Below are 72,089 nucleotides of genomic sequence, written 5' to 3' on the forward strand. Positions count from 1 at the left end.
TTATCCTCTAGCGGTCCACCAACCTACAGTTATCCTCTAGCGGTCCACCAACCTACAGTTATCCTCTAGTGGTCACCAACCTACAGTTATCCTCTAGTGGTCACCAACCTACAGTTATCCTCTAGTGGTCCACCACCTACAGTTATCCTCTAGTGGTCACCAACCTACAGTTATCCTCTAGTGGTCACCAACCTACAGTTATCCTCTAGTGGTCCACCAACCTACAGTTATCCTCTAGTGGTCCACCAACCTACAGTTATCCTCTAGTGGTCACCAACCTACAGTTATCCTCTAGTGGTTACCAACCTACAGTTATCCTCTAGTGGTCCACCAACCTACAGTTATCCTCTAGTGGTCACCAACCTACAGTTATCCTCTAGTGGTCACCAACCTACAGTTATCCTCTAGTGGTCCACCAACCTACAGTTATCCTCTAGTGGTCACCAACCTACAGTTATCCTCTAGTGGTCACCAACCTACAGTTATCCTCTAGCGGTCCACCAACCTACAGTTATCCTCTAGTGGTCCACCAACCTACAGTTATCCTCTAGTGGTCACCAACCTACAGTTATCCTCTAGTGGTCCACCAACCTACAGTTATCCTCTAGTGGTCACCAACCTACAGTTATCCTCTAGTGGTCACCAACCTACAGTTATCCTCTAGTGGTCACCAACCTACAGTTATCCTCTAGTGGTCCACCAACCTACAGTTATCCTCTAGTGGTCACCAACCTACAGTTATCCTCTAGTGGTCACCAACCTACAGTTATCCTCTAGTGGTCACCAACCTACAGTTATCCTCTAGTGGTCACCAACCTACAGTTATCCTCTAGCGGTCACCAACCTACAGTTATCCTCTAGTGGTCACCAACCTACAGTTATCCTCTAGTGGTCACCAACCTACAGTTATCCTCTAGTGGTCACCAACCTACAGTTATCCTCTAGTGGTCACCAACCTACAGTTATCCTCTAGTGGTCCACCAACCTACAGTTATCCTCTAGTGGTCCACCAACCTACAGTTATCCTCTAGTGGTCACCAACCTACAGTTATCCTCTAGTGGTCACCAACCTACAGTTATCCTCTAGTGGTCACCAACCTACAGTTATCCTCTAGCGGTCACCAACCTACAGTTATCCTCTAGTGGTCACCACCTACAGTTATCCTCTAGTGGTCACCAACCTACAGTTATCCTCTAGTGGTCACCAACCTACAGTTATCCTCTAGTGGTCACCAACCTACAGTTATCCTCTAGTGGTCACCAACCTACAGTTATCCTCTAGTGGTCACCAACCTACAGTTATCCTCTAGTGGTCACCAACCTACAGTTATCCTCTAGTGGTCACCAACCTACAGTTATCCTCTAGTGGTCACCAACCTACAGTTATCCTCTAGTGGTCACCAACCTACAGTTATCCTCTAGTGGTCCACCAACCTACAGTTATCCTCTAGTGGTCACCAACCTACAGTTATCCTCTAGTGGTCCACCAACCTACAGTTATCCTCTAGTGGTCACCAACCTACAGTTATCCTCTAGTGGTTACCAACCTACAGTTATCCTCTAGTGGTCACCAACCTACAGTTATCCTCTAGTGGTCACCAACCTACAGTTATCCTCTAGTGGTCACCAACCTACAGTTATCCTCTAGTGGTCCACCAACCTACAGTTATCATCTAGTGGTCACCAACCTACAGTTATCCTCTAGTGGTCACCAACCTACAGTTATCCTCTAGTGGTCACCAACCTACAGTTATCCTCTAGTGGTCACCAACCTACAGTTATCCTCTAGTGGTCACCAACCTACAGTTATCCTCTAGTGGTCCACCAACCTACAGTTATCCTCTAGTGGTCACCAACCTACAGTTATCCTCTAGTGGTCCACCAACCTACAGTTATCCTCTAGTGGTCACCAACCTACAGTTATCCTCTAGTGGTCCACCAACCTACAGTTATCCTCTAGTGGTCACCAACCTACAGTTATCCTCTATATAACCTTTTGAGTAAAGATACCTTTCGCAGTCAAAAAGCAAGCCGAGATCTACATTTAAAATGTAACATTGACCTAACACAAACAGTTCTGTAGTAAGTCTCGTACATTATCACAGCATATTGGCTGTGTGCCTGGCCTGCCAAGATTGTTCTTCTCAGACCATATTATATTTCAGAACTCAAGCTTTGATAACAAAATAGATTAATTAATTGTATCCACCAGCCACTGTGGCAGGCCAAATTACCAGGCCAAATATTTTTGTGTCATTCTTACAGCAAATAAAACATGCTTTGTAATGTTTCTAAAACAACAAATAGTAAGAAGTGATGTGGTATATCGCTACATTTTATTTACCTGAGTCTTTTAGCCTAAATATCACAGATGAGACAAGTGTTCAGCTGCCCACTTAAAGGGCAGGAGGATACTGTGGCAACGAAGGCACTTAAACAGTGTGCCAGTGAGATATGAGAATTTGACGAGTAGCCGATGTGTCTTCACTGAAACTTTTAAAACCAACCTAGCTTGTGAACAAAACAATGCAAATAGCCAACAAAAAAGGACAAAATGTTCCCTTTACTAGACTTCCGAATAAATTAAAACTTTTATGCATGTGCGTAGCGCTTCTAAAAATGAATGTTGACATAAATCACAGCACGCACAGCTCCCCAGCCAGGCATGAAGTTACGCATCACGTGAGGAGGGTCAGGACTCAATGCCTTTGGGTTTAGGGTTTCCTGGGTATGAGAAGATCTGGTTCTGATGCCAAGCATCCTGGATACTATACACATCACCACCTACACCACTATACACATCACCACCTAGACTACTATACACATCACCACCTAGACTACTATACACATCACCACCTAGACTACTATACACATCACCACCTAGACTACTATACACATCACCACCTAGACTACTATACACATCACCACCTAGACTACTATACACATCACCACCTAGACTACTATACACCACCTAGACCTACTATACACATCACCACCTAGACCACTATACACATCACCACCTAGACTACTATACACATCACCACCTAGACTACTATACACATCACCACTATACACATCACCACCTAGACTACTATACACATCACCACCTAGACCACTATACACATCACCACCTAGACTCCTATACACATCACCACCTAGACTCCTATACACATCACCACCTAGACTCCTATACACATCACCACCTAGACTCCTATACACATCACCACCTAGACTCCTATACACATCACCACCTAGACTCCTATACACATCACCACCTAGACTCCTATACACATCACCACCTAGACTCCTATACACATCACCACCTAGACTCCTATACACATCACCACCTAGACTCCTATACACATCACCACCTAGACTCCTATACACATCACCACCTAGACTCCTATACACATCACCACCTAGACTCCTATACACATCACCACCTAGACTCCTATACACATCACCACCTAGACTCCTATACACATCACCACCTAGACTCCTATACACATCACCACCTAGACTCCTATACACATCACCACCTAGACTACTATACACATCACCACCTAGACTACTATACACATCACCACCTAGAGTACTATACACATCACCACCTAGACTCCTATACACATCACCACTATACACATCACCACCTAGACTCCTATACACATCACCACCTAGAGTACTATACACATCACCACCTAGACTCCTATACACATCACCACTATACACATCACCACCTAGATCACTATACACATCACCACCTAGATCACTATACACATCACCACCTAGACTCCTATACACATCACCACCTAGACTCCTATACACATCACCACCTAGAGTACTATACACATCACCACCTAGACTCCTATACACATCACCACCTAGACTCCTATACACATCACCACCTAGACTACTATACACATCACCACCTAGACTACTATACACATCACCACCTAGACTACTATACACATCACCACCTAGACTACTATACACATCACCACCTAGACCACTATACACATCACCACCTAGACCACTATACACATCACCACCTAGACCACTATACACATCACCACCTAGACTACTATACACATCACCACCTAGACTACTATACACATCACCACTATACACATCACCACCTAGAGTACTATACACATCACCACCTAGACTCCTATACACATCACCACCTAGACTACTATACACATCACCACCTAGAGTACTATACACATCACCACCTAGACTCCTATACACATCACCACTATACACATCGCCACTATACACATCACCACTATACACATCACCACTATACACATCACCACTATACACATCACCACCTAGACTACTATACACATCACCACCTAGACTCCTATACACATCACCACTATACACATCACCACCTAGACTACTATGTAATTAGGGTTATGTGCCTTGTTCAAGGGAACATTGACAGATTTCTCACCTCGTTGGCCTGATTCAAACCAGCAACCTATCGGCCAGCCTATAAGTATTGAGACTGCAGGAGGTAGCTGTAACACAGGGACAACATCACCAAGCAGGAGGTAGCTGTAACACAGGGACAACATCACCAAACAGGAGGTAGCTGTAACACAGGGACAACATCACCAAGCAGGAGGTAGCTGTAACACAGGGACAACATCACCAAGCAGGAGGTAGCTGTAACACAGGGACAACATCACCAAGCAGGAGGTAGCTGTAACACAGGGACAACATCACCAAGCAGGAGGTAGCTGTAACATAGGGACAACATCACCAAGCAGGAGGTAGCTGTAACACAGGGACAACATCACCAAGCAGGAGGTAGCTGTAACATAGGGACAACATCACCAAGCAGGAGGTAGCTGTAACACAGGGACAACATCACCAAGCAGGAGGTAGCTGTAACACAGGGACAACATCACCAAGCAGGAGGTAGCTGTAACACAGGGACAACATCACCAAGCAGGAGAGAGACTCTGGGACAACATGGTTGAATCCCGAGGCTATAGTTGGAACGTGTAAAGGTGGAGAGACTCTGGGACAACATGGTTGAATCCCGAGGCTATAGTTGGAACGTGTAAAGGTGGAGAGACTCTGGGACAACATGGTTGAATCCCGAGGCTATAGTTGGAACGTGTAAAGGTGGAGAGACTCTGGGACAACATGGTTGAATCCCGAGGCTATAGTTGAAACATGTAAAGGTGGAGAGACTCTGGGACAACATGGTTGAATGCCAAGGCTATAGTTGAAACATGTAAAGGTGGAGAGACTCTGGGACAACATGGTTGAATCCCGAGGCTATAGTTGGAACGTGTAAAGGTGGAGAGACTCTGGGACAACATGGTTGAATCCCGAGGCTATAGTTGAAACATGTAAAGGTGGAGAGACTCTGGGACAACATGGTTGAATCCCGAGGCTATAGTTGAAACATGTAAAGGTGGAGAGACTCTGGGACAACATGGTTGAATCCCGAGGCTATAGTTGGAACGTGTAAAGGTGGAGAGACTCTGGGACAACATGGTTGAATCCCGAGGCTATAGTTGGAACGTGTAAAGGTGGAGAGACTCTGGGACAACATGGTTGAATCCCGAGGCTATAGTTGGAACGTGTAAAGGTGGCAGTGCGTTCTCCAAGTCCAGGTAAGACTTCTGTTCCCGGTGGCCATAGGAAGAAAGACAAACAATCAACACAACAACACACCTCAACAACACCACAACACACCCCAGGAAAACAACACCCTCCAACACAACTACACACCCTCCAACACAACTACACACCCTCCAACACAACTACACACCCTCCAACACAACTACACACCCTCCAACACAACTACACACCCTCCAACACAACTACACACCCTCCAACACAACTACACACCCCAACACAACTACACACCCCAACACACCCCCCAACACAACTACACACCCCAACACACCCCCCAACACAATTACACCCCCCCCAACACAATTACACCCCCCCCAACACAATTACACCCCCCCCAACACAATTACTACACCCCCCCAACACAATTACACCCCCCCCAACACAATTACACCCCCCCCCAACACAATTACACCCCCCCCAACACAATTACACCCCCCCCCAACACAATTACACCCCCCCCAACACAATTACACCCCCCCCAACACAATTACACCCCCCCCAACACAACTCGGGGGGGGGGCGAGGTCAAATCATGACTTGAACTATAGAAAAATGTTTTCTACTTGGAATTCCAAGTTGGATGACCGTTCAAAACCATTTTTCCCCAGTCGGTTCTCATTTTTTCAGAGTTCCCAGTTGTTGAACGCACTGAAGTCGGAGACTTACGAGTTCCCAGCTGTTTTGAACACAGCATTAGTCTCAGCGGAGCGGAGGGAGAGAGAGAGAGCAGCAGCAGCGTGCCGTACAGTTCTGACCCGGAGTAGGCCGCGCCGTACAGTTCTGACCCGGAGTGGGCCGCGCCGTACAGTTCTGACCCGGAGTGGGCCGCGCCGTACGGTTCTGACCCGGAGTAGGCCGCGCCGTACGGTTCTGACCCGGAGTAGGCCGCGCCGTACGGTTCTGACCCAGAGTAGGCCGCGCCGTACGGTTCTGACCCAGAGTAGGCCGCGCCGTACGGTTCTGACCCGGAGTGGGCCGCGCCGTACGGTTCTGACCCGGAGTGGGCCGCGCCGTACGGTTCTGACCCGGAGTGGGCCGCGCCGTACGGTTCTGACCCGGAGTAGACCGCGCCGTACGGTTCTGACCCAGAGTAGGCCATGCCGTACAGCTACATCAAGTAGCCTAGGCTTAACACGGGAAAGTAGCCTACATTAGCCTACATTAATCAAATGTTATTTGTCACATGCGCCGAATACAACAGGTGTACACCTTACTGTGAAATGCCGAATACAATCCCTTAACCAACAATGCAGTTCAAGAAATAGAGTTAAGAAAATATTTGTTACTTTTTGATTCGATTTTTTTTTTTTTTTTTACTCTAGTTTATTTAATAAATATTTTGGGTCTAGGGTTTCTGGCATGAGTCATTAGGCTGTCGGAGGGGATGGTTGCTGTTTTACAGGCTCCTAACCAACAGCGCTATTTGTTTGTTTCGTTGCATTGTTTGTAACTAATTTTGTACATAAAGTTGTTGCTACCTGCTCTTATGAACGAAAAGTGCTTCTGGACATCAGAACAGCGATTACTGACCTCGAACTGGACAAAATACTTTTTATTTAACGAGTCCGACGTAAAGGATATACTGCTTTGTCGAGACAAGGCCCAAATCCCCGTCATCAGCGTGAAGAAAAGACTGAGAAAACGGGGGAGGAGGGCGAGGTGCCGTGTAAGAATTTGCCAATGAGCAGGTAAACCCCCACTACTGTCCGTATTATTGGCCAATGTGCAATTATTGGAAAACAAACTGAACAATCTACGATCAAGACTATCCTACCAATGGGACATTAAAAACTGTAATATCTTATGTTTCACCGAGATGTGGCTGAATGACGACACAGATAATAGAGCTGGCTGGCTTCTCTGTGCATCGGCAGGACAGAGCAGCTACGTCTGGTAAGACGAGGGGCGGGGGTGTGTGTCTATTTGTCAATAACTGCTGGTGAGCGATGTCTAATATTAAACAAGTCTCGAGGTACTGCTTGCCTGAGGTAGAGTACCTCATGATAAGCTGTAGACCATACTACCTACCAAGAGTCTATCTACCAAGAGTCTTCATCTATATATTCGTAGCTGTCTATTTACCACCAAAAACCAAATCAAATTTTATTTGTCACATACACATGGTTAGCAGATGTTAATGCGAGTGTAGCGAAATGCTTGTGCTTCTAGTGCCGACAATGCAGTAATATCCAACAAGAAATCTAACCTAACAATTTCACAACAACTACCTTATACACATAAGTGTAATGGATGAAGAATATGTACATAAAAATATATGAATGAGTGATGGTACAGAACCGATGCTGGCACTAAGACTGCACTCAACCAGCTGTATAAGGCCATAAGCAAACAAGAAAATGCTCATCCAGAAGCAGCGCTCCTAGTGGCCGGCGACTTTAACGCAGGAAAACAAATCCATTTTACCTCATTTCTACCGGCATGCGCAACCAGAGAAACAGAAAAAACTTGAGACCACCTTTACTCCACACACAAAGACAAACATCTCCCTCGCCCTGCATTTGGCGAATCTGACCATAATTCTATCTTCCTGATTCCCGCTTACAAGCAAAAACTCAAGCAGGAAGTACCAGTGACTTGCTCAATACGGAAGTGGTCAGATGACGCGGATGCTACAGGACTGTTTCGCTAGCAGACTGGAATATGTTCCGGGATTCATCCGATGTCATTGAGGAGTACACCACCTCAATCACCGGCTTCGTCAATAAGTGCATCGAGGACGTCGTCCCCACAGTGACCGTACGTATATTTCCCAACCAGAAGCCATGGATTACAGGCAACATCCACACTGAGCTAAAATCAGAGCTGCTGCCAATGAGTAGTTTTTGCTTGTAAGCAGGAATCAGGAGAATATAGTTATGGTCAGATTTCCCTGGCAGATAAATTAGCCTACATGGCTATATAGCAACAATATTATATTTACAGTTAGCAATCCTGCTAAGTGTTTTGAGTTCCCACTAGGGGTGTTAATGGTTAACCGGTTAGACACGGAACATTTTGACCAGTGATTCTCATCGGTCTATAGGTTATTTTGCATAATTTTGTGGAATGAAATTAACACGTGTCTATTTTTGTTAGTCTTCCTCACAACCACACAGCATACAGAACCCAGTCTGAGGAGCAGAATGGCCTCCTGTCAGACAGCATGAGAGCAGCTCCTCAAAAAGATGGTACTGGAGTAAAACATGTGCTTTCATTGCACAGCAAATAACCCCCCAAAAAAAGTCATAATAATTCAAAAGATTGCTGAGAAAATCTGATCTTTTAATTGACGTATGCTTACTTTGACCTTAAGCCGATTATGATAAGCAGAGTAAGGTGTTTACATTACTATTGTATAGTCTGCCTACTGCTATAAATCGGTTAAATATAAAATTATTACTATGCATGTAGGGCTGCCAACTTTTCAAAAAAGCTTGGAGTGAGATTTGCTATGTGAATTTCATTGCCCCCAGGACAACCCCTAGACAGGGGGTCTGGGGTCCTCCCCCCAGGAAAATACTGTTTTAAAGCTAATTTCCTGAAATTCTACATATTTTGACATCGCTTAGACCTATGAACAGGGAGGAAAATAAAACCCACAGATCAGGGCCTGGTTTCCCCCCCCAAAATATAATGGAAATCACAATGCATACGGTATCATGAGAATCCCAATGCATACGGTATCATGAGAATCCCAATGCATACGGTATCATGAGAATCACAATGCATACGGTATCATGAGAATCACAATGCATACGGTATCATGAGAATCACAATGCATACGGTATCATGAGAATCACAATGCATACGGTCCATTAATCTCAATGAAGCATAGTATTTTCTAGTGGTTGAGTCATTTTATTGTTGGGAAAAAATGTACCGTTTATTGACCGGTTAGTCAGCAGCAAAATGGACTGAAATGTGCATCCCTAGTTCCCACTTCCTCAGGTGGTGAATAACATGGCCTACAGGCCAATATGCACAAAGATGTTGCCAAATTCTCTGAACAGACTAAATCCACCGGATCATTCTGGATCCTATTTTGACAAGTTGCAATTCAAAATATCAACCATACATTTCCTGTATATATTACATGAAATAGCTTACTTTATTAATCAAGTCTTACTGGGTGGGAAATTCGAGAGCCTTGCCGCCTAATGTAAAGTAACTGTCTATTAAAACATTTTGTTACCGTTGCATTTGATGAGAAAAAGTTCAAATTTACCACCTCCCCTTTTCTCTACATCACTCAACTCTAGCACCTCCCCTTTTCTCTACATCACTCAACTCTAGCACCTCCCCTTTTTCTCTACATCACTCAACTCTAGCACCTCCCCTTTTTCTCTACATCACTCAACTCTAGCACCTCCCCCTTTTCTCTACATCACTCAACTCTAGCACCTCCCCTTTTCTCTACATCACTCAACTCTAGCACCTCCCCTTTTTCTCTACATCACTCAACTCTAGCACCTCCCCTTTTTCTCTACATCACTCAACTCTAGCACCTCCCCCTTTTCTCTACATCACTCAACTCTAGCACCTCCCCTTTTTCTCTACATCACTCAACTCTAGCACCTCCCCTTTTTCTCTACATCACTCAACTTATGCCCATTATGTGTATTGTGAATCTCATTACATTATATACAAATATACTCCTGTTAAGGTTAGGACAGTTTCTGACCTAGTGTGCCTGAGGTTAAGGTTAGGACAGTTTATGACCTAGTGTGTCTGAGGTTAGGACAGTTTATGACCTAGAGTGACTGAGGTTAAGGTTAGGACAGTTTATGACCTAGTGTGTCTGAGGTTAGGACAGTTTATGACCTAGAGTGACTGAGGTTAAGGTTAGGACAGTTTATGACCTAGAGTGACTGAGGTTAAGGTTAGGACAGTTTATGACCTAGTGTGTCTGAGGTTAGGACAGTTTATGACCTAGAGTGACTGAGGTTAAGGTTAGGACAGTTTCTGACCTAGTGTGTCTTTGAGGTTCTTGACGATGGATGCCTTCCTGGCGCTGTTCTTCCTCTCGACGTAGTTGGAGGGTACGAAGCCGGTCTTGTTGGTGGCGTTACGGACCCTCCACCAGGACTTACTGTCGTCCAGCAGCCACAGACGCTCGTTCTTCTTAATGTCCAACTCCTGGTCCTGCTGAGCCAGGTAGTCAAACTTGGCGATGACAATCACCTCTTCTGTCATCTTGGACCTCTGGACCTGGGGAGAGAGAAGAAATACGGTTTAGACCTGGGGACCTGTGTGACTGGCAGATAACTGTGCGGACAGTGTGGGAGAGTGCGCCAACGAGAGGTAGGCCTGTCCCCGTTTCAATAAGATATATCTGCACAGCTCCTTCAGCATTCAGATGTTTCTAAAATGGCTTTCGCAATGTCAAATCATAGGCTGTTTTAGTTCAGTGTCGCTCTTGCTGCGGGCGATTGCCTGATCAACCTCTACGCTGACGACCCCATTCTGTATACTTCTGGCCCTTCCTTGGACACTGTGCTATCTAACCTCCAAACGAGCTTCAATGCCATGCAACACTCCTTCCGTGGCCTCAAACTGCTCTTAAACGCTAGTAAAACTAAATGCATGCTTTTCAACCGTTCGCTGCCCGCACCCGCCCGCCCGACTAGCATCACCACTCTGGATGGTTCTGACCTAGAATATGTGGACAACTACAAATACCTAGGTGTCTGGCTAGACTGTAAACTCTCCTTCCAGACTCACATTAAACATCTCCAATCCAAAATCAAATCTAGAATCGGCTTCCTATTTCGCAACAAAGCATCCTTCACTCACGCCGCCAAACTTAAACTTACCCTAGTAAAACTGACTATCCTACCGATCCTCGACGATGTCATCTACAAAATAGCCTCCAACACTCTACGCAGCAAACTGGATGCAGTCTATCACAGTGCCATCTGTTTTGGTACCAAATCACCTTATACCACCCACCACTGCAACCTGTATGCAATTATTTTAGAATATACTTTTTTTCATTGTCCAGTAGCCAAAGGCACTAACCTAGTCATATTAGCAGGACATGCTAGTTGTTGATAATCCTAGTCATATTAGCAAGCCATGCTAGTTGTTGATAAACCTAGTCATATTAGCAAGCATGCTAGTTGTTGATAGACCTAGTCATATTAGCAAGCATGCTAGTTGTTGATAAACCTCGTCATATTAGCAAGCCATGCTAGTTGTTGATAAACATAGTCATATTAGCAAGCCATGCTAGTTGTTGATAAACCTAGTCATATTAGCAAGCCATGCTAGTTGTTGATAAACCTAGTCATATTAGCAAGCCATGCTAATTGTTGATAATGCTAGTCATATTAGCAAGCCATGCTAGTTGTTGATAAACCTAGTCATATTAGCAAGCCATGCTAGTTGTTGATAGACCTAGTCATTAACATCCCATGCTAGTTGTTGATAATCCTAGTCACTTTAGCAACCCATGCTAGTTGTTGATAGACCTAGTCATATTAGCAAGCATGCTAGTTGTTGATAAACCTCGTCATATTAGCAAGCCATGCTAGTTGTTGATAAACCTCGTCATATTAGCAACCCATGCTAGTTGTTGATAAACCTAGTCATATTAGCAAGCCATGCTAGTTGTTGATAAACCTAGTCATATTAGCAAGCCATGCTAGTTGTTGATAAACCTAGTCATATTAGCAAGCCATGCTAGTTGTTGATAGACCTAGTCATTAACATCCCATGCTAGTTGTTGATAATCATAGTCATATTAGCAAGCCATGCTAGTTGTTGATAAACCTAGTCATATTAGCAAGCATGCTAGTTGTTGATAATCCTAGTCATATTAGCAAGCCATGCTAGTTGTTGATAAACCTAGTCATATTAGCAAGCCATGCTAGTTGTTGATAAACCTAGTCATATTAGCAAGCCATGCTAGTTGTTGATAAACCTAGTCATATTAGCAAGCCATGCTAGTTGTTGATAAACCTAGTCATATTAGCAAGCCATGCTAGTTGTTGATAAACCTAGTCATATTAGCAAGCCATGCTAGTTGTTGATAGACCTAGTCATTAACATCCCATGCTAGTTGTTGATAATCCTAGTCACTTTAGCAACCCATGCTAGTTGTTGATAATCCTAGTCACTTTAGCAACCCATGCTAGTTGTTGATAGACCTAGTCATATTAGCAAGCATGCTAGTTGTTGATAAACCTCGTCATATTAGCAAGCCATGCTAGTTGTTGATAAACATAGTCATATTAGCAAGCCATGCTAATTGTTGATAATGCTAGTCATATTAGCAAGCCATGCTAGTTGTTGATAATCCTAGTCATATTAGCAACCCATGCTAGTTGTTGATAATCCTAGTCATATTAGCAAGCCATGCTAGTTGTTGATAAACCTAGTCATATTAGCAAGCCATGCTAGTTGTTGATAGACCTAGTCATTAACATCCCATGCTAGTTGTTGATAATCCTAGTCACTTTAGCATCCCATGCTAGTTGTTGATAATCCTAGTCACTTTAGCAACCCATGCTAGTTGTTGATAAACCTAGTCATATTAGCAACCCATGCTAGTTGTTGATAGACCTAGTCATATTAGCAACCCATGCTAGTTGTTGATAAACCTAGTCATATTAGCAAGCCATGCTAGTTGTTGATAAACCTAGTCATATTAGCAAGCCATGCTAGTTGTTGATAAACCTAGTCATTAACATCCCATGCTAGTTGTTGATAATCATAGTCATATTAGCAAGCCATGCTAGTTGTTGATAAACCTAGTCATATTAGCAAGCCATGCTAGTTGTTGATAAACCTAGTCATATTAGCAAGCCATGCTAGTTGTTGATAAACCTAGTCATATTAGCAAGCCATGCTAGTTGTTGATAAACCTAGTCATATTAGCAAGCCATGCTAGTTGTTGATAGACCTAGTCATTAACATCCCATGCTAGTTGTTGATAATCCTAGTCACTTTAGCAACCCATGCTAGTTGTTGATAGACCTAGTCATATTAGCAAGCATGCTAGTTGTTGATAAACCTCGTCATATTAGCAAGCCATGCTAGTTGTTGATAAACCTCGTCATATTAGCAACCCATGCTAGTTGTTGATAAACCTAGTCATATTAGCAAGCCATGCTAGTTGTTGATAAACCTAGTCATATTAGCAAGCCATGCTAGTTGTTGATAAACCTAGTCATATTAGCAAGCCATGCTAGTTGTTGATAGACCTAGTCATTAACATCCCATGCTAGTTGTTGATAATCATAGTCATATTAGCAAGCCATGCTAGTTGTTGATAAACCTAGTCATATTAGCAAGCATGCTAGTTGTTGATAATCCTAGTCATATTAGCAAGCATGCTAGTTGTTGATAAACCTAGTCATATTAGCAAGCCATGCTAGTTGTTGATAAACCTAGTCATATTAGCAAGCCATGCTAGTTGTTGATAAACCTAGTCATATTAGCAAGCCATGCTAGTTGTTGATAAACCTAGTCATATTAGCAAGCCATGCTAGTTGTTGATAAACCTAGTCATATTAGCAAGCCATGCTAGTTGTTGATAGACCTAGTCATTAACATCCCATGCTAGTTGTTGATAATCCTAGTCACTTTAGCAACCCATGCTAGTTGTTGATAATCCTAGTCACTTTAGCAACCCATGCTAGTTGTTGATAGACCTAGTCATATTAGCAAGCATGCTAGTTGTTGATAAACCTAGTCATATTAGCAACCCATGCTAGTTGTTGATAAACCTAGTCATATTAGCAACCCATGCTAGTTGTTGATAAACCTAGTCATATTAGCAACCCATGCTAGTTGTTGATAAACCTCGTCATATTAGCAAGCCATGCTAGTTGTTGATAAACATAGTCATATTAGCAAGCCATGCTAATTGTTGATAATGCTAGTCATATTAGCAAGCCATGCTAGTTGTTGATAATCCTAGTCATATTAGCAAGCCATGCTAGTTGTTGATAAACCTAGTCATATTAGCAAGCATGCTAGTTGTTGATAATCCTAGTCATATTAGCAAGCCATGCTAGTTGTTGATAAACCTAGTCATATTAGCAAGCCATGCTAGTTGTTGATAGACCTAGTCATTAACATCCCATGCTAGTTGTTGATAATCCTAGTCACTTTAGCATCCCATGCTAGTTGTTGATAATCCTAGTCACTTTAGCAACCCATGCTAGTTGTTGATAAACCTAGTCATATTAGCAACCCATGCTAGTTGTTGATAGACCTAGTCATATTAGCAACCCATGCTAGTTGTTGATAAACCTAGTCATATTAGCAAGCCATGCTAGTTGTTGATAAACCTAGTCATATTAGCAAGCCATGCTAGTTGTTGATAAACCTAGTCATTAACATCCCATGCTAGTTATTGATAATCATAGTCATATTAGCAAGCCATGCTAGTTGTTGATAATCCTAGTCACTTTAGCAACCCATGCTAGTTGTTGATAGACCTAGTCATATTAGCAACCCATGCTAGTTGTTGATAAACCTAGTCATATTAGCAAGCCATGCTAGTTGTTGATAAACCTAGTCATATTAGCAAGCCATGCTAGTTGTTGATAAACCTAGTCATATTAGCAAGCCATGCTAGTTGTTGATAGACCTAGTCATATTAGCAAGCATGCTAGTTGTTGATAGACCTAGTCATATTAGCAAGCATGCTAGTTGTTGATAGACCTAGTCATTAACATCCCATGCTAGTTGTTGATAATCCTAGTCACTTTAGCAACCCATGCTAGTTGTTGATAAACCTAGTCATATTAGCAACCCATGCTAGTTGTTGATAAACCTAGTCATATTAGCAACCCATGCTAGTTGTTGATAGACCTAGTCATATTAGCAAGCATGCTAGTTGTTGATAGACCTAGTCATATTAGCAACCCATGCTAGTTGTTGATAAACCTAGTCATATTAGCAAGCCATGCTAGTTGTTGATAAACCTAGTCATATTAGCAAGCCATGCTAGTTGTTGATAAACCTAGTCATATTAGCAAGCCATGCTAGTTGTTGATAAACCTAGTCATATTAGCAAGCCATGCTAGTTGTTGATAAACCTAGTCATATTAGCAAGCCATGCTAGTTGTTGATAAACCTAGTCATATTAGCAAGCCATGCTAGTTGTTGATAGACCTAGTCATTAACATCCCATGCTAGTTGTTGATAATCCTAGTCACTTTAGCAACCCATGCTAGTTGTTGATAATCCTAGTCACTTTAGCAACCCATGCTAGTTGTTGATAAACCTAGTCATATTAGCAACCCATGCTAGTTGTTGATAGACCTAGTCATATTAGCAACCCATGCTAGTTGTTGATAAACCTAGTCATATTAGCAACCCATGCTAGTTGTTGATAAACCTAGTCATATTAGCAAGCCATGCTAGTTGTTGATAAACCTAGTCATATTAGCAAGCCATGCTAGTTGTTGATAAACCTAGTCATTAACATCCCATGCTAATTATTGATAATCATAGTCATATTAGCAAGCATGCTAGTTGTTGATAAACCTCGTCATATTAGCAAGCCATGCTAGTTGTTGATAAACATAGTCATATTAGCAAGCCATGCTAATTGTTGATAATGCTAGTCATATTAGCAAGCCATGCTAGTTGTTGATAAACCTAGTCATATTAGCAAGCCATGCTAGTTGTTGATAGACCTAGTCATTAACATCCCATGCTAGTTGTTGATAATCCTAGTCACTTTAGCAACCCATGCTAGTTGTTGATAAACCTAGTCATATTAGCAACCCATGCTAGTTGTTGATAAACCTAGTCATATTAGCAACCCATGCTAGTTGTTGATAGACCTAGTCATATTAGCAAGCATGCTAGTTGTTGATAGACCTAGTCATATTAGCAACCCATGCTAGTTGTTGATAAACCTAGTCATATTAGCAAGCCATGCTAGTTGTTGATAAACCTAGTCATATTAGCAAGCCATGCTAGTTGTTGATAAACCTAGTCATATTAGCAAGCCATGCTAGTTGTTGATAAACCTAGTCATATTAGCAAGCCATGCTAGTTGTTGATAAACCTAGTCATATTAGCAAGCCATGCTAGTTGTTGATAAACCTAGTCATATTAGCAAGCCATGCTAGTTGTTGATAGACCTAGTCATTAACATCCCATGCTAGTTGTTGATAATCCTAGTCACTTTAGCAACCCATGCTAGTTGTTGATAAACCTAGTCATATTAGCAACCCATGCTAGTTGTTGATAGACCTAGTCATATTAGCAAGCATGCTAGTTGTTGATAAACCTAGTCATATTAGCAACCCATGCTAGTTGTTGATAAACCTAGTCATATTAGCAAGCCATGCTAGTTGTTGATAAACCTAGTCATATTAGCAAGCCATGCTAGTTGTTGATAAACCTAGTCATATTAGCAAGCCATGCTAGTTGTTGATAAACCTAGTCATATTAGCAAGCCATGCTAGTTGTTGATAAACCTAGTCATATTAGCAAGCCATGCTAGTTGTTGATAGACCTAGTCATTAACATCCCATGCTAGTTGTTGATAATCCTAGTCACTTTAGCAACCCATGCTAGTTGTTGATAAACCTCGTCATATTAGCAAGCCATGCTAGTTGTTGATAAACATAGTCATATTAGCAAGCCATGCTAGTTGTTGATAAACCTAGTCATATTAGCAAGCCATGCTAATTGTTGATAATGCTAGTCATATTAGCAAGCCATGCTAGTTGTTGATAAACCTAGTCATATTAGCAAGCCATGCTAGTTGTTGATAGACCTAGTCATTAACATCCCATGCTAGTTGTTGATAATCCTAGTCACTTTAGCAACCCATGCTAGTTGTTGATAAACCTAGTCATATTAGCAACCCATGCTAGTTGTTGATAGACCTAGTCATATTAGCAAGCATGCTAGTTGTTGATAAACCTAGTCATATTAGCAACCCATGCTAGTTGTTGATAAACCTAGTCATATTAGCAACCCATGCTAGTTGTTGATAAACCTAGTCATATTAGCAAGCATGCTAGTTGTTGATAAACCTAGTCATATTAGCAACCCATGCTAGTTGTTGATAAACCTAGTCATATTAGCAACCCATGCTAGTTGTTGATAAACCTAGTCATATTAGCAAGCCATGCTAGTTGTTGATAAACCTAGTCATATTAGCAAGCCATGCTAGTTGTTGATAAACCTAGTCATATTAGCAAGCCATGCTAGTTGTTGATAAACCTAGTCATATTAGCAAGCCATGCTAGTTGTTGATAAACCTAGTCATATTAGCAAGCCATGCTAGTTGTTGATAGACCTAGTCATTAACATCCCATGCTAGTTGTTGATAATCCTAGTCACTTTAGCAACCCATGCTAGTTGTTGATAAACCTAGTCATATTAGCATCCCATGCTAGTTGTTGATAGACCTAGTCATATTAGCAAGCATGCTAGTTGTTGATAAACCTCGTCATATTAGCAACCCATGCTAGTTGTTGATAAACCTAGTCCTATTAGCAACCCATGCTAGTTGTTGATAAACCTCGTCATATTAGCAAGCCATGCTAGTTGTTGATAATCCTAGTCATATTAGCAAGCCATGCTAGTTGTTGATAATCCTAGTCATATTAGCAAGCCATGCTAGTTGTTGATAATCCTAGTCACTTTAGCAACCCATGCTAGTTGTTGATAAACCTAGTCATATTAGCAACCCATGCTAGTTGTTGATAGACCTAGTCATATTAGCAAGCATGCTAGTTGTTGATAAACCTAGTCATATTAGCAACCCATGCTAGTTGTTGATAAACCTAGTCATATTAGCAAGCCATGCTAGTTGTTGATAAACCTAGTCATATTAGCAAGCCATGCTAGTTGTTGATAAACCTAGTCATATTAGCAAGCCATGCTAGTTGTTGATAAACCTAGTCATATTAGCAAGCCATGCTAGTTGTTGATAAACCTAGTCATATTAGCAAGCCATGCTAGTTGTTGATAAACCTAGTCATATTAGCAAGCCATGCTAGTTGTTGATAGACCTAGTCATTAACATCCCATGCTAGTTGTTGATAATCATAGTCATATTAGCAAGCCATGCTAGTTGTTGATAAACCTAGTCATATTAGCAACCCATGCTAGTTGTTGATAAACCTAGTCATATTAGCAAGCCATGCTAGTTGTTGATAGACCTAGTCATTAACATCCCATGCTAGTTGTTGATAATCCTAGTCACTTTAGCAACCCATGCTAGTTGTTGATAAACCTAGTCATATTAGCATCCCATGCTAGTTGTTGATAAACCTAGTCATATTAGCAAGCATGCTAGTTGTTGATAAACCTAGTCATATTAGCAACCCATGCTAGTTGTTGATAAACCTAGTCATATTAGCAAGCATGCTAGTTGTTGATAAACCTAGTCATATTAGCAAGCCATGCTAGTTGTTGATAGACCTAGTCATTAACATCCCATGCTAGTTGTTGATAATCATAGTCATATTAGCAAGCCATGCTAGTTGTTGATACACCTAGTCATATTAGCAAGCATGCTAGTTGTTGATAATCCTAGTCATATTAGCAAGCCATGCTAGTTGTTGATAATCCTAGTCATATTAGCAAGCCATGCTAGTTGTTGATAATCCTAGTCATATTAGCAAGCCATGCTAGTTGTTGATAAACCTAGTCATATTAGCAACCCATGCTAGTTGTTGATAAACCTAGTCATATTAGCAAGCCATGCTAGTTGTTGATAAACCTAGTCATATTAGCAAGCCATGCTAATTGTTGATAAACCTAGTCATATTAGCAAGCCATGCTAATTGTTGATAATGCTAGTCATATTAGCAAGCCATGCTAGTTGTTGATAAACCTAGTCATATTAGCAAGCCATGCTAGTTGTTGATAGACCTAGTCATTAACATCCCATGCTAGTTGTTGATAATCCTAGTCATATTAGCAACCCATGCTAGTTGTTGATAAACCTAGTCATATTAGCAACCCATGCTAGTTGTTGATAAACCTCGTCATATTAGCAAGCCATGCTAATTGTTGATAATCCTAGTCATATTAGCATCCCATGTTAGTTGTTGATAATCCTAGTCATATTAGCAACCCATGCTAATTGTTGATAATCCTAGTCATATTAGCATCCCATGTTAGTTGTTGATAATCCTAGTCATATTAGCAAGCCATGCTAATTGTTGATAAACCTAGTCATATTAGCAAGCCATGCTAATTGTTGATAATGCTAGTCATATTAGCAAGCCATGCTAGTTGTTGATAAACCTAGTCATATTAGCAAGCCATGCTAGTTGTTGATAGACCTAGTCATTAACATCCCATGCTAGTTGTTGATAATCCTAGTCATATTAGCAACCCATGCTAGTTGTTGATAGACCTAGTCATATTAGCAAGCATGCTAGTTGTTGATAAACCTCGTCATATTAGCAACCCATGCTAGTTGTTGATAAACCTAGTCATATTAGCAACCCATGCTAGTTGTTGATAAACCTAGTCATATTAGCAAGCCATGCTAATTGTTGATAATCCTAGTCATATTAGCATCCCATGTTAGTTGTTGATAATCCTAGTCATATTAGCAACCCATGCTAATTGTTGATAATCCTAGTCATATTAGCATCCCATGTTAGTTGTTGATAATCCTAGTCATATTAGCATCCCATGTTAGTTGATGATAATCCTAGTCATATTAGCAAGCCATGCTAGTTGTTGATAATCCTAGTCATATTAGCAACCCATGCTAGTTGTTGATAATCCTAGTCATATTAGCATCCCATGTTAGTTGATGATAATCCTAGTCATATTAGCAAGCCATGCTAGTTGTTGATAATCCTAGTCATATTAGCAACCCATGCTAGTTGTTGATAATCCTAGTCATATTAGCATCCCATGTTAGTTGATGATAATCCTAGTCATATTAGCAAGCCATGCTAGTTGTTGCATCTTTAGATCTCTCCCTCTTTCTAAATGTCTAACGGATGTTTTCATCTCTGTCCCATGAAACCACTCACATGCAGTGCGCTTTTGACAGTGTTTTCCGCTAATTGCATTATGGAAGGAACAGCTGCACGTAGCCGTAGCCTACTGCCTCGTGTACAATGCTGCACTTAAGTGGCCAAATAATAGTCCAACATTTTAAACTCAAGTTCTGATCGGTTGCATCAGACTTACGTTTTTCTTTTCAAAACTTATTTGGGATAGGGGGCGGTATTTTGACGTCCGGATGAAAAGCGTGCCCAAAGTAAGCTGCCTGCTACTCAGGCCCAGAAGCTAGGATATGCATATAATAATAATGGTAGATTTGGATAGAAAACACTCTAAAGTTTCTAAAACTGTTAAAATTAGACCTGTGCGTATAACAGAACTGATATGGTAGGCAAAACCCAGAGGACAAACTATCCAGGAATATTTTTTGGGGAGTTCACTGTGTTTTCAATTTGTTTTCTATGGTAAACTAGATTTATGAAGCACCTGGTTGCAGTTCCTATGGCTTCCACTAGATGTCAACAGTCTTTAGAAATTGGTTGATGTTTATCCTTTGAGAAATGAAGAAGTACGGCTATTCAGAATGAGAGTCAAGCCAAGTGGACTCTTGTTTGGGGCGCGCGACCTGTAGCTCGCTCCAATTTGACTTTATCCGCTATTGAACACAGTATATTCAGTCTTAAATTGTATCGATTATTTACGTTTTAGGATACCTAAGGATGGATTAGGAAAGTTGTTTGAAATGTTTGGACAAAGTTTACAGGTAACTTATTAGATCATTTGTAGTCATGTTGTGCGAGTTGGAACCAGTGTTTTTCTGAATCAAACGCGCCAAATAAATGGACATTTTGGGGATATAAAAAAGGAGTTTATCGAACAAAAGGACCATTTGTGATGTTTCTGGGACATATTGAAGTGCCAACAGAAGATCTTCAAAAGGTAAGGCATGAATTATATCATTATTTTTGACTTTTGTGTCGCAACCTGCCTGTTTGAAAATGATTGTTATGCATTTGTATGGTGGGGCGCTGTCCTCAGGTAATCGCATGGTTTGCTTTCGCCGTAAAGCCTTTTTGAAATCTGACACCGCGGCTGGATTAACAAGAAGTTAAGCTTTATTTTTTACATATTGCATGTGTATTTTCAAGAATGTTAAATATTTACAATTCTGTAGTTTGAACTTGGCGCCCTGCACTTTCACTGGATGTTGGTCAGGTGGGACGCTACCGTCCCACCTAGCCTAGAGGTTTAAGTAGCCTAGGCCTACTGGTTGTATGAATTTGGGATCAATCGTCCCACAACTGTCAGAGTCTGTTCAGAACAGCTGGAAAAGCTGATCTGCTATGGAGGATACTAGTTGTTGTTAAACAGTCTGATGTGTTAAAGTTGTTCAGGGGATGTAACACATACAAAAGCCAAGGCCCAGACAAAATAAGTGGACATGTGTTAAAGCACTGTGTTGAACAATTGGCTGGTGTTTTTACAAACATTTTCCAATCCTCACTCGACCAGGAACACGTGCCAGTACTGTGGGAAAAAAATCAATAATTATACCAATTGCTAAAGCATCTAATCCCTCTGTGCTGAATGACTACCGCCCTGTTGCCTTGACATCCTTAGTCATGAAATACCTTGAGAAACTAGTGAAAAGTCATATTCTCAGCGTCACCCAGAAGCTTCTCAACCCATTTCAGTTTGCCTATCAGCCTAGCAGAGGAGTTGATGATGCCATTCTTACCCTCCTTAACATGGTCTAGAGACATCTACAGGGTGCCAAATCCCATGTTTGGATTCTGTTTGTTGACTTTTCTTCTGCCTTCAACACAATCCAGCCCTACATTCTGGCACAGACTCATTCGGGACTTCTCCTAACATGGGGGGCTGGTTTTGTGGCTGTTGGACTTCCTGAGCCAACGTTCACACAGAGTCAAAATAGGTCCCCACGTGTCAGACATATGCAATACCAACACAGGCTCTCCTCAGGGATGTGTTTTGTACCCACTCCTGTATATCTTGTACACTAATAGTTGTACACTGGAGCTCCCCAGGGGTGCGTGCTCAGTCCGCTCCTGTACTCCCTGTTCAGCCACGACTGCATGGCCAGGCACGACTCCAACACCATCAAGTTTGCTGACGACACAACAGTGGTAGGCCTGATCACCGACAACGACGAGACAGCCTATAGGGAGGAGGTCAGAGACCTGGCCGGGTGGTGCCAGAATAACAACCTATCCCTCAACGTATCCAAGACTAAGGAGATGATTGTGTACTACAGGAAAAGGAACACCGAGCACTTCCCCATTCTCATTGACGGGGCTGTAGTGGAGCAGGTTGAGAGCTTCAAATTCCATCAACAACAAACTAGAATGGTCCAAACACACCTACACCTTTATTTTCTTTTTCAAATATTTCTAATTATATATTTTCTTGCACTATTGGTTAGTAAGCATTTCACTGTCAGGTCTACACCTGTTGTATTCGGCGCACATGACAAATAAACTTTGATTTGACTAGATTTGACCCATCCTGACAGACACCTCGTTAAGACACGGCCTTGATCAGCCTGTTGCATGAGGACGAGGAACACCGTGGCCCGGTCCTAGATGACTTTGTAGAGTGGTGTGAGGAATCACACTTGGTCCTCAAGACCAAAGAGATGTGCATAGACTTCAGGAAGCGTACAACACCTACCTCTGCAACATCCATCAGAGGTCAGAACGTAGAGATTGTAGAGGAATACAAATACCTGGGTGTCCTCTTGGACAATAAGCTTCAGTGGAGTAAATGTACAGACCTGATCTACAAAAAGAGCCAACAGAGACTGTACTTTCTCAAAAAGCTGGGATCTTTTAATGTAGACTGTACTATACTGACTCTGTTTTACAAATCTTTCATTGAGAGTATTTTTTGTTGATTTGGCAATGCCACTGTCAGACAGAGAAATATGTTGAGAAGGATTATCACCACAGCAAGCAAGGTACTTGGAGTCAAACAGGCAGGCCTGGATGAGATCTTTAAGGTCAGGGCCCTTCGCAAGGCTCACAAAATCCTTTTAGACCCAAGCCCCCCCCTGTACCCGGACGTTGAACTACTCCCCTCTGGGCGCAGGTATAGGACACCCCTCAGCAGGAAAAACACATATCTGATGAATATCTGATCATCAATAGACTAGAGAATGTTTAACCCAGCGGCCGTATACCAGCTACCAAACTAACCCTGATTCAGATGACCATCCTACCCATGCTAACCCAGCGGCCACATACCAGCTGCCAAACTAACCCTGATTCAGATGACCATCCTACCCATGCTAACCCAGCGGCCACATACCAGCTACCAAACTAACCCTGATTCAGATGACCATCCTACCCATGCTAACCCAGCGGCCACATACCAGCTACCAAACTAACCCTGATTCAGATGACCATCCTACCCATGCTAACCCAGCGGCCACATACCAGCTACCAAACTAACCCTGATTCAGATGACCATCCTACCCATGCTAACCCAGCGGCCACATACCAGCTACCAAACTAACCCTAATTCAGATGACCATCCTACCCATGCTAGATTACGGAGACATCATTTATAGATCGGCAGGTAAGGGTGCTCTCGAGCGGCTAGATGTTCTTTACCATTCGGCCATCAGATTTGCCACCAATGTTCCTTATAGGACACATCACTACACTCTATACTCCTCTGTAAACTGGTCATCTCTGTATACCCATCGCAAGACCCACTGGTTGATGCTTATTTATAAAACCCTCTTAGGCCTCAATCCCCACTATCTGAGATCTCTTCTGCAGCCCTCATCCTCCACATACAACACCCATTATGCCAGTCACATTTTGTTGCCAGATAATTGAATGTTCATTTCTCTACCATAAGCCACCTCCAACGTCCTTTTAGAGAATTTGGCAGTACGTCCAACCGGCCCCACAACCACGCCAGCCCAGGACCTCCACATCCGGCATCTTCACCTGCGGGATCGCCTGAGACCAGCCACCCGGACAGCTGATTGTATTTATTTATTTGACCTTTATTTAACAAGGCAAGTCAGTTAAGAACACATTTTTATTTACAATGACGGCCTACTCCGGCCAAACCCTAACGACGCTTGGCCAATTGTCCGCCGCCCTATGGGACTCCCAATCACAGCCGGTTGTGATACAGCCTGGAATCAAACCAGGGTCTGTATTGACGCCTCTAGCACTGTGATACAGTGCCTTAGACCACTGCGCCTCTCATGAGCCCCGAAACGGAGGACTATTTCTGTCTGTAATAAAGCCGTTTTGTGAGGAAAAACCTATTCTGATTGGCTGGGCCTGGCTCCCCAGTGAGTGGGCCTATACCCTCCCAGTCCCATCCATGGCTGTGGCCCTTCCCAGCCATGCGAAATCCATAGATTAGGGCTTCATTTATTTATTTCAATTGACTGATTTCATTATAAAAACTGTAACTCAGTAAAATCGTTGATATTTTTGTTCTGTATAATTCCCCTGAGGCAGATTAATTTGTGGATACCATTTGTTGAGTATAATAATTCCCCTGAGGCAGATTACCAGCCTAACTCTCACACCATAACGGTGTTAACCTAATGCTTCTCTCTAGTACGGTGGCGTCAATCAGTCGGTTAGTTAGAGGAAACAGGAAAAGTGCACTGCAGTGTGTATATTGAACGCAAACCAAAACTACAGCAGTTCTCACAGCGTTGCAACCACCCTCCACCGCAACAATGTTGCACATGGTCTAGGTATCACAAGGTGCACAGCTTCCTCCCAGTGTAACACAGGGCTGGTGAGAGATCACAGCTTCCTCCCAGTGTAACACAGGGCTGGTGAGAGATCACAGCTTCCTCCCAGTGTAACACAGGGCTGGTGAGAGATCACAGCTTCCTCCCAGTGTAACACAGGGCTGGTGAGAGATCACAGCTTCCTCCCAGTGTAACACAGGGCTGGTGAGAGAGATCACAGCTTCCTCCCAGTGTAACACAGGGCTGGTGAGAGAGATCACAGCTTCCTCCCAGTGTAACACAGGGCTGGTGAGAGAGATCACAGCTTCCTCCCAGTGTAACACAGGGCTGGTGAGAGAGATCACAGCTTCCTCCCAGTGAAACACCAGGGCTGGTGAGAGATCACAGCTTCCTCCCAGTGTAACACAGGGCTGGTGAGAGATCACAGCTTCCTCCCAGTGTAACACAGGGCTGGTGAGAGATCACAGCTTCCTCCCAGTGTAACACAGGGCTGGTGAGAGAGATCACAGCTTCCTCCCAGTGTAACACAGGGCTGGTGAGAGAGATCACAGCTTCCTCCCAGTGTAACACAGGGCTGGTGAGAGAGATCACAGCTTCCTCCCAGTGTAACACAGGGCTGGTGAGAGAGATCACAGCTTCCTCCCAGTGTAACACAGGGCTGGTGAGAGAGATCACAGCTTCCTCCCAGTGTAACACAGGGCTGGTGAGAGATCACAGCTTCCTCCCAGTGCAACACAGGGCTGGTGAGAGATCACAGCTTCCTCCCAGTGCAACACAGGGCTGGTGAGATCACAGCTTCCTCCCAGTGCAACACAGGGCTGGTGAGAGAGATCACAGCTTCCTCCCAGGGCAACACAGGGCTGGTGAGAGAGATCACAGCTTCCTCCCAGTGCAACACAGGGCTGGTGAGAGAGATCACAGCTTCCTCCCAGTGCAACACAGGGCTGGTGAGAGAGATCACAGCTTCCTCCCAGTGCAACACAGGGCTGGTGAGAGAGATCACAGCTTCCTCCCAGTGTAACACAGGGCTGGTGAGAGATCACAGCTTCCTCCCAGTGCAACACAGGGCTGGTGAGAGATCACAGCTTCCTCCCAGTGTAACACAGGGCTGGTGAGGGATCACAGCTTCCTCCCAGTGTAACACAGGGCTGGTGAGAGATCACAGCTTCCTCCCAGTGTAACACAGGGCTGGTGAGAGATCACAGCTTCCTCCCAGTGTAACACAGGGCTGGTGAGGGATCACAGCTTCCTCCCAGTGTAACACAGGGCTGGTGAGAGATCTTTACGATGAGATGTCAGAGTGATAGTTCACCATCAGACGGAGGAGACCTGATGAATGGAATCAAATAGATTGTCCACAGACTGGAGTGAATGAGGGTAAAACATGCATACAGTTAGCTACATATCACAATATTTATGCACAATATGATATTGATATTTCAAATAGTCTGCTTTTACCTGTCTGCAACATCGAATCACAATCTCTACTCCATCTTCCCAGTAGATTAAAAAAAGTGGGTGGGGTTATATCCTTCCTGTTTGGCCCTGTCCGGGGGTATCATCAGATGGGGCCACAGTGTCTCCTGACCCCTCCTGTCTCAGCCTCCAGTATTTATGCTGCAGTAGTTTATGTGTCGGGGGGCTAGGGTCAGTCTGTTTATCTGGAGTATTTCTCCTGTCTTATCCGGTGTCCTGTGTGAATTTAAGTATGCTCTCTCTAATTCTCTCCTTCTCTCTTTCTTTCTCTCTCTCGGAGGACCTGAGCCCTAGGACCATGCGTCAGGACTACCGGGCATGATGACTCCTTGCTGTCCCCAGTCCACCTGGCCTTGCTGCTGTTCCAGTTTCAACTGTTCTGCCTGCGGCTATGGAACCCTGACCTGTTCACCGGACGTGCTACCTGTCCCAGACCTGCTGTTTTCAACTCTCTAGAGACAGCAGGAGCGGTAGAGATACTCTTAATGATCGGCTATGAAAAGCCAACTGACATTTACTCCTGAGGTGCTGACTTGCTACACCCTCGATAACTTCTGTGATTATTATTTGACCATGCTGGTCATTTATGAAAATTTGAGCATCTTGGCCATGTTCTGTTATAATCTCCACCCAGCACAGCCAGAAGAGGACTGGCCACCCCTCATAGCCTGGTTCCTCTCTAGGTTTCGTCCTAGGTTTTGGCCTTCTAGGGAGTTTTTCCTAGCCACCGTGCTTCTACACCTGCATTGCTTGCTGTTTGGGGTTTTAGGCTGGGTTTCTGTACAGCACTTCGAGATATCAGCTGATGTACGAAGGGCTATATAAAATACATTTGATTTGATTAATACTACAGGTCTCTACTCCATCTCCCCAGTAGATACAGGTCTCTAACAAGTAATGATGAGGTCAATCTCTTCCACTTCAAACCATGAGATTCACATGCATGTCATTAATGAAAGAGTAGAGAAAGCAGAGAGAACAGAGAGAGAGAAAGCAGAGAGAACAGAGAGAGAGAAAACAGAGAGGGTAGAGAGAGAAAACAGAGAGGGTAGAGAGAGAAAACAGAGAGGGTAGAGAGAGAAAACAGAGAGAGAAAACAGAGAGGGTAGAGAGAGAAAACAGAGGCTAGAGAGAGAAAACAGAGAGGGTAGAGAGAGAAAACAGAGAGGGTAGAGAGAGAAAACAGAGAGAGAAAACAGAGAGAGTAGAGAGAAAACAGAGAGAGAAAACAGAGAGAGAAAACAGAGAGAGAGAAAAAACAGAGAGAGAAAACAGAGAGAGAGAAAACAGAGAGAGAGAAAACAGAGAGAGAGAAAACAGAGAGAGAGAAAACAGAGAGAGAGAAAACAGAGAGAGAGAAAACAGAGAGAGAGAAAACAGAGAGAGAGAAAACAGAGAGAGAGAAAACAGAGAGAGAGAAAACAGAGAGAGAGAAAACAGAGAGAGAAAACAGAGAGAGAGAAAACAGAGAGAGAGAAAACAGAGAGAGAGAAAACAGAGAGAGAGAAAACAGAGAGAGAGAAAACAGAGAGAGAGAAAACAGAGAGAGAGAAAACAGAGAGAGAGAAAACAGAGAGAGAGAAAACAGAGAGAGAGAAAACAGAGAGAGAGAAAACAGAGAGAGAGAAAACAGAGAGAGTAGAGAGAGAAAACAGAGAGAGTAGAGAGAGAAAACAGAGAGAGTAGAGAGAGAAAACAGAGAGAGTAGAGAGAAAACAGAGAGTAGAAAGAGGGAGCAGAGAGTGTAGAGAGAGAACAGGGCTAACAACACTGTGTGAAATCAGTTGGTTAACCAGCCACCCCCTGGGATAACCCTTTGCAGAGTTGGGAATGCCAGAAATAGACGCAACATCTGTACCAGACCAACTGAGAATAGACAGAGGTCCACTGACTCTCACTGTTAGGCCTTCACAATGATCGTACAACCACGTAACCAACGGTTATGTATGAAACCCGTCATGAAAATAAAATAACCTTCAGAAATGTTTAAAGGACCCCCCCCCCCCCCCCCCCCCACACACACACACAGGAAGTTGTCCCCACTATAATGTAATTTCCTGTCTTAGAGAGGAAATGCACGATTAGGTTCCACCTCAGAAGAATGACAAAGGCTACATACAGTGCATTCAGAAATAATTCAGACCAGTTGACTTATTCCACATTTGGTTACATTATATCCTTATTCTAAAATGGATTCAATGTTGTTTTTTTTACTTTCAATCTACACAAAATACCTCATAATGACCAGGCAAAAAAAGGTTTAATAAAACTGAAATATTAAATGTACATAAGTATTCGGACCTTTTACTCAGTACTTTGTCGAAGCACCTTTGGCAGTGATTACAGCCTCAAGCTTGGTACACCTGTATTTGGGGAGTTTCTCCCATTCTTCTCTGCAGATCCTCTCAAGCTCTGTCAGGTTGGATGGGGAGCGTCGCTGCACAGCTATTTTCAGGTCTCTCCAGAGATGTTCGATCAGGTTCAAGTCCAGGCTCTGGCTGGGCCATTCAAGGACATTCAGAGACTTGTCCCGAAGCCACTACTGTGTGGTCTTGGCTGTGTGCTTAGGGTCGTTGTCCTGTTGGAAGGTGAACCTTCGCCTCAGTCTGAGGTCATGGACGCTCTGGAGCAGGTTTTCATCAAGGATCTCCTGTACTTTGCTCTGTTCATCTTTCCCTTGATCCTGACTAGTCTCCCAGTCCCTGCCGCTGAAAAACATCCCTACAGCATGATGCTGTCACCACCATAACTCACCGTAGGGATGGTGCCAGGTTTCGTCCAGCACTGACACTTCGCATTCAGGCCAAAGAGTTTAATCTTGGTTTCATCAGACCAGAGAATCTTGTTTCTCATGGTCTGAGAGTCCTTTAGGTGCCTTTTGACAAACTCCAAGCGGGCTGTCATGTTCGTTTTACTGAGGAGTGGGTTCCGTCTGGCCACTCTACCATAAAGGCCTGATTGGTGGAGTGCTGCAGAGATGGTTGTCCTTCTGGTAGGTTCTCCCATCTCCACAGAGGAACTCTGGAGCTCTGTCAGAGTGACCATTGGGCCCTTCTCCCCCGATTGCTCAGTTTGGCCGGGCGGCCAGCTCTAGGAAGAGTCTTGGTGGTTCCAAACCTCTTCCATTTGAGAATGATGGAGGTCACTGTGTTCTTGGGGACCTTCAATGCTGCAGAAATGTTTTGGTACCCTTCCCCAGAGCTGTGCCTCGACACAATCATGTCTCGGAGCTCTACAGACAACTCCTTTGACCTCATGGCTTGGTTTTTGTTCTGACACACATATTCTAAAAACCTGTTATCTTTGTCATTATGGGATATTGTGTGTAGATTACGGACCTAACAGACGGACTGTCCTGAAATTGCCGAAACACAGGAGGGTCATGATATCAACTGTCCTTTACAATCGAGACTGTCAAACTGTTGTGTCAGGCTACCGAGTAACGCTGTTGTGTCAGGCTACCGAGTAACGCTGGTGTGTCAGGCTACCGAGTAACGCTGGTGTGTCAGGCTACCGAGTAACGCTGGTGTGTCAGGCTACCGAGTAACGCTGTTGTGTCAGGCTACCGAGTAACGCTGTTGTGTCAGGCTACCGAGTAACGCTGGTGTGTCAGGCTACCGAGTAACGCTGGTGTGTCAGGCTACCGAGTAACGCTGTTGTGTCAGGCTACCGAGTAACGCTGTTGTGTCAGGCTACCGAGTAACGCTGTTGTGTCAGGCTACCGAGTAACGCTGTTGTGTCAGGCTACCGAGTAACGCTGTTGTGTCAGGCTACTGAGTAAAGCTAGGTAGCGAGCATCATTCATCCAAATCAAAATGAAGTCAGATAGGATCCATTGAGTCAAAATAGCAGATCATGTGTAAACAGCAGAGAGAGATCATGTGTAAACAGCAGAGAGATAATGTGTAAACAGCAGAGAGAGATAATGTGTAAACAGCAGAGAGAGAGAGATAATGTGTAAACAGCAGAGAGATAATGTGTAAACAGCAGAGAGAGAGAGAGAGAGATAATGTGTAAACAGCAGAGAGCGATAATGTGTAAACAGCAGAGATAATGTGTAAACAGCAGAGAGAGAGAGAGATAATGTGTAAACAGCATAGAGAGAGAGATAATGTGTAAACAGCAGAGAGAGAGAGATAATGTGTAAACAGCAGAGAGAGAGAGAGAGAGATAATGTGTAAACAGCAGAGAGAGAGAGAGAGAGATAATGTGTAAACAGCAGAGAGAGAGAGAGATAATGTGTAAACAGCAGAGAGAGAGAGAGAGAGATAATGTGTAAACAGCAGAGAGAGAGAGAGAGATAATGTGTAAACAGCAGAGAGAGAGAGAGAGAGATAATGCTCTGGACAGGTTGTGAGATGAAAATGGATCCAGTGATTGTCCTCATACATAGTATACGCCCTGACAGGAACAAGCCTGGTGAAGCTGTCTGGCTGTCACTACAGGACTAAACAAGCCACTGGAGACCGACGAATCTCTGAAGCAGAGGGAGGCATTCTGCAACACATGATGTCATGCCATACAGATGTTTGACCGGGACCATGCCAGTATCACATTTTTTTCCCCCCCATGGTAAAAAATGTATTGTGTGCTGTAGCTTGGGAAATAAATACATATTACTCTGGATGACATCATAATGATGGTTGTTTCCAACACTACGGCTGTTTTCCTAAAGAAGTTAAATCCACTTCCTGTTTTGTTTCCGTCCCATGATACTAAGGAGTATGGTGATAAATGGGATGGTCCAGATGTAGGCTAGTTAAATACAACTAGGGAACTAGTATCTAGGGAAATGTTTAAAAGACGGGTGAAAGAGAGAAGGAAACAGACATTTACATTTCTCTCACACACAGGACCACACCTGGCAATGTTCCTATCATACAGAAATCAGGTTGAGGTGTGCACACACACACACACACTGTACACATACTCTACACGTGCACACACACACAAACTGTAGGCCCATGTTTCCTGTTCTGGGAGCACTCCTATCTCCTCCATCTGTTGAGGTTCGTTTCTCTTTAAGTCTCCATTGTGTAATAGTGAAACCAGTTGAAGTCTCTCGTTATGTACAACCACATCCTCATGGCATAGCCTCGTCTTCCCCCTTCAAACTGTTACCACCTTGAAGACATTGTCCTTCACTAAACAATGGAAATGTTAGCCTACTAGCCATCAGCAGGCTATGTTAGCCAGATCTTTAACCTAGCAGAATGTTGGGATTACTGATTACATTTATAATTAGTAGGTTCCATTATTTATTTTAACAAACCTTTATTTTTGTTCTAATATATTGTTTTTTGTGGTGTAGTTTTTCTACAAGCACTTAGGCTTCCAACCGTTTAAAATCTGTACCGTTGTATCACTTAACTTCTTATGGCTGCAGGGGCAGTATTGAGTAGCTTGGATGAAAGGTGCCCAGAGGTGCCCATAGTAAACTGCCTGCTTCTCAGTCCCAGTTGCTAATATATGCATATTAGTATTAGTATTGGATAGAAAACACTCTGAAGTTTATAAAACTGTTTGAATGATGTTTGTGAGTATAACAGAACTCATATGGCAGGCAAAAAACCTGAGAAAAAATCCAAACAGGAAGTGGGAATTCTGAGGCTGGTCAATTTAACCAAGACCCTATTGAATTTACAGTGAGATATGGATGAGTTTGCACTTCCTACGGCTTCCACTAGATGTCAACAGTCTGTAGAACCTTGTCTGATGCCTCTAATGTGAAGTGGAGCCGAAGGAGACAGGAATGAGTCAGGTCTGCCATGACCTTGCCATGCTCTGACCATGACCTAGCCATGCTCTGACCATGAGCTGACCATGCTCTGACCATGAGCTGACCATGCGCTGACCATGCTCTGACCATGACCTAGCCATGCTCTGACCATGAGCTGACCATGCTCTGACCATGCGCGTTCACATGAGGGAGCTCTGTTCCACCGCACATCTGAAGTCAATGTAATTCTCCGGGTTGGAACGTTATTCAAGATTTATGTTAAAAACGATTCAATACATCGTTTGGAATGTTTCTACTGACTGTTACGGAACTTTTGGACATTTCGTCTGCTTTTAGTGAACGCGCTTCCTGACGTTGGATTTGTTTACCAAACACGCTAACAAAAATAGTTATTTGGACATAAATGATGGACATTACCGAAAAAAACGAACATTTCTTGTGGGAGTCCTGGGAGTGCATTCCGACGAAGATCAGCAAAGTGAAGATTTATAATACTATTTATGAGTTTTGTTGACTGCGCAATTTGGGCGGGTAACTGTATGGCTTGCTTTTGTGGCTGAACGCTGTTCTCGAATTATTGAATATTGTGCTTTTGCCGTAAATCTTTTTGAAATCTGACACAGCGGTTGCATTAAAAACAAGTGTATCTTTAATTCTATGTAAAACATGTATCTTTCATCAAAGTTTATGATGAGTATTTATGTTATTAGGCGCCAATGTAAACTGAGGTTTTTGGATATAAATATTAACTTTATCGAACAAAACATATATGTATTGTGTAACATGAAGTCCTATGAGTGTCATCTGATGAAGATCAGTGATTAATTTTATCTCTATTTCTGCTTTTTGTGACTCCTGTCTTTGGCTGGAAAAATGACTGTCTGTGATTTTGCGGTGACCATACATAATCGTTTGTGGTGCTTTCGCTGAAAAGCCTATTTGAAATCGGACACGTTGGTGGGATTAACAACAAGATTACCTTTAAAATGGTATAAGATACTTGTATGTTTGAGGAATTTTAATTATGAGATTTCTGTTGTTTGAATTTGGCTCCCTGCACTTTCACTGGCTGTTGTCATATCATCCCGTGAACGGGATTGCAGCCATAAGAAGCTTTAACCACACCGTTTAAAATCTGTACCGTTGTGTCACTAAACCACACCGTTTAAAATCTGTACCGTTGTGTCACTAAACCACACCGTTTAAAATCTGTACCGTTGTGTCACTTAACCACACCGTTTAAAATCTGTACCGTTGTCACTTAACCACACCGTTTAAAATCTGTACCGTTGTGTCACTAAACCACACCGTTTAAAATCTGTACCGTTGTGTCACTTAACCACACCGTTTAAAATCTGTACCGTTGTGTCACTAAACCACACCGTTTAAAATCTGTACCGTTGTGTCACTAAACCACACCGTTTAAAATCTGTACCGTTGTGTCACTAAACCACACCGTTTAAAATCTGTACCGTTGTGTCACTAAACCACACCGTTTAAAATCTGTACCGTTGTGTCACTTAACCACACCGTTTAAAATCTGTACCGTTGTCACTTAACCACACCGTTTAAAATCTGTACCGTTGTGTCACTAAACCACACCGTTTAAAATCTGTACCGTTGTGTCACTAAACCACACCGTTTAAAATCTGTACCGTTGTGTCACTAAACCACACCGTTTAAAATCTGTACCGTTGTGTCACTAAACCACACCGTTTAAAATCTGTACCGTTGTGTCACTAAACCACACCGTTTAAAATCTGTACCGTTGTGTCACTAAACCACACCGTTTAAAATCTGTACCGTTGTGTCACTAAACCACACCGTTTAAAATCTGTACCGTTGTGTCACTTGTTATCTTTGTAGCAAATCAAAAACTGTCCTCTCAATCTCTAGAGAACCACGAGATGAAATATGACAAGTTATTTCGGTGGCGATATAAAATCTCTTCAAAGAAAGACTGTCATGAACAGTGGCCACATCTTTCTTACTACTTAGAGGAAGTTCATTAAAATCCCCCAAACCACGGAAGATAGACAGATGAAACACAAACATTGCCACTGTGGACAACAACTTCCCTACACAGAAAGAGGAAGTTAAACCACTGCTGTTTCAGTCTTCTGCATGATAAGTCAAGACGAACAAGTTGAGAACCGCTGCACACAGAGACGCTGTCTGAAATGGCACCCTAAACAGTATATAGTCCCCTACCTAAACAGTATATAGTGCCCCACCCTAAACAGTATATAGTGCCCTACCTAAACAGTATATAGTGCCCTACCTAAACAGTATATAGTGAACTACTTTTGACCAGAGCCCACAGGGTGCTGTTTCAGACGCAGCTCCCTACATGCACCCCTTCGTGACGAGGCCTCATACCCCTTCGTGACGAGGCCTCATACCCCTTCGTGACGAGGCCTCATACCCCTTCGTGACGAGGCCTCATACCCCTTCGTGACGAGGCCTCATACCCCTTCGTGACGAGGCCTCATACCCCTTCGTGACGAGGCCTCATACCCCTTCGTGACGAGGCCTCATACCCCTTCGTGACGAGGCCTCATACCTCTCTGTTATTAACAGTATTTGGAACAGGTTCAGGAAACAGAAATGAAAAATTACGAATGTTTTCAAGAAACTAAAACGGAACGAAAATGATCCATACTGTTCCGGAACAGAAACTGATTAAAGCCTTGGAACCGGTTAATAAAATGTTTTACGTTAGACATTTTTTTTCTAGTCCCACAACAAAAAACGCAACAAAGCGCATATGCAAAGCCCTCACTCAAACATATTCCAGTGTCTGCCTGCAAGCTGAAAATGTTTACCTGAGTGGGTTTAGGCTACCTGCCCCTCCGGATCGATCGGCTACTGTACTAACGCTACAAGTTTGATTCAGAAGATAGCTAATTTTAAAAAATGTCGAGAAGAACGGGTTAACTTGTTCAATGCTAGTTAAAGGATACTATAGGCCTAGTTATAACGTCTCATGTTGTATTTCTTAACTACAAAAAGGGCATGATGTGTTTTTAATTCTGGTGCCGCTCCGCAAACACGAGCTTGTTAGCTAGCTAGCTCAAAGTTCTTCCATAGAAGCCGCTCCACCTAGATATAATTGTGTGTACTTCCATTTCATAACAAGATGCCCCAGTGCCTCAACCCTCTCTCCCCACCCGCAAAAAGTCGGACAAATCTTGCGACACGGACAGTGTAGCCTATCACGCATTTAAACAACTAGCTTGCTTGCTCTATCCGCACTGATTGGTAATTTAATGACCTAAATGTGAAAAACTTGATTTCAAAAAGGTTAAAAAGGGAACAATATAAACCAGTAATTTTGAGGGTCCGAACCAGTTCAGAACTTTATTTTGCTGGTCGGAACAAGTAGCATGAAACAAAAATGTGGGTTCTGTTCAGAACGAAACAAAATCGGGGAAAAAAAATCCAACCCCTGGTTATTAATGAGCGTTCAGACATGTGTCCACATGCATGAGCAGCCATAGTAAAACCAGTCAGCCAGAGAGAGATATCATGAACCAGAAATGAGGAAGTGGAATGGAGATCAGCTTATGCAATATTGAGACCGGCAAGCGCATTAGAGAAGTGAGGTAAGATGGTGGTGAGATAATTTTTCCCTCCATTGCTCAATTTACTCCTAAAATGTGAACTGCCTAATACAGCAGAGTTGTCATTTGACTAGAGGGGGTTTTCAGACACATATTACCAGACAGAGAACAGTTCTCTCTAATGTCAGTTGTTGTGGAAACTGGAGCCCGTTAGCTAACCAGAGCTTTAAAACAGACTGGTACAAGGAGTTTACAGGATGGGGAGCTATAGCAGAAACAATTAGACAAATTACTAATAGATTGAAACAAAAAATAAATTTACAAAAATCGAATTCAGTGTTGTGGAGAACGATGACGAAATCCAGACATTAAAACTGAATTCAACAATATTCAAAAATGTTGAACTTAGTAGGAAATCAACTAAATGTATTGAACTTATAAGAAAATGCATTAAATTTGCCCAAGTTAAATCATAAAGACATGAACAACCTTCATCAGTAATTGGCCTTTTCCCTCATGTATGCATGGTTGTGGTTTAGCCATTGGCGATGATGATAACCTTCTTCTTATAGAGATGGAAAGACTACAATTAGCCGATGTCTACCTGGCAGAAGGAGATCAGGATTATTTGCATCAATCCAGTAGCCATTTTGTTTTGTGAAATCTGCCATCACACGAGCGCTCCAGGAGCATCCCTAACCGAACAGAGGTCTCTGGCTGGTGCACAGTTGCATTTAGAAAAGGTAACTACACATTATTTCCCCCAGACCTCAGAAAGGTGGTTTCCTGGTTTAAACATCGTTGCGGAATTAGAAGAAGAAGAAACAAATAGAATGTCCAATTTTGTAGTTTAAGTTTGATTTTGAAAACCTGAAAAACAGAAACATGGAAAAACCAAATCAGAGAAAACTGAATTTTGGGGGGGGGGGGGGGGGGGGGGGAATCAACCGAATCAGGAATAAAAATATGATTTTATAGGTCCCTAATTATTTTCAATCTACACACAATACCCCATAATGACAAAGAGAAAAAAGGACTTTAATACATTTGAAAAACTTTCACCGAATCTAAAAACTAAAAAGTTTATTTACATTAGCATGCAGACCCTTCGCTATGAGACTCGAAATTGAGCTTAGGTGCATCTCGTTCCATTAATCATCCCTGAGGTGTTTCTACAACTTGGAGTCCACCTGTGGTAAATTCAATTGATTGGACATGATTTGGAAAGGCACACACCTGTCTATATAAGGTCCCACAGTTGACAGTGCATGTCAGAGCAGAAACCAAGCCGTGAGGTCGAAGGAATTGTCCATAGAAGTCAGAGACAGGATTGTGTTGAGGCACAGATCTGGGGAAGGGTACCAAAACATATCTGCAGTATTGAAGGTCCCCAAGAACAGTGATTTCCATTCTCCCAGGAGCATAAAGATGGAGGAATTCAGATATGACGTCATCGTTTGGAACACTATCTACAGAGTTCTTAAACTATGGCGCACCTATAAAATCAGCGCAATCTACGGTTTCACTTTTATAAATTGCCGTCGTCTTGGAGCTAAAATTGAGATCATGTATACTGAGGCGATTGTGCATGGGGGCCGCCATCTTTATGCACCTTCGCTATTGGGTTTAAGTTCCTTGCTCAAGGTCACAGTGACATATTTTTCACCTTGTCGGCTCCAGGACTCTACCAGTCACCTCCAGGACTCTACCAGTCACCTATTAGGCTAGTCACCACTTTGTAGGGTCTGTTTTTGATACGGTTTCAGTTTAAAACTAGTCTGTACAATGTGGCTAATGCTAGCTAGCCTGGCCCTCTAGGCAGAGCTGTGCAGCACAGCACGAGGCAGGATGCAGGGCTTGTGAATGAGACACACATTAAGTAAATAAAGCCACATCACTGCAATGTCAAGACCTGTACTCCACCAAATGGCTCTGGAAAGAGGGCTGGGAAGTGGAGCAAGGGGCCCCCTTCCTAACTGTTGCTGCACACTGTAGGCCTCAGGGAGCAGGCAAGGGCCTGGGAGAGAGCGACACATAGCGGGAGGGGGAAAGGACTTCTCCACAGGGCTAGAGGCTCCCAGTGGCCAGTTATTGCCAGTCCAGTAAATCTCTCACTCAATGGACCGGGGTGACTTTTAGCTTTAAAGGAAACGGCCCTTTATAAATAGCCTAGATAAATAGCCTAGCTGGACTCAACCCCCTTCCCCTAGCGAGCTATAGCCCCCCCCCCCCTCCCCTCAACCCCCAGCGAGCTATAGCCCCCCCCCTCCCATCAACCCCCCTCCCCTAGCGAGCTATAGCCCCCCTCCCCTCAACCCCCTTCCCCTAGCGAGCTATAGCTCCCCCCCCCCCCTCCTCCCCTAGCGAGCTATAGCCCCCCCCCCCCTCAACCCCTAGCGAGCTATAGCCCCTCCCATCAACCCCCCTCCCCTAGCGAGCTATAGCCCCCCCTCCCCTCAACCCCCAGCGAGCTATAGCCCCCCCCTCCCCTCAACCCCCTTCCCCTAGCGAGCTATAGCCCCTCCCCTCCCATCAACCCCCCTCCCCTAGCGAGCTATAGCCCCCCTCCCCTCAACCCCCTTCCCCTAGCGAGCTACAAGGTTTACTATCAAAATACTCCATGCCGAAACGATACTCGATACCCATTGCAAAAATAAAGTAGATTAGCTAGATTCACAGGAAAACTACTGGGATTTACTTAATGTTTTACATTATGCTGACAACAGGTAGAAGTAAAATAACTCATATTCTATATACACCATTTTTTTCAAGAATAAAAGAAACATATTGCATGATATATATACAGTTGAAGTCTGAAGTTTACATACACCTTAGCCAAATACATTTCAACTCAGTTTCACAATTCCTGACATTTAATCCTAGTAAAGATTCCCTGTCTTAGGTCAGTTAGGATCACCACTTTATTTTAAGAATGTGAAATGTCAGAATAATAGTAGAGTGTTTTATTTCAGCTTTTATTTATTTCATCACATTCCCAGTGGGTCAGAAGTTTACATACACTCAATAAGTATTTGCTAGCATTGCCTTTAAATTGTTTAACTTGGGTCAAATGTTTCAGGTAGCCTTTCACAAGCTTCCCACAATAAGTTGGGTGAATTTTGGTCCATTCCTCCTGACAGAGCTGGTGTAACTGAGTCAGGTTTGTAGGCCTCCTTGCTCGCACGCGCTTTTTCAGTTCTGCTCACAAATGTTCTATATTATTGAGGTCAGGGCTTTGTGATGGCCACTCCAATACCTTGACTTTGTTGTCCTAAAGCCATTTTGCCACAACTTTGGAAGTATGCTTGGGGTCATTGTCCATTTGGAAGACCCATTTGTGACCAAGCTTTAACTTACTGACTGATGTCTTGAGATGTTGCTTCAATATATCCACATACTTTTCCTGCCTCATGATGCCATCTATTTTGTGAAGTTCACCAGACCCTCCTGCAGCAAAGCACCCCCACAACATGATGCTGCTACCCCCGTGCTTCACGGTTGGGATGGTGATCTTCGGCTTGCAGGCCTCCCCCTTTTTCCTCCAAACATAACGATGGTCATTATGGCCAAACAGTTATATTTTTGTTTCATCAGACCAGAGGACATTTCTCCAAAAAGTACGATTTTGTCCTCATGTGCAGTTGCAAACCGTAGTCTGGCTTTTTTATGGCAGTTTTGGAGCAGTGGCTTCTTCCTTGCTGAGCGGCCTTTCAGGTTATGTCGATATAGGACTCTTTTTACTGTGGATATAGATACTTCTGTACCCATTTCCTCCAGCATCTTCACAAGGTCCTTTGCTGTTGTTCTGGGATTGATTTTCACTTTTTGAACCAAAGTAAGTTCATCTCTAGAAGACAGAACGCGTCTCCTTCCTGAGCGGTATGACGGCTGCGTGGTCCCATGGTGTTTATACTTGCGTACTATTGAGGTATTGGCTGATTTCTTTAGATTTTCCCATGATGTCAAGCAAAGAGGCACTGAGTTTGAAGGTAGGCCTTGAAATGCATCCACAGGTACACCTCCAATTGCCTAAAATGATGTCAATGAGCCTATCAGAAGCTTCTAAAGCCATGACATCATTTTCTGGAATTTTCCAAGCTGTTTAAAGGAACAGTCAACTTAGTGTATGTAAACTTCTGACCCACTGGAATTGTGATACAGTGAATTATAAGTGAAATAATCTGTCTGTAAACAATTGTTGGAAAAATGACTTGTGTCATGCACGAAGTAGATATCCTAACCGACTTGCCAAAACCATAGTTTGTTAACAAGAAATTTGTGGAGTGGTTGAAAAACGAGTTTAATGACTCCAACCTAAGTGTATGTAAACTTCAGACTTCAACTGTAAGTACGTGACGTAATGACGCCACGTAAAATTGAGCTACACTTGCAACACAGCATTCCTAACCTAGCCCACAATGTCTGCTGTGTGGATCGAGCAGTCAACAAGTCCAGCAGTCATTTGAAAGAGTAAGACAATTTCAGCGAGACAACTCAAAGGCGAAATCCATTAACACCAAGATAATGGAATTCATTGCCCTTGACGATCAATGGTTCTCTGTCGTGGGTGATGTTGGGTTTCGCCGACTGGTTGAGCACCGGTACACACTACCAAATGCGCTATTGTTCAGATGTTGCCCTACCGGAGTTACACAGTAATAGCGTCACTGCTATTAGCTTCACGACATACTATGGAATGCCGTTTGGGTCTTTGCGTGTCAAAAAAGATACACGTCATAACACTATTTGACGCGTTAAATAAGCTTTTACTTTGACACGTCAAATAACACAGTTCTATTATAGAATGTTGTGTGTTCTGCCAAGCGCCACCACCACTATCAGTAGCACTGTCACAGCTGTACAAAACAAGTCTGCAAACAAGCAAACACCGGCCACGAACGATGTGTTTACAATACCGCGTTGGTAATAAAGCATTATTTGTTCGACCGCAACTTCTGGCGTAGCTAGCTAGCATGAGCCACAATAAATGTGGCTCAATTCACAGTGGTTTCAGAGTCTCGCAATCAGAGCTACGACGCTAATGTTCTCTGGGTGTCACTGAGTAGACTGATACCCCATGTCATTAATCCACAATCCATAGGTAAGACTGTACAGTGAAATAAGGATGCCACCAATGCAACTCTGGAGGATAATACATCCAGTGTGATTTCAGATTTGTCAAATAAACAATTGTCTTTTGTTCATTTTATATAACATTCCAACCTCGTTTAGCCTGATCTATTCAATGATGGCATAATTCTACTATTTGTATTAATTTGCATCACTGTCAATGACATACTTTTATTTTGAAGGCTAACCGCAAAATCCACTATTGTGGCTAATTCTTATTGTGGCTAGCTTCACATAGATGGGTCCGACCACCATTAATCAAATAAGAGCGGTCTTAAAATGAGGGTTATTTTAGATGATGACACCTAGCTATATAGTTAGCTTGTTGTTTTGCTTTGTTTTTGGGGAAGAACATTGTTTGCATCCATCAGCTAGCTAGCTTTTCTTTATGACCAGCACTGTAGGAGCGCGAGACAACTTTACCAGCATCATAGCATACGTATCGATGAATCGTTGTGACATATGAAAGGAGCGCGAGACAACTTTACCAGCATCATAGCATACGTATCGATGAATCGTTGTGACATATGAAAGGAGCGCGAGACAACTTTACCAGCATCATAGCATACGTATCGATGAATCGTTGTGACATATGAAAGGAGCGCGAGACAACTTTACCAGCATCATAGCGTACGTATCGATGAATCGTTGTGACATATGAAAGGAGCGCGAGACAACTTTACCAGCATCATAGCATACGTATCAATGAATCGTTGTGACATATGAAAGGAGAGCGAGACAACTTTACCAGCATCATAGCATACGTATCGATGAATCGTTGTGACATATGAAAGACGAGCGAGACAACTTTACCAGCATCATAGCATACGTATCAATGAATCGTTGTGACATATGAAAGGAGAGCGAGACAACTTTACCAGCATCATAGCGTACGTATCGATGAATCGTTGTGACATATGAAAGACGAGCGAGACAACTTTACCAGCATCATAGCATACGTATCGATGAATCGTTGTGACATATGAAAGACGAGCGAGACAACTTTACCAGCATCATAGCATACGTATCGATGAATCGTTGTGACATATGAAAGGAGAGCGAGACAACTTTACCAGCATCATAGCATACGTATCGCTGAATCGTTGTGACATATGAAAGACGAGCGAGACAACTTTACCAGCATCATAGCATACGTATCGATGAATCGTTGTGACATATGAAAGGAGAGCGAGACAACTTTACCAGCATCATAGCATACGTATCGATGAATCGTTGTGACATATGAAAGGAGAGCGAGACAACTTTACCAGCATCATAGCGTACGTATCGATGAATCGTTGTGACATATGAAAGGAGAGCGAGACAACTTTACCAGCATCATAGCGTACGTATCGATGAATCGTTGTGACATATGAAAGGAGAGCGAGACAACTTTACCAGCATCATAGCATACGTATCGATGAATCGTTGTGACATATGAAAGGAGAGCGAGACAACTTTACCAGCATCATAGCGTACGTATCGATGAATCGTTGTGACATATGAAAGGAGAGCGAGACAACTTTACCAGCATCATAGCATACGTATCGATGAATCGTTGTGACATATGAAAGGAGAGCGAGACAACTTTACCAGCATCATAGCATACGTATCGATGAATCGTTGTGACATATGAAAGACGAGCGAGACAACTTTACCAGCATCATAGCATACGTATCGATGAATCGTTGTGACATATGAAAGACGAGCGAGACAACTTTACCAGCATCATAGCATACGTATCGATGAATCGTTGTGACATATGAAAGGAGAGCGAGACAACTTTACCAGCATCATAGCATACGTATCGATGAATCGTTGTGACATATGAAAGGAGAGCGAGACAACTTTACCAGCATCATAGCATACGTATCCATGAATCGTTGTGACATATGAAAGGAGAGCGAGACAACTTTACCAGCATCATAGCATACGTATCGATGAATCGTTGTGACATATGAAAGGAGAGCGAGACAACTTTACCAGCATCATAGCATACGTATCGATGAATTGTTGTGACATATGAAAGGAGAGCGAGACAACTTTACCAGCATCATAGCGTACGTATCGATGAATCGTTGTGACATATGAAAGACGAGTGATAGTGTACTAACTACATAAAAATATTTTGATGTATTCATTATTTTATGTGACGTGCAGTCATATTCAGGTCCTGATTGGTCAAACAAAGTGTTATTTGTTGACTGGTCAAAAAAAGTGTTATTTGTTGACTGGTCAAAAAAAGTGTTATTTGACATGTATCTTTTCTGACACACAAAGACCCAAACAACATTCCATAGAAATCCTGGTTGAGAATGAAACAACGGAACAAATGAACAACGAAACAGCACAGCAACTAAGTGAAAGAAATAGGTTTTGATTATGTTTTACTGCTAATGGGGACATACGTAAATGCCAACAAAATAAAGTTTGTCAGTGTGGTGTGTGTACCCTTTATTTAACTAGGCAAGTCAGTTAAGAACAAATTCTTATTTACAATGACGGCCTACCCCGGCCAAATCCAGACGACGCTGGGCCAATTGTGCACCGCCCTATGGGACTCCCAATCACGGCCGGATGTGATACAGCCTGGATTCAAACCAGGGACTGTAGTGACAACCTCTTGCACTGAGATGCAGTGCCTTAGATCGCTGCATCCATTTATGTGTTTTAACTATTTAACTGTACAAGAATGATTAAAAAGGCTGCTAAAAAGTGAAATATCGGTTATCAGTATCGTTTTTTTATAGCAAGGAAAATATATCAGATATCGGTATCGGCCAAACCCGTCATAATGTTGCATCACTCATCAAAAGCCTTTTCAAAGTCAGCTATGAAGAGCAGAGCTGGTTTCCCAGGTTAGTCAGCTATGAAGAGCAGAGCTGGTTTCCCAGGTTAGTCAGCTATGAAGAGCAGAGCTGGTTTCCCAGGTTAGTCAGCTATGAAGAGCAGAGCTGGTTTCCCAGGTTAGTCAGCTATGAAGAGCAGAGCTGGTTTCCCAGGTTAGTCAGCTATGAAGAGCAGAGCTGGTTTCCCAGGTTAGTCAGCTATGAAGAGCAGAGCTGGTTTCCCAGGTTCTTCATAGTGTTCTACTGTTTCCAGTACTAATCTTATATCATCTCCAATGTATCACCCATGTAAAAAACATGTCTGACCTGAATAAATAATATCCACACAATATTTTTTTCATTCTATGCGCTCAGAGGCCTCCACATTTTTTAAACAGACTGGATCTTTATATTTACCACTTGGATCCTGTTTCAGTAATAATGAAATCAGACCTTGTTGTTGAGTGTCTGGTAATCTACTGTTTATATAAGAGTGGATAAGACATGCTAATAACGTCCTCTGAGTACGTCAAAAAAGGTTTGGAATACCTCCACTGGTATGCCATCCAGCCCTGGAGTTTGGTATACCTCCACTGGTATGCAATCTAGCCCTGGAGTTTGGTATGCCTCCACTGGTATGTCATCCAGCCCTGGAGTTTGGTATACCTCCACTGGTATGCCATCCAGCCCTGGAGTTTGGTATACCTCCACTGGTATGTCATCCAGCCCTGGAGTTTGGTATAGCTCCACTGGTATGCCACCCAGCCCTGGAGTTTGGTATACCTCCACTGGTATACCATCTAGCCTGGAGTTTGGTATACCGCCATGGAGGAGACTGAAACATAAAACTATGATCAAAGCACTTTACTTCCCCTTTCAAAATATAACCTGGTGAATCATGGGTGATTCCGTCATTTGTAAGAAGTTTTAGTACATTATTTTCGGTTGTATTTCGGATTTTTTTTTAAAATATAATTTGGTGCATTTTCGCCCACATTCCATCCACTTCTCTTTATTCTTATAATATATTACACTGGATCTTTCTGGAATAAGTTCCCTCCATTTCTTTTTGTTTTTCCTCTAACTTATTCTGTGCCTCTATGGTACAGTTTTTATTGTTATCTATCTGTTCTGTTAGACATTGTATTTCCTTTGTTAATATTGACTCTTTTGATCTAAATTGCTTTTGTATTAGAGCCGAGTGCTGAAATGCATGGCCTCTAAAGGCACATTTAAAAGTGTCCCGTACAATAAAGGATCTGCTGTTCTCATGTCTTAAAAATGGTTATAAATTCCTGTCCTACTTAAAAACAAGTTATCATCCAATAAGCTTTGATTAAATTTCCAATATCCTCGCCCACGTGGAAATTCTGTAAGAGTAATTTATATGCCAATTATCTGATGGTCCGACCGCATTCTGTCCAATATCAACACTAACTTTTTTGGTGCCAACGAGAATTACATAAGAAAGTAGTCAAGACGACTGTACATCTCACTAGGTCAGGATATTAAACCTCCTCCATGTATATCTCACTAGGTCAGGATATTAAACCTCCTCCATGTATATCTCACTAGGTCAGGATATTAAACCTCCTCCATGTATATCTCACTAGGTCAGGATATTAAACCTCCTCCATGTATATCTCACTAGGTCAGGGTATTAAACCTCCTCCATGTATATCTCACTAGGTCAGGATATTAAACCTCCTCCATGTATATCTCACTAGGTCAGGATATTAAACCTCCTCCATGTATATCTCACTAGGTCAGGATATTAAACCTCCTCCATGTATATCTCACTAGGTCAGGATATTAAACCTCCTCCATGTATATCTCACTAGGTCAGGATATTAAACCTCCTCCATGTATATCTCACTAGGTCAGGATATTAAACCTCCATGTATATCTCACTAGGTCAGGATGTTAAACCTCCTCCATGTATATCTCACTAGGTCAGGATATTAAACCACCATGTATATCTCACTAGGTCAGGATGTTAAACCTCCCCCATGTATATCTCACTAGGTCAGGATATTAAACCTCCATGTATATCTCACTAGGTTAGGATATTAAACCTCCATGTATAACTCACTAGGTCAGGATATTAAACCTCCTCCATGTATATCTCACTAGGTCAGGGTATTAAACCTCCTCCATGTATATCTCACTAGGTCAGGATATTAAACCTCCTCCATGTATATCTCACTAGGTCAGGATATTAAACCTCCATGTATATCTCACTAGGTTAGGATATTAAACCTCCATGTATATCTCACTAGGTCAGGATATTAAACCTCCATATATCCACTAGTTCTAATATATCCATGAGATTCGTGATTTCCTTAACCACTCTAGGGTATGTGGGACGGTAGCATCTCACCTCGTCAACAGACAGTGAAACTGCAGGGCGCCAAATTCAAAACAACAGAAATCCCATAACTAAAATTCCTCAAACATACAAGTATTTTACACCATTTTAAAGATACACTTGTTGTAAATCCAGCCACAGTGTCCGATTTCAAAAATCGGCGACGAAAGCACACCAAACGATTATGTTAGGTCAGAGCCAAGTCACAGAAAAACACAGCCATTTTTTCCAGCCAGAGAGGAGTCACAAAAAGCAGAAAGAGATAAAATTAATCACTAACCTTTGATGATCTTCATCAGATGACACTCATAGGACTTCATGTTACACAATACATGTATGTTTTGTTCAGTAAAGTTCATATTTATATCTAAAAATCTGAGTTTACATTGGCGCGTTATGTTCAGTAGTTCCAAAACATCAATTTACAGAAATACTCATAATAAACATTGCTAAAAGATACAACTGTTATGCATGATATTTTAGATCCACTTCTCCTTAATGCAACCGCAGATTTCAAAAAAACTTTACGGAAAAAGCACATCATGCAATAATCTGAGTACAGCGCTCAGAGACCAACACAACGCAAACAGATATCCGCCATGTTGTGGAGTCAACAGATGTCAGAATAGCATTATAAATATTCACTTACCTTTGATGATCTTCATCAGAATGCACTCCCAGGAATCCCAGTTCGACAATAAATGTTTGTTTTGTTCGATGAAATCCATCATTTATGTCCAAATACCTCCTTGCTGTTCGCGCGTTTAGCCCAGTAATCAAAATTCATGACGCGCGATCACTAGGTGCAGACGAAGAGTCAAAAAGTTCCGTTATAGTCCGTAGAAACATGTCAAACGATGTATAGAATCAATCTTTAGGATGTTTAACATAAATCTTCAATGATGTTCCAACTGGAGAATTCCTTTGTCTTCAGAAATGCAATGGAACGCAAGCTAACTCTCACATGAACGCGCATGGTCAGCTCATGGCTCTCTGGCAGACCTCACACTCATTCCCCTCTCATTCGCCCCCACTTCACAGTAGAAGCCTCAAACAAGGTTCTAAAGACTGTTGACATCTAGTGGAAGCCTTAGGAAGTGCAATATGACCCCATTTCCACTGTATCTTGGATAAGCAATGAGTTGAAAAACTACAAACCTCAGATTTCCCACTTCCTGGTTGGATTTTTTCTCAGGTTTTTGCCTGCCATATGAGTTCTGTTATACTCACAGACATCATTCAAACAGTTTTAGAAACTTCAGAGTGTTTTCTATCAAAATCTACTAATAATATGCATATCCCAGCACCTGGGCCTGAGTAGCAGGCAGTTCACTCTGGGCACGCTTTTCATCCGGACGTGAAAATACTGCCCCCTACCCTAGAGAAGTTAAGTGCCTGAGGGTGATAGTTTGTAGTGTGATTTCCTTCAGCATTATAATCTCCCACCATAATAATAGTCTAGTGTTGCTTGTAGGGTTGATCATTTATTATATTTTCAAAGAAGCTTGGATCATCATTATTTGGACCGTATAGGTTAATAAGCCATATCTGTTTATGGTCCAATAACATATTTAAAATCCTCCATCTACTTTGAGGATCTGTTTGTACAATTTGCACATTCAGATCTAAATTAGTGTTAATTAATATCACCACACCTTGTGAGTTTCTTTGCCCATGGGAGAAGTATATTTCACCCACCCCACCGTGTCTGTTATCAACACAACTTCATCTAAAATTGTTGAGTTTCCTGTAAACAATAGATATTATATTCCTTCTCTTTAAGCCAGGTATATAGATGCTGTTTTGCCCTTTAGTGCATTATTATAAGCCGCCTCAATATTTCTAGCCATAGGTGATAATATCGCTCTAGGAGCTGATCTGTCGTCAGTATTGTGGAATAATTCTAAAATGTTAAGGTAAGATTGGAAAGGGAAAAAGCTGATCCGAGAGCAGTGGTTTCATTCAGTATCGACACATGGCCTGAATGATGCACTTAACGAACTTCCTCTCTGCGTGGTGTTTTGTGAAGTGTTACATCGTCGGCCGTTGGAGGAAAGATGCTTCGTTAAAAACACTTCTAAGCCTAAATTCTATCTCTAACAGGAAACTGGGCCCAAGTGTATTCAGGATACTTTGAACATTAAAAGTAAAATTCAACAAATTTGTTGAGATTTTTGGCAGATTATATTTTAAGTATGCTAATTCTTTATTCTTTTGTTATTTAGGTGGTTTGACACCTTATTCAGACAGTAATGACATTATATGGGGAGATAGGCAAATGGGGGAACAGTGGGCAGGCTGGAAGCAGGGATTGATCCCGGTTCTCAGGTGGAAAGTTCTCTGCGACACGTGCTGGGAAATGTTACCACCATCTGCACAGGAAAAGTTTATATTAATGGTTGATGGTCGTGAGTAACCAAATCAGATTGCAGTCCCCTTGTCCATATAGTGCTTTCAAGGTAAGGCCACAAACATGTAGTATTTTGGGTGAACTCTCTTTAAAACAGGGCTGGAAGAAAATCCTGCAGGCACTCCAGGAGGGTTGGCCTCCCCGTATCTGTTTCCCAAGTGCTGAGTGTTGGAAAATGTTCTCGTTTATAACAATTCATTTCTCAAAATCACCCAACTTTAAAGAAAAATCTAATGAATATCATTACTCAGGTAATGTATGCCTATTAGTTTAAGATATCTGCCAACAACTTACTTTACAGATAATAAAAAATGTGATGCATTTATGAGTTGTGATTCCCCCTACCATCTCCACAATAATAAAATGTCAAAAATGCCACTTCTGGATCCCCAATGTTTGACAAAATTATTTTCATAGTTAAAAATCAGGCCACCTTACCAAAACTTCGCCGCTAAAACATGCTATAGGTCCGCCTGCTCCCTTTTCGTTGTCAAAGCCTAAATGACAATCACCAAAGAAGGGGACTAATACATGTGTGAATTAAATTAATGTTATCAAAAGGCTGCATTCTGCAATAGGAACGAGTGTTACAGCAACCTAATGTTGTTGACAATATTGTACATAAAACCGTGCTACTCTTTTTACAGTTGTATAAACTCAGCGGAGAACGTTCCCTCTCCATTCAGCTCCACTTTAATCTTGAGGCGTTTCTTTAAAAACGCGCACCAAATCCCCTTGATCCCTTACACAACTAGACCGATCATATGCTTCAATGTGCCGCGGTTCACAGTGTTGTGGTATGACTGGACTATGGGCGGATTCGATTATGCTGAACCGTGGGGCACCAAGCATAGGCCCGTTACGTGAAAAGGAGGAAAGCGGAGGAGCCCCATCTCAAATCATCTCAAATAGAACACCGATGTGTGCCGGTTGGTCATGTTGTCAACAAGGTAGAATGGTGCATCGTCCAGACACATACATCATCTGTTTTCTATCAAATAAAACAGTTTGAATTTTCTGATAAAAGCGTTTTTATCAAAAACAATCCTTTTTGCATGGGAAAACACCGAAAGCTACTAATTACTACACGTGATTAATTACAAAACTTTTGTTTTGAGTAGACTTCGCCGTGGGCTTTGAACGGGGAACTTAGCTCACGACCGGGAAGCAGCCCACTCCCAAATCGAATGAAATCAGCTTTCAGCCGAAGCAGAACACGCCTATACAGGGGCCCGGGCGGGATTAATCAAACCCCCTCAGAAGATAGCGGTTTCGGCTAGTGACGTTCAATTGCATGCGCAGATGCTCTGATTTGTCTTGCGGTGGCAAGGACAATAGTTGCTTGGCATTGGCACCATGCATATTCACTATGAGCATGTAATACATTCTGTTCTAGTCCAGGAGTTCCCTCTGACAAGACAAACATGGTACATAACCCATGTATGGCATTGTGATGGGCATACATACATACTCTTTTGATAAAGAGGAACTATTTTAGTGATGACTTCTGCATTTAAAAACAATGTCTTTGATCCAACCCGTTCTGTCAAAAAGATACGTTTTGATAACATGTTGGTTGCCTAGAGTTGAAAGAGCTAAAACACAGGTAACGTGCCAGACTGTAAAGCTAACCCAGCTTGGTTGGGTTAACTAGCTAGGTCGTTAGGAAAATATGGCAAGGTACAGATGACAATCAATGGTTTTCCACAGTCGTGAGTGAAAGATCAGTTGGCTAGCTTGCTCTTGATAGGGGCACTAAAGATCAGTCAGATAGCTCTCGATAGTAACGGTTCACGGGTGCCTCTAAGTGGCAAACGGCTATGGAAATCTTACAAAAAAGGTAGCCAACTAGTCATGCAGTAAATTGGCTGGTTAACTAAGTTAACTAATAACCATTCCAAGTTTAAAATGCCTTGACAAAATGTAAGACAACAGCCCCAATTATGACCGGTTCTGATCAAAAATAATAATTTTATCGTCTTCTAATTGAGGGTATCGCATAAAACTGAATCCGTGAGACAGAACAATCAAAGCCAGCCAAGTTAGTTGGCACTTTGGCTAGACTGCTAGCTAGGTGGCTAACACTAACATTAGTAATCTAACGTTAGCCAGTTAGTTGGCTTGTGAAGTAAGCGTTGATGTGTAGCTAATCAATATACTATTTCTCAACATTTAGCTACAACGTTAAATAGGAGTGTATTTTATTGTCAGGCCGTGCCCCTATTCCAGATTTTAGGTCAGAGAAGTGTAGCCAACATACCTATCTAGCTACCGTTAGCCGACAACAGGCTAGTTGGCAAAGCTAATTAAAATGCTGGCATAATGAACATCACAGATCCCGCTGGTCTTCTTACCTGTGAATTTAGCTGATAGGCCGGAACTGTCCGTTTTTGCTTGATGAAATCACCATATTATACTGAAAAGGGGGATTTGAAACGCCGGTGTAGATGGATGGTGACTAGATAGGACCAACACCTAGCTAGCTGGCTGTTATCATATGCCTTTTTGGAAATAGCTAGCTAGCCTTCTAGTTTCCAGCACGACATAGTTCGAGCCGCACAGCGCCAGCTCTTGGAGATGTTCACGCTCTTCACGATGCACCACTCCTATTGGTTGTCTAAGGGGAAACTTCGTATTTTTATTGGACGATGTCAGTGTCAATCAAACCGGTCCGCCGCAACAATCCCACTGATATGAAATGTTTATTTTTCCATGAGACAAATGTGTATTTGTATTTCCATATGTGCTCTCATATAGAAAGTGGTGAGAAGTACAATTAAGTAAATACATGTTAAGTTTTTTTATTTTTTTATTATTATTATTATTTATTTTTTTACTGCACTACATTCCTAAAGAAATGTACTGTAACTTATAATGTTATAATAATGTACTGAATGCATTTAGCGCGCTGGACTTCGGGCTAGAAGGTCGAGGGTTCGAGGCCTGCTCCCTGCCTGTTTCATTACAGTTCTTTTTACTCCATACATTTTCCCTGACACCCAAAAGTACTCATTACATTTTTAATGCTTATCAGGACAGGAAAATGGTCTAATTCATACACTTATTAAGAGAACATCCTTGGTCATTCCTACTACCTCTGATCTGACGGACTTGCCAAACACAAATGCTTAGTTTGTCTGAGTGTTGGAGTGTGCCCCTGACTATCCATAAATAAAATACAATAAAATAAATCGTATTAATATTAATATATAAGAATATATAAGATATATATTAATATAAGAATTGAAACTATTTATAATATTATTTTGATACTTGTAACGGCGTTCCTCCTCCTCTTCATCCGAAGAGGAGGAGCAGGGATTGAACCAAACTGCAGCGTTGTATTTAGACATAATGAATTTATTCAAGTGTAGACGAAAAACACGAACTTCACTTGAATACTTACAAAATAACAAAACGAATGTAGACAAACCTGAACATACGAACTTACATATAACACGAAGAACGCACAAACAGGAAAAAAATGAAACAAAACAACAAACAGACGTGAAGCTATCAAAAGACTAAGTGCAAACATGCAACATAGACACAGACAATTACCCACAAAAACCTAGTACCTATGGCTGCCTTAAATATGGCTCCCAATCAGAGACAATTAATGACATCTGTCTCTGATTGAGAACCCTTCAGGCAACCATAGACACAGCTAGACTTCTATACTAAACATAAACCCAACTACTCTAATAAACCCCCTAACCTTACAACCACCCTAGACACTACAAAAACACATACATTCACCATGTCACACCCTGACCTAACTAAAATAATAATGAAAACAAAGATAACTAAGGCCAGGGTGTGACAATACTTAAGTATATTTAAGTAATTACATTTACTTTTGATACTTACGTTTATTTAAACCAAGTAATTAATATACTTTTACTCAAGTGGTATTTTACTGGGTGACTTTCCCTTTTACTTGAGTCATTTTCTAATAAGAGATCTTTACTTTTACTTAGGTACGACAATTGGGTACTTTTTCCACCACGGTAAGGTAAGGCTAAGTGTATTACCAGCATATATTAGCCTAGTATTTTAAATCAACAGCATTATTTCTCTGAAATAAATTAATCAATGATTAATGTATCAATCACTATAATTGGCAGGTTGTCCAACTAGAAGTCTAATAGTGGGTTACTGCTGTAGAAGAGGGCATTATTTTACTACCATGGCATTCTATGGTCCTGTCTTGACCAGACAATACTAGTATGTCTATGGTAATCTTGGCGTGCTGGGCCGACTGGTCTTTGTTGTATTTCTGCAATGGTTATTTATTCTACACATTTGTTTGATACGTTTGTCTGTATACCTGTGCTATTTGGAAACGCATTGGTGCACTTCCCTGTACCTCCTGAGGCATTTAGAAACCCATTTCCAAATCAATATTTACACGTTTATTTCAGATCTATTTATGTAGGTTGTGTGACAGTGCATGCCTATTGATGAGGCCGTGGCGACACCGCAAAGTGTGACAAGGTAGGAAACAACGTTTTGGTCAGTGTTTCCTGTGGGACATTTACTAATGGGGAACCTGTAGAAAGTATATATGTAACAGTATAACTTTAAACCGCCCCCTCGCCCCGACACGGGCGCGAACCAGGGACCCTCTGCACACATCAACAACTGTCACCCACGAAGCATCGTTACCCATCGCTCCACAAAAGCCGCGGCCCTTGCAGAGCAAGGTGCAACCCTACTTCTAGGTTTCCGAGCAAGTGACGTAACTGATTGAAATGCTACTAGCGCGTACCCGCTAACTAGCTAACTAGCCGCTAACTAGCTAGCCATTTCACATCCGTTACATATATATACCCTCAACGTCTCTGCCTCTTCTTAGCCTGAGTTTCAACTCAAAGTAGACATTCCCCGGCCCTAAACTATATGCCCTTGTGGGAATCCCCGCGTCCATATTTGTCGTCGGTTGAAATGATTAGCCAAGTAAGGGACGTTTGCAACGTAAGCCCCTCAGCCCTGGTTTTTAACGGAGTTTGCGAGTGTACAATTAGGTTCACTTCGGGGCCTGAAACGCCACATAATTCAATTCGCGATGATTGTCCGCCAAAACTTAAAAACTCAACGTCAATATGGAGCCAAAATAGAAGTGTAAATAAAAACGAGTGTAAATGAGTTAGAAATTGTGCTACTAATGCACAAACACGTCTCATAATAGTACATATGTTTTTGTTTGGTTAACTTTTGGAAATTGTAGAAACAAAACATTTTCCTTCTTCAGAAGTAGCTAGGCAGGCTAATGTTAGTTAGCTAATTAATTTGTTAGTTATACAGTAGGCGTATATTAATAATTATATAGTTAATTTAAGTAGACATGCAATCATAATTGACTAACGCATAGAAAGCACTGAAAACGCGGGCCATTTAAAAATCATTCCTTCCTCCCTCGCCCCTTGCCCTGCAAGTGTATACTCGTCAGACATCATGATACGTCATCAGAAGTGTCCACTTAATTTGAGGGCTGAGGGGATAGGGTGTGTCTTTGTAAGTGTTTGGAATGTAGACTTAGTCTTGTGTAGGTGAGAGGTCTGTGCTGTGTGCACTGGCGGATTTACCTTCAGGCAGATTAGAAAATGACCTTAGACCTCACATCAGGGGGCCTCATGACCTGCGTATAACAAATAATAATAATATATATAAAAATATAACAATTATTTTTCAGACCAGGAGGCATCTCTAAAATCTGTCTCAGGAAAACATCTGTATCCTACGAGCGATGTGGCCTACAAAATGAATATAACCCCATGGAAAGTTGATTCTTACCAACACGATTGTCTTCTCCGTTTTGCTATATGAGACTCATCTGAAGGTAACCCGGTACCAGGCTGAAAAATGGATGTAAGTGTAAAAAGCTGTACTGGTAATTACATTGTAAAATATGTATTTATTATATCTCTCTGATATAGGACAGACACCTCAAAACATACGGTGCCTATAGAAACTATTCAATCCCCTTGACTATTTCCATACGTTGTGTTACAGCCTAAAATTTAAAATGGATTTAATGTTTAGAATTTTTGGGTCGCTGGCCTACACACAATATTCCATCATGTCAATGTGGAATTATGTTTTTCTAAATTTTTACCAAACGTATTAAAAATGAAAAGCCGAAATGTCTTGAGTCAGTAAGTATTTTCAACCCCTTTGTTAGGGAAAGCCTAAATATGTTCAGGAGTACAATTTTTGCTTAACAAGTCGCATAATAGGTAGCATGGACTCACTCTGTGTGCAATAATGGTGTTTTCAAATTGTTTTTTTTAAGGACTACATCATCTCTGTACCCCACACATACAATTATCTGTCCGGTCCCTCAGTCGAGCAGTGAATTTCAAACACAGATTCAACAACAAAGATCAAGGACGTTTTCCAATGCCTCGCAAAGAAGGGCTCCTATTGGTAGATGGGTAAAAATAAATTCCATTGAAGTTATTATTTAAACTTTGGATGGCATATGAATACAACCAGTCACTACAGAGAGACAGGCGTCCTACCTAACTCAGTTGCCGGAGAGGAAGTAGACCGCTCAGGGATTTCATCATGGTGACTTTTTTATTTTATTTATTTATTATTATTATTTTTTAATTTTATCCCATTTTCTCCCCAATTTTCGTGGTATCCAATCGCTAGTAATTACTATCTTGTCTCATCGCTACAACTCCCGTACGGGCTCGGGAGAGACGAAGGTCGAAAGCCATGCGTCCTCCGAAGCAGAACCCAACCAAGCCGCACTGCTTCTTAACACAGCGCGCCTCCAACCCGGAAGCCAGCCGCACCAATGTGTCGGAGGAAACACCGTGTACCTGGCCCCCTTGGTTAGCGCGCACTGCGCCCGGCCCGCCACAGGAGTCGCTGGAGCGCGATGAGACAAGGATATCCCTACCGGCCAAACCCTCCCTAACCCGGACGACGCTATGCCAATTGTGCGTCGCCCCACGGACCTCCCGGTCGCGGCCGGCTGCTACAGAGCCTGGGCGCGAACCCAGAGACTCTGGTGGCGCAGTTAGCACTGCGATGCAGTGCCCTAGACCACTGCGCCACCCGGGAGGCCGGACCATGGTGACTTTAAAACATTTACATTTACAGCTGCTGTTCCAGTTTCAACTGTTCTGCCTGCGGCTATGGAACCCTGACCTGTCCACCGGACGTGCTACCTGTCCCAGACCTGCTGTTTTCAACTCTCTAGAGACCGCAGGAGCGGTAGAGATACTCTTAATGATTGGCTATGAAAAGCCAACTGACATTTACTCCTGATTATTATTTGACCATGCTGGTCATTTATGAACATTTGAACATCTTGGCCATGTTCTGTTATAATCTCCACCCGGCACAGCCAGAAGAGGACTGGCCACCCCTCACCCCTCATAGCCTGGTTCCTCTCTAGGTTTCTTCCTAGGTTTTGGCCTTTCTAGGGAGTTTTTCCTAGCCACCGTGCTTCTACACCTGCATTGCTTGCTGTTTGGGGTTTTAGGCTGGGTTTCTGTACAGCACTTTGAGATATCAGCTGATGTAAGAAGGGCTATATAAAATAAACTTGATTTGATTTAATGGCTGTGATAGGACAAATCTGAGGATGGATCGACAACACTGTAGTTACTCCATAATAATTACCTAAATGACAGTGAAAATAAGATAATGAAGCTTGAACAAGAAGATAAATACAAATATTACAAAACATGTCACTTAATGCTACAAAATATGTAGCAAAGCAATTCACTTTTTGTCCTGAGTACAAAGTGTTATGTTTGGGGCAAATCCAGTACAACACAGAGTACATTTACATTTAAGTCATTTAGCAGACGCTCTTATCCAGAGCAACTTACAAGTACATACATTCATACTTTTTTTGTACTGGTCCCCCGTGGGAATCGAACCCACAACCCTGGCGTTGCAAGCGCCATGCTCTACCAACTGAGCCACACAGGACCAGGAGTACTCACGGGAGTACTGAGTACCACTCTCTATTTTCAAGCATAGTGGTGGCTGCATCATGTACTGGGGATGCTTGTAATTGTTAAGGACTGGGGAGTTTTTCAGGATAAAAAACAACATCTATGTATGAATCTGTTAATCAATACGTTTCTATGGGCTAATAGCAGTAAGGACTCATTCATTCATCAAACTTTTTTCGATTAAAAAATAAATAAATACCTACAGAGGTCATACAATTCCAAATCAAATACTTAAATTATCCTTGTTGTTATCCATAGTTTCCATCTTTAAACAATTCCATATGTAAACTTCATAGTCTCCCGTTGCCATGCATTTAAAATCACGTTGCTGTCACGCCTCTCTTGGAGGTCTGGAGAATTTTGGGCAAAAACGGCGGGCTCCCAGTGACACGATTTGGATAATACATTTCAAGAACCGTCCCCCACACTCGTTGGTGTTACTTAAATAAAGGTTACATATTATTACATTTTTTTTAAACTAGGCAAGTCAGTTAAGAACAAATTCTTATTTACAATGACGGCCTTCCAAAAGGCCTCCTGCGGAGCCTGGGATTAAAAATAAATAAAATATATAGATATAGGACAAAAAACACATCACAACACTACATAAAGAGAGACCTAAGACAACAACATAGCAACAGCAACACATGACAACACAGCATGGTAGCAACACAACATGGTAGCAACACAACATGACAACACAGCATGGTAGTAACACAACATGACAACACAGCATGGTAGTAACACAACATGACAACAACATGGTAGCAACACAACATGGTAGCAGCACAAAACATGGTGCAAACATTATTGGGCACAGACAACAGCACAAAGAGCAAGAATGTAGAGACACCAATACATCACGCGAAGCAGCCACAACTGTCAGTAAGAGTGTCCATGATTGAGTCTTTGAATGAAGAGATGGAGATAAAACTGTCCAGTTTGAGTGTTTGTTGCAGCTCGTTCCAGTCGCTAGCTGCAGTGAACTGAGACGAGGAGCGACCCAGGGATGTGTGTGCTTTGGGGACCTTTAACAGAATGTGACTGGCATAATGGGTGTGGTATGTGGAGGATGAGGGCTGCAGTAGATATCTCAGATAGGGGGGAGTGAGGCCTAAGAGGGTTTTATAAATAAGCATCAACCAGTGGGTCTTGCGACTGGTATACAGAGATGACCAGTACAGAGGAGTATAGAGTGTAGTGATGTGTCCTATAAGGAACATTGGTGGCAAATCTGATGTCTGAATGGTAAAGAACATCTAGCCGCTCGAGAGTACCCATACCTGCCGATCTATAAATGATGTCTCCGTAATCTAGCATGGGTAGGATGGTCATCTGAATCAGGGTTAGTTTGGCAGCTGGGGTGAAAGATGAGCGATTACGATAGAGGAAACCAAGTCTAGATTTAACTTTAGCCTGCAGCTTTGATATGTGCTGAGAGACGGACATTGTACCATCTAGCCATACTCCCAAGTACTTGTATGAGGTGACTACCTCAAGCTCTAAACCTAAGTGTTATGTTCCTCACTGATTTTAGACCGGGAAGGACATATCTTGGAGAGAATTGTTCCAATGTTTGCATCATTTCAGAAAATGGAGGGAAAAAAACTGGAGGAAAAAAATAATTGTGTTGTCAGTGTGCTCAATATACAAAATCAATGTCAACATTTTGATGGGGTGATTTCCCGGCCATCCTCACCATAGTGTCACGTTCGTTGAAATGTCAACATTTTGATGGGGTGATTTCCCGGCCATCCTCACCATAGTGTCACGTTCGTTGAAATGTCAACATTTTGATGGGGTGATTTCCCGGCCATCCTCACCATAGTGTCACGTTCGTTGAAATGTCAACATTTTGATGGGGTGATTTCCCGGCCATCCTCACCACGTCACATTTACATTTAAGTCATTTAGCAGACGCTCTTATCCAGAGCGACTTACAAATTTTACCTTTTTTTATTTAACTAGGCAAGTCAGTTAAGAACAAATTCTTATTTTTTTCAATGACGGCCTAGGAACAGTGGGTTAACTGCCTGTTCAGGGGCAGAACGACAGATTTGTACCTTGTCAGCTCGGGGATTTGAACTTGCAACCTTTTGGTTACTAGTCCGACGCTCTAACCACTAGGCTACCCTGCCGCCCCCTACCCTGCCGTCACGTTCGTTGAAATGTCAACATTTTGATGGGGTGATTTCCTGGCCATCCTCACCATAGTGTCACGTTCGTTGAAATGCACGAGGCGCAGCATGTTTATTTAAATGAAACTCACCAACAAAAACAATACACAGCAAACGAGACGTAACGACTGGAGTGCTCACAGGCACTACACAAAAACAAGATCCCACAAACTAAAGGTGGAAAAAAAGGCTGCCTAAGTATGATCCCCAATCAGAGACAACGATAGACAGCTGCCTCTGATTGGCAACCATACCCGGCCAACAAAGAAATAGAACAACTAGAATGCCCACCCAAACCACACCCCGACCTAACCAAATAGAGAAATAAAAAGGCTCTCTAAGGTCAGGGCGTGACACATAGACTGTAAAAATAATTGGCATGCTGTGCACAGGCGCGACACTAATCCACAAGGCTAAACCAAGCCCAGTGCCCTTAGACTGTAGGGGATACAATATATATAATATATAATTATATATTAATAATATATAATATTAATTATATATAATATATAATTTCTTTAGTAAAAAAAAGACAGGCGCTGCTGATTCTACTGCCATCATCATCATCGTTGAGGCAGAGGACATGTACGTGTAGCCTGACGTGTCATTACTCTTTTTGGCCAGACGTCATCAGATACATGGGCTACATATAGTAACACAGAGGGGCGCTGTTTCGCTCGCTCGGACGCTTTCTCTGGAGAGATCGTTTCAGCCACTTCCCGAATTGTAGGAAAGTTTTGCGGGTGCACAGTTCACTGTTCGAATGCTGGAATTATTCTGGATGAATGTGTGAAGGTGAAGCTACTTTTTGAAGTGATTTGTTTGACAATCAGATGAAAACATAATGTCTGGTTCATAGCAAGTTAAAAAGGTAAAACATTTCTACAATGTAATTATATCTTTACTATAAAACCCACAGACTGGCTTCTGCCTGGGGCCTCCAAATCACTATGTACGCCTATTGGGTACAGTAAGTCCATCTGTTTTAGCAGGAAACAGATTGCATCCTGCAGTGTGCTGGGCTCAACACACCCCTCCGTCCGGCTCGCCACCCGACCATTGACTGGGCCAATCTCTCTAATATTCTCTCAGGCAAAGAACCCAGCCAATTCTCTTCTAAGTAGAAACAGTATTTCCTTGCTTACACATTCTTTAGCATAGCCTATAGGGCCCAGTGGCTTACCATAATGTTCTGAATAATGGCCAAGTCTACCTTGCTCCTTATTCTACTGAACCGCTTAGGCGTAACAAACACAAGTCCAACATTTATCGGAAACTGTTAAACTACCTGTTCACTACCCTCCTGCTCTCCGGGGATGTGCAACTCAATCCTGGGCCCAACATCACCGAGCCAGCGATACGCACCGGAGTGGAAAGCGGTGGATGGCCTCGTCCACTGATCGTCGCCGCTGTGGAAGTGGGTGAGTGCTATGGTCCTATGGTTTCTCTCGACTCACCCGGCTCCAGGATAGATTTTGACTCTTCAAACATACCAAAGTCGCTATATGCGATCCCTGACTCTGCTTCTGGTACGCAAGCTGTTTTAATTAGTTCCCCGGATCCAGTGCAGGCGGGAGGGATTGTTAATTGCGCTACCGAACTGCCCCTAATCAAAACGAAACAAAACGGCCTAAACCCAGCCGTCAGAAAACACAGAAAATGTAACTTTTTTCAATGTGTCAATCACTCTCGAGTCATCTGGGACCCACGAGCTAAGCCCAAGGGACTACTAGGGGGGCACTTGAACATTCGTAGTGTCATTCCAAAAAGTGATCAAATTCAACATCTACTCACAGACTCCAACCTTGACTTTCTCTGCCTCTCAGAGACATGGCTCCATAAAAACTCTCCATCTGCTGCTTTGATTGTGCCTGGCTACAATGTTTTCAGGAGAGACAAGACTGAAGGAAGAGGAGGGGGTGTGATGATTTACATTAAAGAACATATCCGATGTAAACAAATTGAGTGGTCATGTGATAATGAACTAGAATGTATTGGCCTGAACATTACACTGTCTCCCCAAATGTCTTTTACCCTCATTGGAATGTATAGGCCACCTTCCACCAAAAGTGTGTTTTTTGATCAGTTTAATAACATGCTTAGGGAATGTGATTTTGGGAAAGAGGTCATCTTAATGGGAGATTTTAACATTAATTATGAAGACAGGTGTTGTAGGAAAACCCTCAAACGGATCACTAATACCTTTGACCTTACACAGCTAGTTAAAGGGCCAACCAGGGTGACTTGTTGCTCTAAAACACAGATTGATTTGGTGTTCAGTAATAAACCAGAGAGAGTGACTAAATCATTCAATATGGTTACTGGGCTATCTGATCATAATCTGACACTTATAGCCAGAAAGCTGTCTAAGAGCAGGTTTAACCTCTCTACTGTTAGAAAGCCTGATCAACTAAGAATACCTAAGAGTGAATTAAGCTATTTTGAAAACGCAATTAAGGGAATTAACTGGAATGATCTCTTGTCCTATGCAGACGTGGAAGCTGATAGTCAAGTTTTTCTATCCACAATCCAGACTACATTAAATGGTTTCCTAAAGAAAATCAAATCCAAACCTGGCCAAAAGAGCACTCTTCCTTGGCTAAATGGAGAAATCTGGAAATTGATGAAAGAACGAGATTATTATCTAAAAATAGCCCTAAGATCCAAATTAGAGCATGACAGACGTAGGTTTACCATGTTGAGAAATAAGGTGATGAAAGAAATCAGACAGGCCAAGGCAAACTTTTTTATTAACATAATTGGTGAAGCAAAGGGAAATTCTAAACTGATCTGGGAGAATCTAAAAAAGTTAACAGGGAAAGACCATAGTAACACTGCAAAAAGACTAGAAATCATGGTGAATAACAATCTAACACAGGATGCAGTCGAAATAGCAATAGCCTTCAATTCCTACTTTATTGACTCTGTCAGGGTACTGACACAGAACCCCTCCACTGGTTTCTTGGGCTCAGTGCTAGTAAATGATGCTCAACCTGTCTTCATCATAAGGAAGGTTTCTGAGTCAAAGGTGAACAAGGTGATTAGCTCACTAAAGAACTCTAAAGCCAAAGATGTGTTTGGGATGGACTCTACCTTTCTTAAAAACTACAAAGAGTCACTCATTGGCCCCATTACTAAGGTCACCAACACATCTATTGGTCTCGGGGTGTTTCCAAGGGTATGGAAGTCGGCCATAATAACGGCCATCTTTAAATCAGGCGACCCTGCTGACGTGAGTAACTACAGGCCCATTAGTATACTACCTGTGGTGTCAAAGGTTGTTGAAAAGTGTGTAGCAGAACAACTGATTGCCCACCTCAACAACAGCCCCTTCACATTACATTCCATGCAGTTTGGCTTCAGAGCGAAACACTCCACAGAAACGGCCAACTGCTTTCTTCTGGAAAATGTGAAGTCCAAGATGGACAAAGGGGGCGTTGTTGGGGCTGTGTTTCTGGACCTAAGGAAGGCTTTTGATACTGTTAACCATGAGATTCTCATCACAAAATTGTCCAAGTTCAACTTTTCCCCCGATGCCTTGAGATGGATGAAATCATACCTTGAAGGCAGAACTCAGTGTGTCAGAGTGAGCAATCAGCTGTCGCCCACTCTTAGCTATGATGTGGGCGTGCCCCAAGGGTCAATACTGGGGCCCCTCCTGTTCAGCCTGTACATTAATGATCTGCCTTCTGTCTGTACTGGGTCTGAAGTTCAAATGTATGCAGATGATACAGTGATATATGTGCATGCAAAGAGCAAACAACAAGCTGCACAAGAACTCACTACTGTAATGGTCCAGGTTACAAAGTGGCTCAGTGACTCACTACTGTAATGGTCCAGGTTACAAAGTGGCTCAGTGACTCGTGTTTGCATCTCAATGTGAAAAAAACTGTTTGCATGTTCTTCACAAAGAGGGCAACAGATGCTACTGAGCCAGATGTCTATGTGTCAGGGGAGAAGCTCCAGGTGGTATCTGATTTTAAGTACCTTGGCATCATACTTGATTCCAACCTCTCTTTTAAAAAGCATGTGAAAAAGGTAATTCAAATAACCAAATTCAACCTAGCTAATTTCCGATTTATACGAAATTGTTTGACTACAGAGGTAGCAAAACTGTACTTCAAATCTATGATACTCCCCCACTTAACATACTGCTTGACTAGTTGGGCCCAAGCTTGCTGTACAACAGTAAGCCCTATTCAGTCTGTCTACAAACAGGCTCTCAAAATGCTTGATTGGAAGCCCAATAGCCATCATCACTGTCACATCCTCAGAAAGCATGAGCTCCTGAGTTGGGAAAATCTTGTGCAATACACCGATGCATGTCTTGTATTCAAGATCCTAAATGGCTTGGCTCCCCCCCCACTCAGTATTTTTGTTAAACAGAAAACCCAAACATATGGCAGCAGATCCACAAGGTCTGCCATGAGAGGTGACTGTGTAGTTCCCCTAAGGAAAAGCACCTTTAGTAAATCCGCTTTTTCTGTGAGAGCTTCCCATGTCTGGAATACACTGCCATCAGACACACATAACTGCACCACATATCACACTTTCACAAAATGCTTGAAGACATGGCTAAAGGTCAATCAGATTTGTGAACATGGTCCCTAGCTGTGTGTTGCCGCTTTCCATGTCTGTTGTCTGTAACTTGTGAGGTGTGGAAACACTTTGTTGCTTTTATGAATTTTGTCTTGCTGCTTTTTGTTCTATGTTGCTCTGTCTGTATGCTACGTCTTGCTTGTCCTATGTTGCTATGTCTGTATGCTATGTCTTGTTCTATGTTGCTATTGTCTATATTGTAATTGTTTTTAATAACCTGCCCAGGGACTGCGGTTGAAAATTAGCCGGCTGGCTAAAACCGGCACTTTTACTGAAACGTTGATTAATGTGCACTGTCCCTGTAAAAAATAAACTCAAACTCAAACTTACTGAGCCATGGATCAATACTTAATAGTGGGTGTTTACTCCACCCATCAAGGTACTGCATGTTTGACAATGATACGCCCATAGTAAATACTTTACTCCAAACACAACCAACTGAAAACTAAATACATTATTGCAGTGGCGTAACTTAATAAAATAATACAACTTTTTGAATATTGTCAAACAAATAAACATACAGGAACAAACATACCTCAACTAGATGGTAAACTGCTACGGACAGAATTTACTTTTCATAGCCGGTTAGGAGAATTAGGTTAAGGTTAGGAGAATCTTGTTAAGGTTAGGGGAATTGGGTTAAGGTTAGGAGAATTGGGTTAAGGTTAGGATAATTAGGTTAAGGTTAGGAGAATTAGATTACGGTTAGCTTTAATTCTGACTGACTCAACTCGAGCACGCAAAGGTAATACATTTTTACATCTTTACTGTACAAACCAGGCTGTATACCATCTAGCCACAATCCACACCCCAAACACTTCATCAAAACCTTAGGGTCACAAAATGGTTTCTCTCACACAACCAGGGGCGGACCCAGGCAGAGGCCAGTCTGAGCCCCACCACCCATCCCATTTATTTTATGGGTTTTATAGTAAAGACGTCATTTTATAATATATTCACTAGATTAGTGTCGTACGTGCAGCAGTGTGTGACGATTATTTTTTACAGTTTATGGTGAGGATGGCCGGGAAATCCCTGAATAATTATTATTTTTCTATTTTTTTGTTATTATTATTATTTTTTTAAACCCCATAAAAATATGTTGATGATGTTGATTTCCTATATAGAGCACACTGACAAAACAGAATTATGTTTTTTTTCTCCAGGTTTTCTTGCATTTTCTGCAATGTTGCAAACATTGGAACAACTCTCTGCAAAACGTGTCCTTCCCGGTCTGAAAACAGTGACGAACACGTAGCACCAACGGGCATGTGGGGGGAGGGTTCTTCAAATGTAACATCCAATCAAAATCTTGCCACAGAGCCAGCGGACCATTCAACAATAAAACATTATTCAGACCGTCAAGGGAGGCGTGACAGCGACGTGATTTTGGAAGTATGGCAACGTGAGATTATTACTAAGCTAACATATGGAATTGTTTAAAGATCATCACACCAAAGTTAATTCAGCTATTTGATTTTGAGTTTTAGGAACCCTGTAGGTATATAAAACAAATATGAAAATGTTTTTTGATGACGTACTGAATTTGGCCTCACTGCTATTATCCCATAGAAACACATTGAATAACAGATTCATACATAAGGTGGATCTGCTTTAATACTGCACATAGACTGTAGCATCCATCAATGTAACTGTCTGCACCATTTCCAATCCCCCATATATATATATTGTGTGTGTGTGTGTGTGTGTGTGTGTGTGTGTGTGTGTGTGTGTGTGTGTGTGTGTGTGTGTGTGTGTGTGTGTGTGTGTGTGTGTGTGTGTGTGTGTGTGTGTGTGTGTGTGTGTGTGTGTGTGTGTGTGTATTCTATATATATATATAATTCAAGGTACACTTAACCACCATGGCTACCGCAGCATTCTGCAGCGATACGCCATCCCATCTGGTTTGGGCTTAGTGGGACAATCATTTATTTTTCATCAGGACAATGACCCAACACACCTCCAGGCTGTTCTGTCTGTTATTTGTTCTGTCTTTTCTGGTGGATTAAACTGAAATTGCAACCAACTTTCTATGGCTTGTTTTAAAAATAACAATTTTTATGGAGATTATTTAATTTTCAAAAAACTGAAAGTGAGAGGTTGTAATCTGAATAAAAGAAGAGGTTGTAGCCTGAATAAAGGGGAAAAGGCCATTCTTGAACATGGGGTGAGACATTCTTACCGATCTCCTAGAGAACAAGTTCAGATGTAAGTATGACTGAAGCATTTAGTAAGAGGTCTAATGCTTTAATATTTAATAATACATTTATTCATGTTCATTATAGAAACAGGCCTGTTTCATTTTGTATGGCTTGCTATTCCAAATCAAATTTGACAATTTGCTCTGTGTTTTTATTACTTTAGTGACTTATTCCGTGTTTTGGAATATTTTTATCAGCTTCCTTCTTTTCACTCAGTGGATTAGATTAGTATTGTGGAGTAACTACAATGTTGTTGATCCATCCTCAGTTTTCTCCTATTTTTTATTTAATTTTTTTATTTAACCTTTAACTGGGCAAGTCAGTTAAGAACAAATTCTTATTTACAATGACGGCCTACCCCGGACGACACTGGGCCAATTGTGCGCCGCCCTATGGGACTCCCAATCACGGCCAGATGTGATGCAGCATGGATTCGAACCAGGGACTGCAGAGACACTTCTTGCACTGAGATGCAGTGCCTTAGACCGATGCACCACTTGGAAGCCCCTATTACAGTCATTAAACTATGTAAATGTTTTAAAGTCACCATTGGCCTCATGGTGAAATCCCTGAAGTTTCCTTTCTCCCCGGCAACTGAGTTAGGAAGGATGTCTGTATCTTTGTATTGACTGGGGGTATTGATACACCATTCAAAGTGTAATGGCACCAGAGGGGAGGGCTGCCGTTTTACGGGCTCCCAACCAACTGTGCTATTTTGTTAGTTTTTTCACATTGTTTGTAACCTATTTTGTACATAAAGTTGCTGCTACCGTCTCTTATGAACGAAAATAACTTCTGGATATCAGAACAGCGATTACTCACGCCGAACTGGACAAATATTTAAAAAATATACTGCTTTGTCGAGACAAGGCCCAAATCCCCGTCATCAAATCGGCCCAAATCCCCGTGGAGAAAAGACTGAGAAAATGGGGGAGGAGGGCGAGGAGCCGTGTAAGAATTCGCCAATGAGTAGGTAAACCCCCACTACCCTCCGTATTATTGGCCAACGTGCAGTCTTTGGAAACTGAACAATCTACGATTAAGACTATCCTACCAACGGGTCATTAAAAACTGTAATATCTTATGTATCACCGAGACGTGGCTAAAAAACGACACGGATAATATAGAGCTGTCTGGCTTCTCTGTGTTTCGGCAGGACAGAGATCGCCACCCGGACCATTGACCCTCCCTCCATTTGTTTTTACACTGCTGCTACTCGATGTTTATTATCTATCATATTTTATATATGAATGCTTCCACTCAGTGTTTGAGATCAATTGACACTCTTTACCATGGCACTTTGAGATTTATTTTAAACTGCAAAACCCTTACGCACCACTGCACTTTGCATACCAGGGTTGGCTGGCCTTCTCTAGTCACTCGTAGGCTCAGTCACTGGTATACTTTACTTTACAAAGCCATTTTGGGTTTACTACCTTTTTATTTGGGCATTTTTATTGTTCAGAAATGTGGTGGGTACTCTCTTCGTTCGCTGGACTTTATCCTGCTAACTGTTCCAAATGTCCGAACTGAATTTGGTAAAAGGTCTTTTATGTACTCTGCGCCATCGTCTTGGAACACCTTACAAAATAATTTTAAACTGGAAGAACTTGTCCCGATTTGTGTTTTTAAATCACTGATGAAGGATTTTGTTATACTCTTGTGAATTCAATGGTTTTTATTAGATTACTTGTAGTTTTTCATGTTGTTTGTCTGTAATTTTTGTAATGACTTGATGCTGCCTATCTTGGCCAGGACGCTCTTGAAAAAGAGATTTTAAATCTCAATGAGCCCTTCCTGGTTAAATAAAGTTTAAATAAATAAATAAAATAAAAAAATCTATGCATAGTCACTTCACCCCTACCTACATGTACAAATTAGCTCGACTAACCTGTACCCCCGCACACTGACTCGGTACCGGTACATATATAGCCTCGTTATTGTTGTGTCATTTTCTTGTTTATTTTTGATTTGATTCGATTTTTTAAAACTTTAGTTTATTTAATAAGTGTTTTCTTAACTCTATTTCTTGAACTGCATTGTTGGTTAGGGGCTTGTTAAGTAAGCATCTCACGGTAACGTCGGTAGCATCTCACGGTAACGTCGGTAGCATCTCACGGTAACGTCGGTAGCATCTCACGGTAACGTCGATAGCATCTCACGGTAACGTCGGTAGCATCTCACGGTAACGTCGGTAGCATCTCACGGTAACGTCGGTAACATCTCACGGTAACGTCGGTAGCATCTCACGGTAACGTCGGTAGCATCTCACGGTAACGTCGGTAACATTTCACGGTAACGTCGGTAGCATCTCACGGTAACGTCGGTAGCATCTCACGGTAAGGTCGGTAGCATCTCACGGTAACGTCGGTAGCATCTCACGGTAACGTCGGTAGCATCTCACGGTAACGTCGGTAACATCTCACGGTAACGTCGGTAGCATCTCACGGTAACGTCGGTAGCATCTCACGGTAACGTCGGTAACATTTCACGGTAACGTCGGTAGCATCTCACGGTAACGTCGGTAGCATCTCACGGTAACGTCGGTAGCATCTCACGGTAACGTCGGTAGCATCTCACGGTAACGTCGGTAACATCTCACGGTAACAGGTATTCGGCGCATGGGACAAATAACATTTGATTTGTTATTAATAACTTCATCGTGCTCATAGAGGTATTCAATGTCTACTTTATAACATGTTACCCATCTACCAATAGGTGCCCTTCTTTGGAAAACTTCCCTCATCTTTGTTTGAATCTGTGCTTGAATTTCAACTCGACTGAGAGACAGATACTTACTGCTATTAGCCCATAGAAACGCATTGATTAACAGATTCATACATAGATGTTATTTTTTATCCTGAAAAACTCCCCAGTCCTTAACAATTACAAGCATCAACAGTACTTGATGCAGCCACCACTATGCTTGAAAATAGAGAGTGGTACTCAGTACTCTGTGTTGTACTGGATTTGCCCCAAACATAACACTTTGTACTCAGGACAAAAAGTGAATTGCTTTGCCACATATTTTGTAGCATTAAGTGCCATGTTTTGTAATATTTGTATTTATCTTCTTGTTCAAGCTTCATTATCTTCTTTTCACTGTCATTTAGGTAATTATTATGGAGTAACTACAGTGTTGTCGATCCATCCTCAGATTTGTCCTATCACAGCCATTAAACTCTGTAAATGTTTTAAAGTCCCCATGGTGAAATGCCTGAGCGGTCTACTTCCTCTCCCGCAACTGAGTTAGGTAGGACGCCTGTCTCTCTGTAGTGACTGGTTGTATTCATATACCATCCAAAGTTTTAATAATAACTTCAATGGAATTTATTTTTACCCATCTACCAATAGGAGCCCTTCTTTGCGAGGCATTGGAAAACGTCCTTGGTCTTTGTTGTTGAATCTGTGTTTGAAATTCACTGCTCGACTGAGGGACCGGACAGATAATTGTATGTGTGCAGAGATGATGTAGTCCTTTAAAAAACAATTTGAAAACCCTATTATTGCACACAGAGTGAGTCCATGCTACTTATTATGCGACTTGTTAAGCAAAAATTGTACTCCTGAACATATTTAGGCTTTCCCTAACAAAGGGGTTGAAAATACTTACTGACTCAAGACATTTCGGCTTTTCATTTTTAATACGTTTGGTAAAAATTTAGAAAAACATAATTCCACATTGACATGATGGGATATTGTGTGTAGGCCAGCAACCCAAAAATTCTAAACATTAAATCCATTTTAAATTTGAGGCTGTAACACAACGTAATATGGAAATAGTCAAGGGGTGTAACGATTCTCTAGCTCTTCCTCCTCGGACGAGGAGAGGCGAGACGGATCAATCCCAGCTTCCGTATTCCCCTCTGAATGACCACCCTCCTATTCCACCCACTTAATTTAAAGGGTACCGTCGAGATAAGGGGCAGCACCGGGATAAGGTAGCTCAGGACAGAGAGGTAGCTCAGGACAGAGAGATAGGTCAGGATAGAGAGGAAACTCAGGATAGAGGGGCAACTCCGGACTGAAGGGCAGCTCCGGACAGAGAGACAGCTCTGGACTGAGGGGCAGTTCTGGATTACTGGCAGCTCCGGGCTGGCTGACGGCTCTGGACGCTCATGGCTGTCTGACGGCTCTGGACGCTCATGGCTAGCTGACGGCTCTGGACGCTCATGGCTAGCTGACGGCTCTGGACGCTCATGGCTGGCTGACGGCTCTGGACGCTCATGGCTGGCTGACGGCTCTGGACGCTCATGGCTGGCTGACGGCTCTGGACGCTCATGGCTGGCTGACGGCTCTGGACGCTCATGGCTGGCTGACGGCTCTGGACGCTCATGGCTGGCTGACGGCTCTGGACGCTCATGGCTGGCTGACGGATCTGGCCGCTCATGGCTGGATGACGGCTCTGGCTGATCCGGTCTGGCGGAAGGCTCTGGCTGATCCGGTCTGGCGGAAGGCTCTGGCTGATCCGGTCTGGCGGAAGGCTCTGGCTGATCCGGTCTGGCGGAAGGCTCTGGCTGATCCGGTCTGGCGGAAGGCTCTGGCTGATCCTGTCTGGCGGAAGGCTCTAGCGGCTCCTGTCTGGCGGAAGGCTCTAGCGGCTCCTGTCTGGCGGACGGCTCTGTAGGCTCATGGCAGACGGGCGGCTTTGCAGGCTCATGGCAGACGGGCGGCTTTGAAGGCTCAATACAGCACTGGGCTGGAGACACGCACCATAGGGCTAGTGCGTGGAGGAGGAACAGGGCTCTGGATACGCACTGGAAGCCTGGTGCGTGGTGTAGGCACTGGTGGTACTGGACTGGAGCGGGGAGGTGGCGCCGGAAATACCGGACCGTGCAGGCGTACTGGCTCCCTTGAGCACTGAGCCTGCCCAACCTTACCTGGTTGTATGCTCCCCGTCGCCTGACCAGTGCGGGGAGGTGGAATAACCCGCACCGGGCTATGTAGGCGAACCGGGGACACCATGCGTAAGGCTGGTGCCATGTAAGCCGGCCCGAGGAGACGTACTGGTGGCCAGATATGTAGGGCCGGCTTCATGACATCCGGCTCAATACTCAATCTGGCCCGGCCGATACGAGGAGCTGGTATGTACCGCACCGGGCTGTGCACACGTACAGGAGACACCATGCACTCTACTGCGTAACATGGTGTCTCCCCCGTACTCTCGCTCTCCACGGTAAGTACAGGGAGTGGGCGCAGGTCTCCTACCTGACTTCGCCGCTCTCCCTTCTAGCCCCCCCCCAAGAAATTTTTGTGGTTTACTCACAGGCTTCCAGCCACGTCTCCTTGCTGCCTCCTCAAACCACCGCTCCTGGGCTTTAGCTGCCTCCCTCTCTTCCCGAGAGCGGCGATTCTCTCCTGCCTTAGCCCAGGGTCCTTCTCCATTCAATATCTCCTCCCATGTCCACGAATCCTGGTTTCGCTGTAGCGCTCTCCCACGCCGCTTGGTCTTTGGTTGGTGGGTGGTTCTGTAACGATTCTCTAGCTCTTCCTCCTCCTCGGACGAGGAGAGGCGAGACGGATCAGATGACCAATATGCAGCGTGGTAGTTTGACATAATGACTTTATTTAAACAAGACAAAAAACGAACTATACTTGATACTAAACAAAATAACAAAACGAATGTAGACTGACCTGAACGTAAGAACTTACATGTAACGAAGAACGCACGAACAGGAAAAACAGACTACACAAAACGAACGAACAAACAAACAAACCGAAACAGTCCCGTGTGGCGCAACATACACAGACACAGGAGACAACCACCCACAACAAACAATGTGAAAACACCTACCTTAATATGGCTCTCAATCAGAGGAAATGAAAACCACCTGCCTCTAATTGAGAACCATATCAGGTCACCCATTAACCAACATAGAAACACATAACATAGACTGCCCACCCAAACTCACGCCCTGACCGACTAACACATACAAAATAACAGAAAACAGGTCAGGAACGTGACAAGGGGATTGAATAGTTTCTATAGGCACCGTATGTTTTGAGGTGTCTGTCCTATATCGGAGAGATATAGGAAAATCTCTGATTATTATTTTTACATTTTTTTATTGTGTAATTACTTGCATACCTTGGCCGTTGAAATGCCTTAAACACTTCCATTCATTTTTAATCCCGGTACCGGTGTAACGTCCTGACCAGAGTTCTTATGTGTTTTGCTTGTTTAGTGTTGGTCAGGACGTGAGCTGGGTGGGAATTCTATGTTGTGTGTCTAGTTCGTCTGTTTCTGTGTCC

At 42.6% G+C, this 72,089-nt stretch overlaps 1 protein-coding gene across 1 annotated transcript; it reads right to left on the minus strand.

Annotated features, from left to right (window-relative positions):
• Nucleotides 1-10,593: 10,593 nt before the first annotated feature.
• LOC120038061 (cytoplasmic protein NCK1-like) lies at nucleotides 10,594-51,426 on the minus strand. The gene is made up of 2 exons (XM_038984004.1): nucleotides 51,233-51,426; nucleotides 10,594-10,866 (listed from the first exon to the last, which is right to left on the minus strand). Exon 2 carries the CDS (start codon nucleotides 10,849-10,851, stop codon nucleotides 10,609-10,611), a length of 243 nt encoding a protein of 80 aa, XP_038839932.1. The 5' UTR covers nucleotides 10,852-10,866; nucleotides 51,233-51,426; the 3' UTR covers nucleotides 10,594-10,608.
• Between the last annotated feature and the right edge of the window lie 20,663 nt (nucleotides 51,427-72,089).

This window comes from Salvelinus namaycush, unplaced genomic scaffold, assembly GCF_016432855.1.
Source record: "Salvelinus namaycush isolate Seneca unplaced genomic scaffold, SaNama_1.0 Scaffold207, whole genome shotgun sequence".
NCBI lineage: Eukaryota > Metazoa > Chordata > Actinopteri > Salmoniformes > Salmonidae > Salvelinus > Salvelinus namaycush.

Coding starts and splice junctions, on each gene's coding strand:
- LOC120038061 (XM_038984004.1), bottom strand. CDS start 10,851: ATGACAGAAGAGGTGATTGTCATCGCCAAGTTTGACTACCTGGCTCAG.